This window comes from Rutilus rutilus (assembly GCF_951802725.1).
Source record: "Rutilus rutilus genome assembly, chromosome: 3".
Classification (NCBI taxonomy): domain Eukaryota; kingdom Metazoa; phylum Chordata; class Actinopteri; order Cypriniformes; family Leuciscidae; genus Rutilus; species Rutilus rutilus.
The window spans coordinates 1621360-1693448 of NC_140211.1; the positions used below are offsets into that span (position 1 = coordinate 1621360).

At 39.4% G+C, this 72089-nt stretch overlaps 2 protein-coding genes across 4 annotated transcripts; one reads left to right on the top strand and one right to left on the bottom strand.

The window, feature by feature from the left end:
• Nucleotides 1–1349: 1349 nt before the first annotated feature.
• ripk3 (receptor-interacting serine-threonine kinase 3) lies at nt 1350–19547 on the bottom strand. 3 transcript variants are annotated; one of them, XM_084403995.1, is made up of 14 exons: nt 19390–19547; nt 18219–18609; nt 16970–17294; nt 14204–14355; nt 9849–9898; nt 9339–9494; nt 8168–8250; nt 7647–7704; nt 7272–7309; nt 6303–6333; nt 6171–6220; nt 6068–6086; nt 2894–2944; nt 1350–2040 (listed from the first exon to the last, which is right to left on the bottom strand). In XM_084403995.1, exons 2-14 carry the CDS (start codon nt 18377–18379, stop codon nt 1940–1942), a joined length of 1275 nt encoding a protein of 424 aa, XP_084260121.1. In that variant the 5' UTR covers nt 18380–18609; nt 19390–19547; the 3' UTR covers nt 1350–1939. The 3 variants fall into 3 exon arrangements, 2 of the variants coding, with proteins under 2 accessions (XP_084260121.1, XP_084260120.1); XM_084403994.1 differs by having other exon boundaries at nt 7272–7312; XR_014626721.1 differs by lacking the exon at nt 6068–6086 and having other exon boundaries at nt 6155–6220; nt 7272–7312; nt 19369–19396.
• Nucleotides 19548–19660: 113 nt separating this feature from the next.
• Nucleotides 19661–38536, top strand: khnyn (KH and NYN domain containing). The gene is made up of 9 exons (XM_084403993.1): nt 19661–19878; nt 21623–21860; nt 23736–23870; nt 25585–26927; nt 28450–28580; nt 29535–29631; nt 30648–30755; nt 35740–35841; nt 37259–38536. The coding sequence occupies exons 2-9, from the start codon at nt 21633–21635 to the stop codon at nt 37545–37547; spliced, it is 2433 nt and encodes an 810-aa protein (XP_084260119.1). The 5' UTR covers nt 19661–19878; nt 21623–21632; the 3' UTR covers nt 37548–38536.
• The last annotated feature ends 33553 nt before the right edge of the window (nt 38537–72089 follow it).

A 72089-nucleotide genomic window follows, 5' to 3' on the forward strand; every position in this document is an offset into this window, starting at 1 on the left:
ATATAAAGTCAGAATTGCCTGATATAAAGTCAGAATTGCATGATATAAAGTCAGAATTGCCTGATATAAAGTCAGAATTGCCTGATATAAAGTCAGAATTGCATGATATAAAGTCAGAATTGCCTGATATAAAGTTAGAATCACCTGATATAAAGTCAGAATTGCGTGATATAAAGTCAGAATCGCCTGATATAAAGTCAGAATCGCCTGATATAAAGTCAGAATTGCGTGATATAAAGTCAGAATTGCCTGATATAAAGTTAGAATCACCTGATATAAAGTCAGAATCGCCTGATATAAAGTCAGAATTGCGTGATATAAAGTCAGAATTGCCTGATATAAAGTTAGAATCGCCTGATATAAAGTCAGAATCGCCTGATATAAAGTCAGAATCGCCTGATATAAAGTCAGAATTGCATGATATAAAGTCAGAATTGCGTGATATAAAGTCAGAATTGCGTGATATAAAGTCAGAATTGCATGATATAAAGTCAGAATTGCGTGATATAAAGTCAGAATTGCCTGATATAAAGTTAGAATCACCTGATATAAAGTCAGAATCGCCTGATATAAAGTCAGAATTGCGTGATATAAAGTCAGAATTGCATGATATAAAGTCAGAATTGCGTGATATAAAGTCAGAATTGCCTGATATAAAGTTAGAATCACCTGATATAAAGTCAGAATCGCCTGATATAAAGTCAGAATTGCGTGATATAAAGTCAGAATTGCCTGATATAAAGTTAGAATCGCCTGATATAAAGTCAGAATTGCCTGATATAAAGTTAGAATCGCCTGATATAAAGTCAGAATTGCGTGATATAAAGTCAGAATTGCCTGATATAAAGTTAGAATCGCCTGATATAAAGTCAGAATTGCCTGATATAAAGTCAGAATTGCCTGATATATAGTCAGAATTGCCTGATATAAAGTCAGAATCGCCTGATATAAAGTCAGAATCGCCTGATATAAAGTCAGAATCGCCTGATATAAAGTCAGAATTGCGTGATATAAAGTCAGAATTGCCTGATATAAAGTTAGAATCGCCTGATATAAAGTTAGAATCGCCTGATATAAAGTCAGAATTGCCTGATATAAAGTCAGAATCGCCTGATATAAAGTCAGAATCGCCTGATATAAAGTCAGAATTGCGTGATATAAAGTCAGAATTGCCTGATATAAAGTTAGAATCGCCTGATATAAAGTCAGAATCGCCTGATATAAAGTCAGAATTGCGTGATATAAAGTCACCAGGAGTTGACTAAAGCACACACTCCATCACTCCTGATCCTCCTCCTCATATGACTGATCATAAAGCACAGGGAATATCCAACACACGGAGACACAGCTTGGGAAAAATATACAATTTAATCAAAGGTAGAAAAGTATTTGTTAGCTCGTTACAGTTGATTGTTAAAACAGTGGCATGTCCCAAAGTCTTCATGAATCTGATTTGTCTTAAAAAAACATGGTTTGGAGTAATTATGACATAAAAAGTTGAAATTATGACAACAAAAAAGTAAATTATGACATACTAAGTCATACAAATATATATGGAAGCTTGTTTCCGCCACAGAATGAAAAATAAAAAAAGGTAATTGCGACTAACAAGAATTGTTATTATTATAATTGTGTGGAGAATTCTCAGAATTATAAAGTCAGAATTCGGACTTTTTTCTCAGAATTGCATGATTATATCTCGCAATTCTGATTTGATATCAGGTGATTGGGAGATTTAAAGTCAGAAAGTCAGAATTGCATGATATAAAGTCGCAATTATCTTTTAAAATGTTTTATTCTGTGGCGGAAAAACAAACTTCTTTCTTTCAATTTTGTTGGCCAAACTCGTGACTCGTTGAGCCAGACTGAAAACCCTGGAGTTTTCCTCACTCTTCTAAACCAACCTCGCCACTTCCAGTCTCATAATGTCTCTACGGCTTTATTTGGTCTGGTGTCTCTGCCGGGATCTCTGAATAACGTTCAGGCAGTTGTTGTTTCCGATCTGAACTCCGAGCACGTTGGACATGCTGATGTGGACGCCTAAAGGAGAAGCAGAGAGACGAACGAGTGAGTCAAGCTTTCAGTTCCTGATTGGAGAAGAGCACCAGAAGGACTGATGATTACTGATGTCTGATCTTCAACAGTTATTGCTCAAGGAGTTTTATTATCATGCAATCTGCACCATTTATGCATTATATTCACTTACAAGTAGAGTTGTCAATCAATGTCATGTACTTGAATTTATCACATGACAAGCCTGTTGGATTTATGTTTTTCAATAACGGATCACACTAAATGACCGTCACATTGACAGCCCTTCTTAAAACTTAACGTTAATCTTTAAAAATGTGTAAAGTGATTTTAATCCGATTGCTGGACAAGTGTAAATGCCTAAAGTCCCCTGTGGAGAAAATCCAGTTTTAATCTCAGTGTCTATGTGGTGTTTTTAATACGCTTTAAGACAAAGCATGTGTAAGTTCATAAGTCGACACCATTGCTGAGTATTTCCTCCTTAAAACTGCAGTGAACCAAAGACAGTCTCAAAAACACGCTTTGAAATCGCTGGTGTTTCTGACGTCACAAACTACCTTGTAACCAATCAGATCAACGTGTGATCATCAACCAGTGGATCTCTGAGCTGAGTGAGTGAGTGGAGGCGGGGCTCATTTGCATATTCATAGAACCACGCATACTAAATGAGGCAAGGGTGTCGAGTTACATTCAAGATATTTTAAGGCATGAAGAATAAAAATAAAAAAAGTCATTATATTATACATCAAAGATGAGTTTTAAGGGATACAGTGATCGACTACAGAGGGACTTTAAAAGATAACGTGTGTGAGTGTGTTATATGACATGCTTTACAGTATAAAATCAGACTAAATGATCTTACCAGTGCTGTTGCCGCTCTCTCTCCGACTGCGCTCTTTGATCATGAAATTACCTGATAACGAATATAAGAATAGTCACACTTGAGCTCCTCGCGGTCAGACACGAGCGCATTGGAAACGAATGAGACGAGTTTCCTCTAGTGGAAGCGTCTGGAACTGCAGCCGAACTACATCTCACTGACTAGAGCCCTGCATTTCAGCCCGAGCCCGACGGGCCCCGACTTTTTTACGCCCCTAGGGCCGGGCTTCGGGCCAATTTTCACGTCATAGGTCACATGCGGGCCGGGCCTCGGGCCTTTTTTGGGTTATCCTTCTTTTTATATTTTTAGACATTCATTAAAAAAATATGAGAAGTTGACGTCGACGATAGAAGAACAAACATAGAAAGACATTTAATAACCTCATAACTTTCATAATCTTATAATTACACTGACATATGATTGACATGACAGTCTCACGCACGCAAGCACGCGCACACACAGAAGGTTTCCCGTCAGCGCAACCAACGATTCACCTCACGTGCAAATAATGGAGAATATTAAGAGAAAAGAAGTGATAGAAGAGAGGAGGACTGGGTTAAAATCTTCCACTGTGGATGCTTCTTTTTCTCCACGATGCTCTGTAAGAGACTTTAACTTTTCGTTTGATTGGACTTTATTTTCGTTTAACTGTTGGAAACTACTGGAAAAAAGAATGGCCATGTTCTGTGGTGCATTTTTGAGGTAAGATAACCTGCAAGTTTGTTTTTGATTTATTTAATTTAATTTGCTCTATTGCTCATTTCGTTTGCGAGCGCTTTTGCGCGCAGCCTGAGCCTGCCTCAGTATTTCAAAAAAAAAAAATTACTCACTGTGGTTTAATAAATAAACATTAAACTAACTGTCTGTGTGTGTGATATGCTTGAAGTGTTTTATATCTATGGATTTTATTGTAGCCAATTAAAGTATTAGCGTTGATTTGAGAGGCTAAATTGATCAAACATGTTTTACTCGCTGTCGGCTCGGCTGCTTGGTCGTTTTTTTTTTTTTTTTTTTTTTTAATGCTCCAAACATTCTACGTCTAAATTAACTTAATAAAGAAATGAAAATAAAAGAAACATAACTAACAAAACGGACATATTTTAATGGCTGCAAATAGGGCAGGCTGCCGCTGTGAAAAAAAAAAAAAGAAAAAAAACGGGCTCGGGTCGGACTCGGGCTGATAATTCTGATGAGCTGTCGGACACGGGTCGGGCTAGGGCCTGAGCGTCTCGGGCCAGGGCCGGGCTCGGGCCTAGATTTGAGGCCCGTGCAGGGCTCTATCACTGACAGCTTGTTTTATGAGATATCAAGATCATATTTGAAACACAACTTGTTTAGATTTATGGCTTTGATTTACTTGCAGTTTAAAGGGCATCTTGCAGGTTTTTTTCTTTTTTCTAAATTAATATAACCTCGTGTGAAAATGCCTTATGAAAAGTAAATGCAGGATTAAAAATTGTTTTGCAAGACGTAAGGGCACAAATTTAATAGAAAACGTGACAGTTTCCTTGAGCGTGTTGAAAACCGCTTGTTTTTCACCATCGCATCATGTGACGTCACCAGAGGGAGTCGTTCGCCGGCTCTGCGTTCGCTCCGGGTGGAGCAGGTTGGTGTTCAGTTGGAGCGGTCATGATTCAGTGTGTTTTCGGTGCTTATTGGTAAATGATTGTGAATTATGGCCTGTCAGGACATCGAGTCCACAGGTTTCAGGTGGTTCGGCCGCCGGCGGGAAACATGACGCTCGCGGATCCGTCAGAGATCACTTATTATTGTACATCTGTTTTACAAAATGTGCCTGTCTTAATTTAATTCATTAACATATCCTACATAAACCTGTAATGTAATGCATTTATGTGTTTGTATTAGTCTGCAGCCGACACTTATTATTATTATTATAATAAATATAATATATTTTCAATCAGTACAAACCCACTTTAATGTTTCTGTTGGCTGTTTCTACATATAAAGCTTTTATACAGTAAGACAGTTGTGATTGTGATCATTTTTTTTATTCATCGTCACCAAATGGGTCAATTCAAAGCCTTTAGTCCCTCTTCCTCTGGAAACGGTCTCCTAATGGCTGACACACACAACACATGCAGGTAATTGTCTAAGTACTAGCTTTGCTATTGCCTGATACATGATGATAATAATCTGTACAGTATTGTGATCTGAGCATAGTGTTGTACATATCGTCGGCTAACGTGAATACATCTATAAGCTAACACTGTTCTCTCGCCCTGTTCTCCTCACACCACAACTCACCGTTGTTCTGTCTAACCCTGGCCTGTCCTGCTCACTTGGCTTCATATCAGGCTCATAATTATATGATATCATCATATATATCAATTATATCAATTATAGCCCATACGAGTAAACATTTAGGCTACAATTCCCCCAGCTTTCCGAGCTGTCATTGCGATCCGTTGCTTTCCTATTGTTCACTTTGACCGCTCTCCCTCCCGTTACGTCACTTCCGGTTCGGCGGTTTTCAAATGCGGAAGTAAAATTTTCTCACAAAAACGACTCCAGAAGCCTAAATAGCGTTTTATAAGTATATGTTTATATTTAATTTTTCTATACATTGGCTTGACTCTAACCTGCAACATGCCCTTTAAGAGTGAAACGTGATTTTAAAAATATATATTTCATATAAAAATGACATTTTTCATAACAATAAACACAATTCTGTAACTTTTTTTAAGTTCACTTTTCAAACTTTTTGTTCACTTCAGCAATAATCTGCCGAGTGTCGTCTTTAAAAAGAGATCAAACTTCAGTCTGTCGCTCTAAAGCGTTCGAGATTTACCCACAGTTTGAGTTGTAAATGTACTTTTCAGGTCTATATGCTCAAAAAGTGAACAAATGGATTATAAATACAGCGTAAATATAATTTATTACCATAAAATCCCCTAAAAATACAAAATATTAAATAAACATTATCAATCTAAAATATATTACATTCATTTCATTGACAAAAAAAATGATAATTCTGTCATTTTTGACCGTTAAACTGGTAAATCTGCAGTTTTTATGTTTTACGGTGACGTCCGGAGACATGCACCACGTTTACTGATTTCTGCATGAGTTTCAATTGCCGTTCAATTACACTTTCTGAAGAAACACTGAACATGAGTAAACTTTCAGAGCACTGACCTGGAGTCGACGTTTGGCGCTGTAAGAAACAAACACATAAACCTGTGAGCCGGTCAGTCGTATGAAGTGTTAGTTAGTTAGTTTGACTGGGCTGGTCTCAGACCTGTGTGGTTCTGGGAGGCATCAGAGGCGCAGCGGGACGAGGAGACGAGTCTGCAACAACACAAACAAACATTCAGCACCAAACAAATCATGGGAATCAACACTATGCGTTTTTGATTTCTGTTCAGGTCACCTCTGTTCACTGTGTCACTGGCTCCTGTTTCCTACGAGACACAGATACAGCTGTGGTTACGGTGAGCTCATTTACACCATTACTCTCATTTAGCTCTTCATTTCACACTGAAACTGTCTGAAGAATTTAACTAGAGACGCACCGAACTGAAAAAGCTCATGTACTCTCATCGTTTAGCAGACCAAGAATGGCAGTGTTGACAGAGAATTTAATATTAATAATAATAAAAAAAAAGAATATATGTATATATATATATATGTGTATGTATGTATGTATGTATATGTATAGATATATAATATATATATATTTTAATTAATATTAAATTCTCTGTCGACACCATGCCATTGATAAAATAAAATTAATAACTTAAATATTAATAACAATTTAATAAAATAATGTATTATTCATTTAATAAATCATGTAAAATTAGATAAGAAATATACACAAAATATAATATTAGATCAGTGAAATTATTTTACAATTATTAATAATGCTTTTACTTTGTTAAAATGGTTAAAAAAATAAATAATTATAATATAACATAATAGGCCTATAACATAATATTTTGTTCTATATAATATAATATAATATAATATAACAATATAATAAAAATAATATGATATGATATAATGTAATATAACATAATAAAATATATTATAACAAATTATAATATAACATAACATAATAAAACATAATATAACATAACATAATATTTTGTTCTGTATATGACGTAATATATTATAACATACTATTTTGTACTGTATAATATAACATAATATAATAAAACATAATATATCATAATATAACAATATTATATTATATCATTTAACATAAAATAATATAAAATAATATCCTATCATATAACATAACATCACATATAACATAATATAATATAATATAATATAATATAATATAATATAATATAATATAATATAATATAATATAATATAATATAATATAATATAATACCTGTTTGGGAAGTGATCCGGTGACATCCTGAGGACGTTCTTCTGAAAGACACAAAGAAGAAGAAGAAGAAGAAGAAGAAGAAGAAGAAGAAGAAGAAGAAGAAGAAGAAGAAGAAGAAGAAGAAGAAGAAGAAGAAGAAGAAGAAGAAGAAGAAGAAGAAGAAGAAGAAGAAGAAGAAGAAGAAGAAGAAGAAGAAGAAGAAGAAGAAGAAGAAGAAGAAGAAGAAGAAGAAGAAGAAGAAGAAGAAGAAGAAGAGCATACTGATGAACTGCTGATATAAAAACTGTTGCTGAACACACAGATGTGAACGTGCTGAACACACAGATGTGAACGTGCTGAACACACAGATGTGAACGTGTGAATGTGTGAGCGCACCGCTCTGTGGGTTACGGGAGATCTGGACTGATCTCAGACTGGAACAGACGTCTCCATCCTGATCAAGAGAAGAGCAGAGAAGATCTGGTCAACTCGACCGGTTCAGATAAACACACACACACACACACACACACACAGGCATTTGAATATGAGTATCTGCAATTAAGGCTTTTTAAGACCTGCACAAATAAAGTGATCACCACATGAGCCGGACAGAGATCTAGTGCAGCCCCAACATGAGCCATTACACAACACAGCTCAAATTACATATTCATGTTTGGACAGTTTGATAAAATACTAAACCTCAAATTTCAGCCTTGAACCATGTTTTAAGAAAAGAGATGATTCAAACTTATAAATGATTATATTTAGATGAATTTAAAATATGATTGCTGTTTTTCCATGCCCAAATATAAGACGTCTTGAAATGATCAAGACGTTTTGTGGCTTTAGGTTTGATCCGACTGAATTAAGGAAAAGCCAAGCGATCTGCAGCCCATTGAAACTGAAGTGTGTTTGACCAGGTGTTTGAGGACGTCTCTGACGGCATCACTGATCCCACGCTGGTGCTTCTCCAAGATCCTCTCCGTCACCTTCACACAGTCTGGACACACACCAGCACATTACACATTACACACACCACTCAACAAAACACACACCAGCACACATTACCACATACCACTGAATAAACCATGGCAATCAAGAAAATAATCCAAGAATAATAAATATGCGATTTTTATAAATTATTCAAAATAAACAGAATTTTATTTAAATAACATTAAATAAAACGTCTAATTAAATTAATAAATTTGATTTTTTTTAAATTAAAACTGATTAAATAAATGAAATTTGATTTAAATAAATACATTTGATACAAAAAATAAAAAAATTAAAAATAAGAAACAAATAAACAAATACATCTGATTAAAATGATTTTTTTTTATAAAAATTAAATTAAGATATTACAAAATTAAAATATATTTTTTAAATAAATAAAAATAAGAAAAGCAGTGTAGAAATGTAAAAATAAAAAACATACTGCTAAACTAAATAACTAAATAAATTAATTTAAATAAAACAATATTTATTACAATAAATAAATGAAATTTGATTTAAATAATAAATGGATGATCGTATTTGGCATCTAAAAGATTGAAAAATAAATAAAAACATTTGATTAAAGTAAACAAATTAAAAAATATTATAAGAAATAAATAAATGTTTATTTAAATGAATGAAATTTGCTTTAAATAAATAATAAATAAATACAAAGATGATCATATTTGGCATCTTAAAGATAGAAAAATAAATAAAAAGATTAAATAAATATATATGTTTATTAAAATAAATAATAAATTAATGCACTTGATTAAAAAAAAAACGGATTAATACAATTAAATTTATATAAAAAAGAAGAGAAGTGTAAAAAAAACACTACTAAACTAAATAGGTATATAAATAAAATAAAAGAAATGAAATTTGATTTAAATAAATAATAAATCAATACAAAGATGATCATATTTGGCATCTAAAAGATTGAAAAATAAAAAAATTGGATTGAAATAAACAAATAAAAAGATTATAACAAATAAATAATGAATTAATGCACGGATTAATGTCATTTAAAAAAAATAAAACATTAAAATAAGCAGTATATAAATAAATAAATGTGATGCTGCTGGCGTTCCTGACCGAGGAAGGACGGCCTGTGCTGGGCGTCCTGGTCCCAGCAGCTCCTCATGAGCTCCACCAGTCCCTCCAGTCCTTCAGTCTCGCTGAGGTCGATCAGAGTCAGGTCCGGCCGGTCGCCCAGAGGGATCCGAAACCGCACCAGACTGGACACAGCGCCTGGAACACACACACACACACACACACACACACACGTCGGCGGGGGACATCACATTCATTCATATGGACGACGCTTTTATCCAAAGCGACTAACAACTCTTTCACTCAGATTTTCTGTTCACAGAAAGACTACTCCCTATATGTACAGTTCTTTTCTTCTTTTGTTGTTGTTTTGTTAAAAAGAAACATTTCTGATGAGATGTACGGCAAACACGACTGTATTGTGTATGTATGGGAATATATTTGTATGTTGTGTATGTTTTTGATATAAAGATATCTGATGTACATCTGATTGAAGTGTAATGTTTATCTGAGAAAAAGTACGTAAAAAAAATTGAAAATGGAGATGCTTACCGCTGTACGGCTCCTTCCCAGTGATGATTGACCACAGCAGGACACCGTAGCTGGAGAGCAAACATTCACAAAACACACATTAGCACATTATATTCAGTCATGAAACTACAGCCTGTTCAGGAAACACTCTCTGCCTGTCAATCACTTTATCTGACGTCTGATTGGCTGGCGTGTGTTTGGTGGGCGGGGTTTCGAGGAGGCTGACGTAAACGAAGCTCTAATCTCTAGTCCTTTTTTTATTTATTATTAAAGCAGAACATAAGATAAAAACAAAGTTAGACGATACCATCAATACAAAACACATTAAACCGAAAGTAGGACGTACAGTGAGGAAAATAAGTATTTGAACACCCTGCTATTTTGCAAGTTCTCCCACTTAGAAACCATGGAGGGGTCTGAAATTGTCATCGTAGGTGCATGTCCACTGTGAGAGACATAATCTAAAAAAAAAAAATCCAGAAATCACAATGTATGATTTTTTTTACTATTTATTTGTATGATACAGCTGCAAATAAGTATTTGAACACCTGAGAAAATCAATGTTAATATTTGGTACAGTAGCCTTTGTTTGCAATTACAGAGGTCAAACGTTTCCTGTAGTTTTTCACCAGGTTTGCACACACTGCAGGAGGGATTTTGGCCCACTCCTCCACACAGATCTTCTCTAGATCAGTCAGGTTTCTGGGCTGTCGCTGAGAAACACGGAGTTTGAGCTCCCTCCAAAGATTCTCTATTGGTTTAGGTCTGGAGACTGGCTAGGCCACGCCAGAACCTTGATCTGCTTCTTACAGAGCCACTCCTTGGTTATCCTGGCTGTGTGCTTCGGGTCATTGTCATGTTGGAAGACCCAGCCTCGACCCATCTTCAATGCTCTAACTGAGGGAAGGAGGTTGTTCCCCAAAATCTCGCAATACATGGCCCCGGTCATCCTCTCCTTAATACAGTGCAGTCGCCCTGTCCCATGTGCAGAAACCCCCCCCCAAAGCATGATGCTACCACCCCCATGCTTCACAGTAGGGATGGTGTTCTTGGGATGGTACTCATCATTCTTCTTCCTCCAAACACGTTTAGTGGAATTATGACCAAAAAGTTCTATTTTGGTCTCATCTGACCACATGACTTTCTCCCATGACTCCTCTGGATCATCCAAATGGTCATTGGCAAACTTAAGATGGGCCTTGACATGTGCTGGTTTAAGCAGGGGAACCTTCCGTGCCATGCATGATTACAAACCATGACGTCTTAGTGTATTACCAACAGTAACCTTGGAAACGGTGGTCCCAGCTCTTTTCAGGTCATTGACCAGCTCCTCCCGTGTAGTTCTGGGCTGATTTCTCACCTTTCTTAGGATCATTGAGACCCCACGAGGTGAGATCTTGCATGGAGCCCCAGTCCGAAGGAGATTGACAGTCATGTTTAGCTTCTTCCATTTTCTAATGATTGCTCCAACAGTGGACCTTTTTTCACCAAGCTGCTTGGCAATTTCCCCGTAGCCCTTTCCAGCCTTGTGGAGGTGTACAATTTTGTCTCTACATTTACATTTTACATTTATTCATTTAGCTGACGCTTTTATCCAAAGCGACTTACAATTGCTATATATGTCAGAGGTCGCACGCCTCTGGAGCAACTAGGGGTTAAGTGTCTTGCTCAGGGACACATTGGTGTCTCACAGTGGATTCGAACCCGGGTCTCTCACACCAAAGGCATGTGTCTTATCCATTGCGCCACACCACCCCCATGGTGTCTTTGGTCTCTAGTGTCTTTGGACAGCTCTTTGGTCTTGGCCATGTTAGTAGTTGGATTCTTACTGATTGTATGGGGTGGACAGGTGTCTTTATGCAGCTAACGACCTCAAACAGGTGCATCTAATTTAGGATAATAAACGGAGTGGAGGTGGACATTTTAAAGGCAGACTAACAGGTCTTTGAGGGTCAGAATTCTAGCTGATAGACAGGTGTTCAAATACTTATTTGCAGCTGTATCATACAAATAAATAGTTAAAAAATCATATATTGTGATTTCTGGATTTTTTTTTTAGATTATGTCTCTCACAGTGGACATGCACCTATGATGACAATTTCAGACCCCTCCATGATTTCCAAGTGGGAGAACTTGCAAAATAGCAGGGTGTTCAAATACTTATTTTCCTAACTGTACGTGTAATAATGTGAAGTGTGTGTAAAATTGTGTTGAGTATGTGTATATCTCTATTATAAGTTTCCTAATATATATGTAGAACAATGCTCATTATATATATACTGTATATAACATTAGTTAACTACATTAGTTAGCATGAACTAATAATGAACTGCACTTATAAGCATTTATTAATCTTTGCTAATGTTCATTTTTAATTGAAATCTTCTTAACATTAGTTACTGCATTGTGAACTAACATTGTGAATGTTCAAAAGAACAGCATTTATTTAAAACAGAATATTTTCTAACATTATAAATGTCTTTACTGTAACTTTTGATCAGTTTAACTCATCCTTGATGAATAAAAGTATTGATTTATTTTATTTATTTCGCCCCAAAATAAAATTAAAATTCTTACTGACCCCAAACTTTTGAACGGTAGTGTTTAATGTTACAAAAGCTTTACATTTCAGAGAAATGCTGTTCTTTTGAACTTTCTATTCATCAAAGAATTTTGTGTAAAAAAATGTGTACACAACTGTTTTCAACATTGATAATAATAATAAATGTTTCTTGAGCATCAAATCATCATATTAGAATGATTTGTGAAGGATCATGTGACACTGAAGACTGGAGTAATGATGCTGAACATTCAGCTTTGATCACAGGAGTAAATTACAGTTTAAAATATATTAAAATAGAAAACAGTCATTTTAAATTGTAATAATATTTCACAATATTAATGTTTTTTTTAATTGTTTTTTATCAAATAAATGCAGCCTTGGTGAGCAGAAGATACTTCCTTTAAAAACTTACTGACCCCAAACTTTTGAACGGTAGTTTATATATATACAGTACCAGTCAAAAGTTTGGAAACATTACTATTTTTAATGTTTTTGAAAGAAGTCTCTTATGCTCATCAAGCCTGCAGTTAAAAAAACAACAACAACAAAAAAAAAAGTAATATTATGAAATATTATTACAATTTAAAATAATGGTTCTCTTTTTTTAATATATTTTAAAATGTAATTTATTTTTGTGATGCAAAGCTGAATTTTCATCAGCAAGTACTCCAGTCTTTGGTGTCTTATGATCCTTCAGAAATCATTCTAGTATGATGATTTATGATCAATGTTGGAAACAGTTGTGCTGCTTAATATTTTTTTTATAACCTGAGATACTTTTTTCAGGATTATTTGATGAATAAAAAGTTAAAAAGAACTGTATTTATTTAGAATAGAAATCTTTTGTAACAATATATACTACCGTTCAAAAGTTTGGGAACAATAATTTTTTTTTTTTAAAGAAATGAGTACTTTAATTCAACAAGGATGCGTTCAATTGATAAAAGGTGATGGTAACGATTTATATTGTTAGAAATGTTTTTATTTTGAATAAATGCTGTTTTTATGAATAAATGCTGTTAACGTTTTACTCATCAATGAATCCTGAAAAAAGTATTCCAAAAAAATATATTAAACAGCACAACTGTTTCCATCATTGATAATAACTGAGTATCAAATCATCATATTAGAATGATTTCTGAAGGATCATAAGACACCAAAGACTGGAGTACTTGCTGATGAAAATTCAGCTTTGCATCACAAAAATAAATTACATTTTAAAGTATATTAAAAAAGAGAACCATTATTTTAAATTGTAATAATATTTCATAATATTACTGTGTTTTTTGTTTTTTGTTTTTTTTAACTGCAGGCTTGATGAGCATAAGAGACTTCTTTCAAAAACATTAAAAATAGTAGTGTTTCCAAACTTTTGACTGGTACTATATATATATATATATATATATATATATATATATATATACATACATATATACAAATAAAGGGCGAGGTGTTGTGGGGCACAAACACTTGTTTGTAAAACACTTCTTAAATCAAGATGCATTTACTAGACGAGTAAAATGACATAAGATATTATGTCCTGTTTTTCGGGGGAATTAATCAAAATTAAGTGTGTTGATGTTAAAAAAAAAGGCAAAATTATCTGTTAATTGGGTAAGAAAAATAATCTTAATCAGATAATTTTGCATGTTTTAAGCAAAAACTCTATTTTGATTAATTTCCCCAGAAAACAAGACTTAATATCTTATGTCATTTTAGTACTTTAGTAAATGCATCTTGATTTATGAAGTGTTTGACATGTGGACTGGAAACAAGTCAACAATACAGGGTTTTTTGCAGTGTGGTGCAGCACCTGTAGACATCGGAGGCTTTGCTGGGCTTGTAGTTGACGGACTGCAGCGCTTCAGGAGGCATGTAGCTCAGCGTCCCTCCCTCGTCCTGGTCTCGCTCACCCGAACACCTCGACACGCTGAGAGCCATTCGGGACAAGCCGAAGTCTGTGATCTGCAGACCACACACAGAGTTTCACACGGCGTTACACACACACAGCGTTACACAGGGCGTTACACACACACACGGCGTTACACACACACACAGCGTTACACACGGCGTTACACACTGCGTTACACACGGCGTTGCACAGGGCGTTACACACACAGCGTTACACAGGGCGTTACACAGGGCGTTACACACGGCGTTGCACAGGGCGTTACACACACAGCGTTACACACAGCGTTACACACGGCGTTACACACAGCGTTACACACGGCGTTACACACACAGCGTTACACAGGGCGTTACACAGGGCGTTACACAGGGCGTTACACAAGGCGTTTCACAGGGCGTTACATAGGGCGTTACACACACAGCGTTACACAGGGCGTTACACAGGGCGTTGCACACGGCGTTGCATAGGGCGTTACACACACAGCGTTACACACGGCGTTACACACGGCGTTACACAGGGCGTTACACACACACAGCGTTACACAGGGCGTTACACAGGGCGTTACACACACACAGCGTTACACAGGGCGTTACACAGGGCGTTACACAAGGCGTTGCACAGGGCGTTACATAGGGCGTTACACACACAGCGTTACACAGGGCGTTACACAGGGCGTTACACACGGCGTTACACAGGGCGTTACACACGGCGTTGCACATGGCGTTACATAGGGCGTTACACACGGCGTTACACAGGGCGTTACACACACACAGCGTTACACAGGGCGTTACACAGGGCGTTACACACGGCGTTACACAGGGCGTTACACACACACAGCGTTACACAGGGCGTTACACAGGGCGTTACACAAGGCGTTGCACAGGGCGTTACATAGGGCGTTACACACACAGCGTTACACAGGGCGTTACACAGGGCGTTACACACGGCGTTACACAGGGCGTTACACACGGCGTTGCACATGGCGTTACATAGGGCGTTACACACACACAGCGTTACACAGGGCGTTACACAGGGCGTTACACAAGGCGTTGCACAGGGCGTTACATAGGGCGTTACACACACAGCGTTACACAGGGCGTTACACAGGGCGTTACACACACAGCGTTACACAGGGCGTTACACAGGGCGTTGCACACGGCGTTGCATAGGGCGTTACACACACAGCGTTACACACGGCGTTACACACGGCGTTACACACAGCGTTACACACGGCGTTACACACACAGCGTTACACAGGGCGTTACACAGGGCGTTACACAGGGCGTTACACAAGGCGTTTCACAGGGCGTTACATAGGGCGTTACACACACAGCGTTACACAGGGCGTTACACAGGGCGTTGCACACGGCGTTGCATAGGGCGTTACACACACAGCGTTACACACGGCGTTACACACGGCGTTACACAGGGCGTTACACACACACAGCGTTACACAGGGCGTTACACAGGGCGTTACACAAGGCGTTGCACAGGGCGTTACATAGGGCGTTACACACACAGCGTTACACAGGGCGTTACACAGGGCGTTACACACACAGCGTTACACAGGGCGTTACACAGGGCGTTGCACACGGCGTTGCATAGGGCGTTACACACACAGCGTTACACACGGCGTTACACACGGCGTTACACAGGGCGTTGCACACACACAGCGTTACACAGGGCGTTACACAGGGCGTTACACAAGGCGTTGCACAGGGCGTTACATAGGGCGTTACACACACAGCGTTACACAGGGCGTTACACAGGGCGTTACACACGGCGTTACACAGGGCGTTGCACATGGCGTTACATAGGGCGTTACACACGGCGTTACACAGGGCGTTACACACACACAGCGTTACACAGGGCGTTACACAGGGCGTTACACACGGCGTTACACAGGGCGTTACACACACACAGCGTTACACAGGGCGTTACACAGGGCGTTACACAAGGCGTTGCACAGGGCGTTACATAGGGCGTTACACACACAGCGTTACACAGGGCGTTACACAGGGCGTTACACACGGCGTTACACAGGGCGTTACACACGGCGTTGCACATGGCGTTACATAGGGCGTTACACACGGCGTTACACAGGGCGTTACACACACACAGCGTTACACAGGGCGTTACACAGGGCGTTACACACGGCGTTACACAGGGCGTTACACACACAGCATTTCAATTTTTTTAAATCATAATTTCAAAGTCATAATTCCGACTTTTTATGTCATAATTGACTTTATAAGCCAAAAAATTCAAAAATGATATAACGGTATTGATGTCGAACAAACTTTTAAGTCAAAAAATGTGTTCGACATCAATACCGATATGTAATTTTATTATTCTTTTTAGGATTGTGTCGCTCAACATGTTTGGCGTCGAGGCTGTCTGTGTGTAAAATCTGTTGAGTCATAAGCTTGACTTTATCTCATAATTAAGAGTTAGTATGTCATAATTTATTTTTTTTCTCAATTTGTCTTTTTATCTCATAATTTCGAAGTCATAATTCCGACTTTTTATGTCATATATATATTTTTTTTATATCGGTATTGATGTCGAACAAACTTTTAAGTCAAAAAAACTGTTCGACATCAATACCGATATATTTTTTTTTTTACGGCTGTGTGGCTGCACGTGTGTGTACTGCATGTGTGGACTGGCCTTGGCGACGAGGCTGTCGTTGAGGAGCACGTTGCTGGGCTTCAGGTCGAGGTGCAGCAGTGGAGGACTCAGCTGATGGAGGAAGTTCATGCCCAGGCCGATCTGATGAGCCATGCGGAAGCCCAGGGGCCACGGGGGGGGCCCGGCCAGCGTCTGCAGGAGCCCGGACACCGAGCCCTTGGCCATGAACTCCATCACCAGCCCACACTGCAGCGGGAGCCGGGACTCCCCCAGACGGCCCTTGTACAGGCCGAGGATTTGCATGACGTACGGGCTCCCTCCCTGGAACATCAGGGCTGCCTCTCTCTGGATAGAGGACGTGGACCTGCTCAACGAGACCAGGAAAATAAACGAGAAGGAATTTCAAGAATGACTCATCTCATAGTTTTGACTTTTTTTCTCATATTTTTGACTGTTTTAGTCAAAAAATTGGATTGACATCAATAACGATATATAATTTTTTTTTTTTTTTTTTTGTGGCTCAACAGGTTTATAGTGCATCATTAGATGTGTGTGTAGGCGGGCCTGGACTGGGCATCGAGGCTGTCGTTTAGCAACACGTTGCTGGGCTTCAGTCAGAAGCTCGATTTTTTATCTCATAGTATATCATATTTAGTTTTTGTCTCAATTTGTCTGCGTATCTCGAAGGGGACGTGGTCACGTGGACCTGATCAACGGGCCGGGAGAAATGAGAATACACAATTCATCTTTACAATAATAAACATGTTTATAGTGCATTTTCATAGAGTGCTGAAATAAATCTGCTTGATAACAGTTGTTCATTAATAAGCTTGACATTTTATCTCATAATTATGACTTAGTATGTCATAATTTCATCTTCATCTTTATTTGTCTTTTTATCTCATGATTATGACTGACTTTGTCATAATTTCAACTTTTCAATATCACAATTTCAAAAAATTTATATCATTAGCCTATTGACTTTAAGTCAAAAAAATTGTTCTGCATAAATACTGATATATTATTATAGATTTCTCCAAACATACAGAATAATCAGAAAACTAAATGAGTTGACATTCTGGAACACAAAACACACAATTAATCACAATTAAACACACAATTAATTAATGTAATTACAGTAATGCAAATGGTAACCAGGATCAAGTTTCTGCCAAAGAACTGTGGTGATTTGACCAGCAGCGGATGTTGCTCCATACGGGGCAAGTTGTCACAAGGGAAACGTCACTAGAAAAGCACTGAAGAACAGATGTAGGATGATCTACTTTACCCGTCTTTATAAAGCAGCAGCTTTATCGCCACATCCATGACCCATCCCGTGTGTTTGGCCCGGTAGATCTCACCGAATCCCCCGCAACCGATCTTCATAAAACCCTGCAGACTGTCATCACTAACCACTTCCGGTCTGCGGCAGAACTGACCGGCGTCCATCGATAATCGATACAGTTAAACAGTCTTAAAGCTTAAACATGTCATGATATGTTTGAGACCATCGCTGTTTTCTCAAAGTTCCCTGTTAAATGGCGACGCTTCCAATCCACAGCGTGAAGTTCGTTTGTTTCACTTCCCCAAACACAAACACAAACACACACACACACACGCACGCACGCACTGACGTCACCTCACCTGTGCTCAGACCTACGGAAGCACGTGACTACCACCTGAGAGGAAAAACAATAACAAATCATTGGTCTATCGAAATTATGATATAAAAATTAGAAATTTTAAGGTAAGTCATTATTGTGATTGAAATTAAGACCTAAAATTACAAATTTATGAGATGAACAGTCGAAATTGTTACATACCAGGCCTACTATACTTAATTATAACTCATGATTTCATAATTTCGACTTTTTATGTCATACTTGCGCGATTTTTTTCTTATAAATGGTTTCCATACATATACATTTCTTTATTTAACATGTACAGGCTAGTATATTTGTGTACATTTTACATCGATTTCCAATCACCACCGTTTCCGCATTCACTTCGAATATTTCTTTATTAAATTAAAAATAGGAAAAGTTACAGTACGTAGATGCGTAATTTATTTATTTTACACGTGACTTTTCTTTTTTTCTATTGTTTGTTTTGATATTTCTTCAATAAAAAAACAAACGTGACTTTTCTTTTGAAATAACGGGGGTATTTCTGCCTTGTGTTTTAATGTTGTGGTCGTCCTAAAATCTGGTGTATTTACTCGTTCCTCAATAAACGTATTTATTATTAAAATGATCTAATAAAAAAAGATCCCATTTTTGATATAGTCAAAAGGGAAATGTAAAAATTTTTTTTTAAAAAACTACACAATAGAATTATTAAAGCCCATATATTGAGCTTAAACACAACTTTAGTCAGGTTTGGTTGATGATGGACGTGTTATGTTTAAACCATATAGACAGTATATAAACGGTTAATACCTGTTACTGCTGTTGACTTACCGGAAGTGGTTTTACGTCAGTGGAAATTCCCACAAGATGTGTCTGTGTCTGTGTCTGAAAGAAGGCATAATAAAGTCTGCGAGGAGATATAGTTCATGTGTTTTTCACTCGTTTTCATATATGGCGTCATATGAGGTGTTTTGACATCGTGTCAGTTCAACAGTCGTGTGTTTGATGTCAGTAGATGTACGTGACAAAACAAAAGCGCGCCGATTCGATTCCTTGCGCGCGTCCTTTACGTCAGTTACGGTAGAGTCTCATCGCAAACTTTCCCTTTAGTTTCATTTCGACAACAATCATCATGACCAGTCCTGAATGTGGACAAACGAGTCTCCCTAAAGCTCTAGGTGATTTCTGAAACAAAACGAGCCGTTTATAACCGAGAAGGACTCGATCTAGATTGAATTCGGATTGTGTTTATAATCCAGATCGCGAGCGCTTCTTAAACACGTCGAGAAAAGACCCAGTTTAAAGTTATAAGCGATTATGGTAAGAACACGTTTACTGTCCTTCAGTCCTACATATCTTACACACAAACCTGTCCATTTTATTCTTGTGTTTGTGTTTGTCAAGGCTGTGAAACTGTTTCTGCTTTAGTCTAACGAATCGTTTTCAGTTGTTATTCGCTTATGGAACAATATTATTATGCAACCAGTTGAACTTTAATCAGTCGGCCGATGTTTGAACAGTATCGGATGGATATTAATGACTACCCTATTTTTAATCTCATCTGAATATCAACATTTGAGAGATTTGAGGTTAGCTGATCTAATTTTGTATCTCTGTAAAATTGTTGTATTATGTTGAATGTCAAAGTTTTGTTAATGAGGGATTTGTGGACACGTTCATGTTTTTAGATTTGAGTGCATTTATAGTGTTTATTTTGAGGTGAAAATATAAAATTAGACATTTGGTGTCAGATGTTTTGGCAGTTTAATAACAGAAGAATTCCAGTAAAAAGGTTCATCTAAAAGGTACATTTATTCTATGACTTAGGCTATATACAGGCATATCAATATTTACATATTTTATTTGAAGGCCCCGAGTGGCATGTTACCTACCTATTGTAATTGATGGTGTTATTATTCAATAATTCCATGAATTAGCTGTACATATAGGCAAATTGAGTGAAAGTGTTCAATTTGAATTCATAGTTTTGCTACATATCTTCAATTAAAATTTGTGAAATTAAATATGTGGGCTAAATATTCAAAAGCCTTGATATAAGTCATAGAATAAACTTACCTTTCAGATAAATACATTTTTTTCTCGGATAATACATACATATACACACATGTTATATATTTTACAAAATGTTATGTTAGATGTGATTAATTAGGACAGCGCTAATATATATATGTGTGTGTGTGTGTCTGTGTGTGTGTGTGTGTGTGTGTGTGTGTGTGTGTGTGTGTGTGTGTGTAAAATCTATATATAATATAAAATGCTTATTCAACTTCTTTTTAAAATGTTGTTTTGACAATTTAGTTGAATAACTGATGATAGACATTTTTTATAAAATGTATTTGATAGTGCTAATATATATATATATAGATAGATAGATAGATATAGATATATATAGATATAGATAGTAAGTTGACAAATTATGACATAAAAAGTCACATTTATGAGTTAGTATGTATACATTTATCATTATGGCATTGTGGAAATTTTGAAACGAGTCTCTATATTCAGTTACTTTTGTATTTGGGCTTAAAGTGCTAAATTTGTTGAGTGACATTTAATCTTTTGAAAGGCCCTTTTGTTCGAGTCCATAAGCAGAACTTGATGTTTCCAGGGTTGTTCTGACTCATGATCACTGATTCACTGATGCTCTTATATATGTAAAGGATATACTGATGCGGTTCCCTGTGTCTCCGTCAGTGAGTGGATCATGGCTCTCTCAGGCCTGGCTCTGGAAGCATGTGAATTGTCAACAAAATTTGGTTTGAGTCCATAAGCAGAAATTGATATTTCCAGGGTTGTTCTGACTGATGATCACTGAATTGCTGATGCTCTTATATATATATATATTTACCCATAATTTACCCTACTGTAAAGTACTACCATGTTTTCTATTATATATATATATAGGGTGAGTTGACAAAGTATTACATAAAAGGTCAAATTTATGACTTGGTTTGAAAGGCCCTTTAGTTTGAGTCCATGAGCAGAACTCGATGTTTCCAGTGTTGTTCTGATTCACTGATGCTGATCCTCGTGTCTCCCTCAGTGAGTGTGTGATGGCTCTCTCAGGCCCGGCTCTGGAGGAGTGTGTCCCCCGTGTGTGTGTGGAGGATGAGTTCACCTGTGCAGGTGTGCTGGGGGGGGCCCTGCAGGCACTGAGACCCTCGGTGGAGCGAGTGTTCGGGGTCACGCTGGTCATCGGAGCAGAAGAAGAAGAGTCGGCTCAGAGCGGTCTCATCTGGCTCCAGCTGAGCGGATCGACACCAGATGTGCAGGCGGCAAAGGTGCACAACTATCTATCTGTCTGTCTATCTATCTATCTATCTATCTATCTATCTATCTATCTATCTATCTATGTGTCTATCTGTCTGTCTGTCTGTCTGTCTATATATCTATATATCTATCTATCTGTCTGTCTGTCTGTCTGTCTGTCTGTCTGTCTGTCTGTCTGTCTGTCTGTCTGTCTGTCTGTCTGTCTGTCTGTCTGTCTGTCTGTCTGTCTGTCTGTCTGTCAGTCTGTCTGTCTATCTATCATACATGTCAGTGTTGATTACAGCACTTTACCCTCATCCTTCCCTCCTGGGTCAAAATGACATGAAGCCCTGAAATTATACTTAATTTATTTTATTATTTTATATATATTATTATTTTTGTCCAGAAAGCTTATTTTTATTTCAGTTTGATAAAAAAATTCAAATTTTTAATGATATTTTTAGTTATTTTTTATTTTATTTACCTTTAAATGACTAGATTTGATCAATAAATAATAAATAAATACTCATTTAAGCACATTCCTCACATTCTTTCAACTTAAATTCAAAATAACTCACAATTTCATGCATAACCCTTTTAATTCAGCTCTAAATATCTTACATTGGGTGTCTTTGCCGACCTCTTTTGGAAAAATTATAATATATCATGATATTTCATGACTCTAGATTAGTGCTGCACGATTAATCGTATCGCAATCGCAATCGCGATGTCAAGCCTACGCGATTATATGACGCAAAATGCTGCGATTTTATATTAAATAAACAAATTAGCGCTGTTAACGCACTTATTAATGCAAATGCTTTTAAACCATTCATGCGCGATAAGACATAAAAGAACGAGCCGCCTGTGAATGTCCTCCTGACACACACACACATGTACACACACACACACACACACAGATAGACGCGCGCCAGTATCAAGTTCTCTTTCGCGGTAGAACGAACAACACACATGTATGCCAAAATGAACGCGCTGCCTGTGAATGTCCTGACTGTGACAGACAGAAAGACTCGCGCTAATATCGTGCGTGCGCACAAAACAGCATGACAGAATACAGTTATCTTTCGAGCTTGAACGAACAATAACACAAACAATTATGCAAAAATGTATTTTTGTCGAGTGTCTTCATAACATAAGAGTAGTCTTATGATGAACACGAAGAGTTGTGATAACTCGTGAAAGAATGAGGCGCGTGTGAGATCCGCGTCTCTGACAGCGGCTGGTCTTAAAGGGACAGTACAGTAGCCACTAATTACATCTGATCTGTCGCTAAAGTTATTCTTTTTTTTTTTCAATTTCTTTTTTATTATTATTATTTTTCTTTAACCTGACATGTATGGTTATATGTACTCTTGTATGTAAATTATCTTTTGTTCTTGTTAAAATGCAAAAAAAAAATATATATGTTGCTAAAGTTAATCAAAGAACAAAGGGAACAGAGAAAAACACTCACTGCTCTTGACTAAAGAACTTTTTTCTTTAGGCTGATTATCACTAATCTGTGTGTGCATTTATTTTCCTTGAGAACCAAGCAAGTTGACTCATGAAACCATTTGTTTATTATATCGCATATCGCAATCGTAATCGCAATATTGACCTCAATTATCGCAATATGACATTTTCCCCAAATCGTGCAGCCCTACTCTAGATGGCCTTATGGCTCTATATGGAGCAAATGAGAAAAAAAAAAAAAAAAACATTTTCTAAATATCTTCTGGGTCAAAATGCCCCGTACCTGCCATCGATCTACAGTCGGAAAGTTTCTAACTAACTCGAGGCTTCAATGTAAGATCAGTTCAGAGCCCATAACTGACCCTACTGTAAAGTGCTACCATGGTTTCTGTTATTGCTATTGTGTGAATTGTTGATTTACTCGCGACTCTTAGATTTTCGTGAAAGGTGTCGTCAATCAGGAAGCTCAGCAAGAGTTCCAGTTTCCCGAAGTGCTTCACTGTGTGTTCTGTGGTGCCAAAGGGCTGTTTATGGACTGCCTGACTAAAAATACCTCTGCGCATATAGTGGTAAGTGAAAATATCATGTACTCCAATGCATTATTTTATGTTTCGTTGGCAGTATTTTGTCTTACTGTCCCGAGAAATATCTAATAATTCTTGAAACAAGATAAAGTTCCCTGGAGAAACAAAATAAAAATGCATAACTTGAATATACGGTATCTTGAAAAACACACAAGTGTGGCATTTTAATTTTAATAGTGGTCTAGGAAAAGTTTGCTTTCTGTAATCAAGTTTTTGTCTAATAAATGACATGTGCATGGAAAGTGTACATTTGGGAAAACGTAACATTTTAGTGGAAAAAGTACAAACGCTTTTAAGGTTTTAGTGTCCCCTAAATATCTAAGTAAGAAGATAGCGGTTACCTGAGAAACCGCACAAAATGCAAGATAAATGTTTCAAAACAAAAATTAGGGATGTACGGTATATCGGCCACCTCATCGGTATTGGCTGATATATGTTCATTTTTAATGTTATCGTTATCGGCCCGATAAGATAATTTCTCCGATATATTAAAGCTGATAAATCATGTAGTATTTCCTTCAGCTGAGACTCTTCAGATGCGCACAGTGTTTGAACTGCTTGAAATATGATTGGAATCACTTTAAAAAAGGAAAATACAGTAAAGTAGTGCAGATCTGTCATATCGGCTACATAAAACGATCATGAGAACACTATAATTGTGTGTTTGGGACATAGTGAGACTTTTGTTTTTGTAATCAGGCTCTCAAAAAGTATATACAAATGTGAATTTAGATTTATCTGCAAGTATATCGGTTATGGGCTTTCAATTATAAAGAATGATCGGTTATCGGTATCGGCCAAAATGTTCATATCGGTGCATCTCTAATAAAAATGCATACAGTACATAACATGCAAGTTGAAGTTTATCTGAAAGGTTGCAAAATAAAATGCATGAAATGCAAGATAAAGTTTACCTGCGAAATCTAATTTAAATGTATACATACTAGGGGTGTAACAATATATCATGTCATAATATATCACAATACAAAAATACAACAATATATATCGTGGTTAGTGACAGTATGTATCGTGTACAATGTCACAACGTTTACAGAGTTTAGTGTCAGTACTACATTAAACTACTATATATCATGTTGAATATAATGTATAAGAATGCAATGGGGGAATATTTGTTGGTCCTGATAATGCCAAATGTCTTATATTACCAGTAAAAAGTGGCCAACATTATTTTAAATAGGCTATATCTAGTCAGTGACAGAGTGCATGCATATTCATCTAAAATACTTCTGTATTTTCAACTTCAGAATCATGAATATTATTATATTATTCATCATTGTCCTGTGCATTGGGTCACCAGCACCAAGTCACCTTGTTAACCTTTTCCCATATGTCTTGGAGTATCGCAATTATATCGTACCGTTAGTTGAGTATCGTGACATGAGGGTATCGTTAGACTCCTAATGCATACTAATTTGCCCGTGAATATGCTCTTGAATTGCTTACTGCATCACTAATAAAAATGCATACAGTACTAATGAATAACATGCAAGATGAAGGTTATCTGAAAGGTTGTGAAATAAAATGCATGAAATGCAAGATAAAGTTTACCTGAGATACAAAATTAAAATGCATACTAATTTGCCGTGACTATGCTCTTGAATTGCCATAGTAAATCCTGTTGTGTAGTTATAATGATCCCGGTTCTGTTTGTTAAACCTGTCTCCAAACCCTCCTGCAGCTGGGATCCCAAGGCTTTCTCCTCATAACCGGACTGGCAGAACCTGTGGTGAAAGCCTACTCCTTTATCACAGACCTGGTGGAGAAATACAGGAGTAGCCAGGGACGGCGTGCCGAGACCGGGATCGGGATAGCGGGAGAATCCCTGGAGTCGCGTCGGGCCTTCAAGTCCCTGGTTGAGAATCTGGAGGACCGGCACACCCTTGACCTGCTGGTGTTACCGGTGATGGTGAAGGAGGCTCTGCTGGACCTGGTGAAGCAGTCCGGATTGGACTCGTATGCAAAGCGGCACCAGGAAGGTCTAATCCCATTGGAAGCCAATGGATCATTAGCGGTGCAGAGAAGCGTTTATAATCATACCGCAGAAAACTCACATTCCCAGCATCCGCAATCTGCTTATGACAGGATTAACAGCACGGATGATTTCAGAAATGAATCCCACGGTCCGTTTCCCCAAGGCTTTACCCTCGACTCACCTGAGTCTCCAGAACCAGAACCTGAATCCGAGACTCCTGCTGTTCCGTCGTCCGCGAGAAACAAAGAGGAGTTCGAGCACCTTCTCAAGTTCTTCAGCGCCATGGGATTCACCGAAGAGGTTGTGCACGACGTTCTGGCCCGAACCGGCCCTAAAGAAGCGTCGCAGCTTCTGGATTTGATTCAACAGGAGCACGACAAAACTAACCAGCGGAAGAATAAAGACAATGCGGTTGGCGAAACGCACGAGGCCACTGAAGTAGGAGAGGAGAATGCTAAAGAGGAAGACTTCGTCTTGGGGGTGTTGAAGAAGGCGGCGGCCACTTGTGGATACACTGAGGACAGAGTGATGGAAGTGTATGGCAATCTACCCGAGCTCAAGCCACACGAGCTGCTCATGCAACTGCAGAAACAAGAGTTCGCCGAACATGCGATTGGGACGAGAAATGGTGGAAAGCGAGCTGATTGGACGATTGAGACGAAACCAGTGGCAGATTTTGAAAAAGTCGATTCTGGGAGCAGAAACGGAGCGACCAAGCTTGGCATGTCCAAACCGTTAAGCGTTCCCTCCGTGAGAGGCCCGCCAATGACTACATACGCCTTCGAAACCTTGATCCCCGACTCACAGCCAGGGAATCTGCCGGCACAGTCGCCTCCACGGAGGATCAAACCAAACACGGATCTCGGTTTCCCAAATCTCCCCAATCACGTCATCGCGCCCAAACCGAGAGCGTCGGAGACGTCTGTGGTCACAGGACCTCAGCGGTTCCTCGAGAGCCTGAAGACGCCATTCAAACTGCATCTGTCGGACGAGCCTGGCGACCCCATGCTGCGTCAGGTCATCATCGACGGCAGCAATGTTGCAATGAGGTAGGCTTGCTACGATAGTCTATATAACAGACACTACAGTTCAAAAACTGAATGGTGTCTGCTTAATAAACCGTGAGCTGAACGAGAGTCGCAGCACAGATCAGCAACAGGAGACAGATTTCATCTATCACGAGAGCGAAGAACTGACTGACAACTGAAATGTATTTTAAGCGAATTTTGTTGTTGTGTTTTTCATTAACAATAATAGGCTAATGAACTCACCATTCAAGCAAACCGCCCCGAATTGGCGCTAATTTGAAAGCGAAACTAAAATGCACACAGCCGCAGCATTTTACTTTCGCCTTTAAATTAGCGATTTAAAAGCCCCCGCCGGTGATACCGGTATTACCGGTGTTGTCACACGTCGATTACCGGTGGGAAAATATCCTCACCGCCACATCCCTAAATGAGGTAAACATCGCAATATGATGCGTGCTATAGAGGGCGTGTCTCGGTCGACTGCCATATTGAAAGAAAATGTTGTCGACATGGATCAATTTGATGATATTTGGTGTGTTTTTGTGCTGACTGACTTCATATTAATTGATTAAATGTAAAAAATTTGACATAAAATAAAATGCATTCATTTAGTTAGGTTAGAAAAATGCCATTATTCAAATCTAATTGGATGTATGCATTATATTTTATGTTAAATTCTTACATTTAATCAATAAATATTAATAAAAATAGATATTAAATTACCCCTTTTTATCCCTTACAACTCATCTTTGATCACCAAAATGACATATTTAAACTTTTTTTCCTTGGAAAAAAATGTCTTCATGCCTTAAAATATCTTGAATGTAACGCGACACCCTTGCCTCATTTAATATGCGCGGTTCTATGAATATGCAAATGAGCCCCGCCTCCACTCACTCACTCAGCTCAGAGATCCACTGGTTGACGATCACACGTTGATCTGATTGGTTACAAGGTAGTTTGTGACGTCAGAAACACCAGCGATTTCAAAGCGTGTTTTTGAGACTGTCTTTGGTTCACTGCAGTTTTAAGGAGAAAATACTCAGCAATGGTGTCGACTTATGAACTTACACATGCTTTGTCTTAACGCACATTAAAAACACCACATAGACACATAAACAACATTAAAAGCTGGATTTTCACCACAGGGGGACTTTAAAACAAGACTGCATATTCATAGAACCTCGTATACTAAATGAGCCAAGGGTGTCGAGTTACATCCCAGCTATTTTAAGAACATGTTTAAATATGTAATTTTGGTGATCAAAGATGAGTTCTAAGGGATAAAATTATTGACTACAGGGAGACTTGCATGTTGATGTATTCGTACTGGAAATACAGAGGATGAACAGCGCTTTTGCAGTGACGAGAAGACATGATGGCATTACTGATAAGATAATCCTGAGCCAGCTGATGATGCGTTAGGGTTAGGGTTAGGGGTTCCTAATGCTGATGAGGGAGTGAATGTTTCAGTGTTTACTCACACGAACCAGGGAGTGAAATGAGCAGTGAAACTGTGTGAATGTGATCTGATCCTCCACAGTCACGGGTTGGGAGTGTTCTTCTCCTGTCGAGGCATCGCTCTGGCCGTTCAGCACTTCTGGGCAAGAGGACATCGAGAAATCACTGTGTTCATCCCTCAGTGGAGGCAGAAGTTTAACTCCAAGACTAAAGGTGAGGCTCACTTTATGCCTCAGTGACATCTTAAGGCTCGTTCACACCAAGAACTATACGTTTCTTGAGACAAAATGCATTTTTCTATTCCACTGCACTTCTTTTCCAGTTGTTTTTCAGTGTAAACACGTGCTAGGCTGAGGACTTTGGGGCCTGTCGCTTTAAATGCACGAGCGCTTCAAAGTCAGGTGGATTCTGATTGGCTGCCAATATTTTGATTGTCCATCATCAAGCAGGAATCGATCAGGGATGTGTTTCCCGAAACCATCGTTCTAACGAACATTCGCAAACAGCATCGCAGAGTTGTGTGTTTGGAGCGACAGATCTCGGCCTGCGGTTAGAAGAAGAGTTTCTTGTTTTCATGACATGTGGACTCAATAAATCATTATTTTGAGGAATATAAGCAAGCTGACATTCAGTACAATCTATATATGTTTATTTATAATACATACAAATGTCATTTACGTCTTTTAGTTTGTCAAGAGATTTAAAGCGTAGTTTTTGAAGAGTGCGCATGTGCGAACGAGCTCTAGATCGAGTCTGTGATTGAATCTGGAAATAAAGCAAAACAACTGAGAACATTTTGAGATAGTCCTCAGATGCCTCAAACAGATTTATTAAAAGTAGTTATGACATCATTATCCAATGATATCGTTCCTCTATGCCTTTATGGTAATAGTTGTGTGGACTTCCCTGTTCTCAAAGAGTTAGAATGATCAGTAAAACATTGTAGTTAAAGTTACCATTAATGGTTGGAGAAAGAAGCTTGTGAACGCCACCTACTGGTCACGCAAGGAAAGCTCAGCCCAAACATGCAAACAAGCCCATTGAAGAAGTTTTCGTGAAAGTGTCATTTATTAAATGCGATCTACATGATTAAATGCTAATTAATATGCAGTGCTGGGCAAACAAGGTCAATCTTGTATTATTTAGTGTGCTCTGTGTTTCCTGTAGAGAAGCATTACCTGACTGACCTGCATGATCTGGGTTTCGTCTCATACACTCCCTCCAGAGAGGTCGAGGGCAAGAGAATCAACTCCTACGACGACCGGTAACTCATCATCTCCTCTCAGACCAACACTGTTCCAGAGGGACCATTTCTCTCTTCTGCAAAACATGGAAGAAGATACTTTGAGAAATTATGGTTTGAATGAGTAAATGATGACAGAAATATACATATTTCGTTCAAAATCAAAGATCATCTGTAATATTATCTGACAATTTAGTTGATGTTCAAACAACAACTATCAGTTTTATCATCAGAATTTAAGTTATTGTGTTTTTCTTGCCATGATTTCCATCATTTAAGAATTTTAAATATATGTATTTGAAATGCATATAAAATATCCATGCATTTGAATAACACAGTTTTTAACTTAACACACTAATAAACGTAATGTCAGTCAAACATAAATGAACAGATTTCTGCTCTCAAAATATACATTCAATCCCCTGCAATCAGCATAAATCTGTTCATTGTAAAAACAATTCGATTTTTTTATGAATATGGTTCAAATATGACTAGCTGTGAAACAAGCAATATCCAGTTAGTTAAAATGTATGAGATTGAAGTAAACTGGATTTATTGATGATAAATGTATAAACCTGGTTATTGTACATTTAAAACGTTCAATTTATTAATACTAATACAGAAATATGACCTGTACATAAATGTAAAAAAATAAAAAAATCATATATTTATGACTGACAAGTTTATTATTTTATTATATTATATTAATTTTCAGACTATGTTTATACTTTTTAACTGAATTTAATTGTTTTCACAATAATTTATACTGATTTAAGCTATTTGAATGAATCCATTTTGAATAAAATCAAAGCAAATAGTTAATGATAAACTATGCCATGAAATCTGATCAGTTTCAGTTATGTTCGACTGACAGTTTAATAAGTTTATTAGTTTATGTAACTAATGTAATTCAAACGGAAGGACATTTTATATGCAGTTGAAGCACACAAATCTTACATTTATGCCTGAATATGTGTTTTGAGCGGCAGCTGTGATGAAACGCTGATTTCTCCAGATGACGAGTGATTGTTCTTCAGGTTCATGCTGGCGCTGGCGCAGAAGACGAACGGAGTGATCGTGACGAACGACAACCTGCGGGATCTAGTGGACGAATCGCCGGCGTGGAGAGACATCATAAAGAAGAGGTAGAACTGACAGTGTAGTTACACTCATTTATCTTCAGTTCCCCCTGGCATAACTCGTGTAAAGTGTGGTGTTTCAGACAGAAGTGTATTTCTGCTGCCTTCCTTCTGAAACAGTCACATTTAAAGAGTTATCCTGAATTATCAATGCCTTAAAGTGCCCCTGTTGTGCTACTATTAAGACTCCTGTTTATGTTTATGAGTCTCTTACAACAGGTTCACATTCATCCAAGGTCAAAAACACTCTCATAATATCCATATATTTTCTCTCAGTGTCTGAAACGCTTCGTTCAAAGATTCAGTCTCTCTAAGCCCCTCCTCTCTGAGAGCTGCTCTGCTGTGATTGGTCAGAAAGCAAACGCTCATTATCATATCTGAATCTGAGCTCTTGATCACAGTGATACGAACAGTGACGATGGCGTGGGTTTTACCGTATCAGTCTCATCAAAACAGCGTCTTCTCCACATGAACAACACGAACCAAACTCTTCAAGTCTCAGATACACTACAGTGTTTGAGGGCGGGGCTAAGAGACGCTGCTCAGCCAATCGGGTGACATTATGCAAATTAGGGTAACACTTTCTTTTACAGTGTCCTTGTTACATAATGTTACATGTAACAGTAAATTATGCATAATTACACGCAACTAACCATCAACCAAATCCTAATCCTACCCTAACCCTGCAGTAAGTGCATGTAGTTGCTTAATATTACTCAGTACTTAAATTGTGTAACTCAAATTAGTTACAAACCTTCAGCAGGAAGTGAGACTGAATTACTGACGACTCGTTTCAGTTCAGAATCAACTCTTTCTTTCAGGAGACACAAACTACATTCACACACAGCTCTATTACACACACACACATCTCTATTACACACACACACAGCTCTATTACACACACACATCTCTATTACACACAGCTCTGTTACACACACACACATAGCTCTATTACACACATCTCTATTACACACAGCTCTATTACACACACACAGCTCTATTACACACACACAGCTCTATTACACACACACACATCTCTATTACACACACACAGCTCTATTACACACACACACATCTCTATTACACACACACAGCTTTATTACACACACACAGCTCTATTACACACACACACATCTCTATTACACACACACAGCTCTATTACACACACACACAGCTCTATTACACACACACATCTCTATTACACACAGCTCTGTTACACACACACACATAGCTCTATTACACACATCTCTATTACACACAGGTCTATTACACACACACAGCTCTATTACACACACACAGCTCTATTACACACACACAGCTCTATTACACACACACACATCTCTATTACACACACACAGCTTTATTACACACACACAGCTCTATTACACACACACACATCTCTATTACACACACACAGCTCTATTACACACACACACAGCTCTATTACACACACACATCTCTATTACACACACACAGCTCTATTACACACACACACAGCTCTATTACACACACACATCTCTATTACACACAGCTCTGTTACACACACACACATAGCTCTATTACACACATCTCTATTACACACAGCTCTATTACACACACACAGCTCTATTACACACACACACATCTCTATTACACACACAGCTCTATTACACACACACATCTCTATTACACACAGCTCTATTACACACACACACATCTCTATTACACACACAGCTCTATTACACACACACACATCTCTATTACACACACAGCTCTATTACACACACACATCTCTATTACACACAGCTCTATTACACACATCTCTATTACACACAGCTCTATTACACACAGCTCTATTACACACAGCTCTATTACACACATCTCTATTACACACAGCTCTATTACACACATCTCTATTACACACAGCTCTATTACACACATCTCTATTACACACAGCTCTGTTACACACACACACATAGCTCTATTACACACATCTCTATTACACACAGCTCTATTACACACATCTCTATTACACACAGCTCTATTACACACATCTCTATTACACACAGCTCTATTACACACATCTCTATTACACACACACACATCTCTATTACACACACACAGCTTTATTACACACACACAGCTCTATTACACACACACACATCTCTATTACACACATCTCTATTACACACAGCTCTATTACACACACACAGCTCTATTACACACAGCTCTATTACACACATCTCTATTACACACAGCTCTATTACACACATCTCTATTACACACAGCTCTATTACACACATCTCTATTACACACAGCTCTATTACACACACACAGCTCTATTACACACACACACATCTCTATTACACACACACAGCTTTATTACACACACACAGCTCTATTACACACACACACATCTCTATTACACACACACAGCTCTATTACACACACACACAGCTCTATTACACACACACATCTCTATTACACACAGCTCTGTTACACACACACACATAGCTCTATTACACACATCTCTATTACACACAGGTCTATTACACACACACAGCTCTATTACACACACACAGCTCTATTACACACACACAGCTCTATTACACACACACACATCTCTATTACACACACACAGCTTTATTACACACACACAGCTCTATTACACACACACACATCTCTATTACACACACACAGCTCTATTACACACACACACAGCTCTATTACACACACACATCTCTATTACACACACACAGCTCTATTACACACACACACAGCTCTATTACACACACACATCTCTATTACACACAGCTCTGTTACACACACACACATAGCTCTATTACACACATCTCTATTACACACAGCTCTATTACACACACACAGCTCTATTACACACACACACATCTCTATTACACACACAGCTCTATTACACACACACATCTCTATTACACACAGCTCTATTACACACACACACATCTCTATTACACACACAGCTCTATTACACACACACACATCTCTATTACACACACAGCTCTATTACACACACACATCTCTATTACACACAGCTCTATTACACACATCTCTATTACACACAGCTCTATTACACACAGCTCTATTACACACAGCTCTATTACACACATCTCTATTACACACAGCTCTATTACACACATCTCTATTACACACAGCTCTATTACACACATCTCTATTACACACAGCTCTGTTACACACACACACATAGCTCTATTACACACATCTCTATTACACACAGCTCTATTACACACATCTCTATTACACACAGCTCTATTACACACATCTCTATTACACACATCTCTATTACACACACACACATCTCTATTACACACACACAGCTTTATTACACACACACAGCTCTATTACACACACACACATCTCTATTACACACATCTCTATTACACACAGCTCTATTACACACACACAGCTCTATTACACACAGCTCTATTACACACATCTCTATTACACACAGCTCTATTACACACATCTCTATTACACACAGCTCTATTACACACATCTCTATTACACACAGCTCTATTACACACACACAGCTCTATTACACACACACACATCTCTATTACACACACACAGCTTTATTACACACACACAGCTCTATTACACACACACACATCTCTATTACACACACACAGCTCTATTACACACACACACAGCTCTATTACACACACACATCTCTATTACACACAGCTCTGTTACACACACACACATAGCTCTATTACACACATCTCTATTACACACAGCTCTATTACACACACACAGCTCTATTACACACACACACATCTCTATTACACACACACAGCTCTATTACATACACACACACATCTCTATTACACACACACAGCTCTATTACACACACACAGCTCTATTACACACACACACACACACACACACAGCTCTATTACACACACACACATCTCTATTACACACACACAGCTCTATTACACACACACACACACACACACACACACAGCTCTATTACACACACACAGCTCTATTACACACACACACACACAGCTCTATTACACACACACACACACACACACACACACACACACACACACAGCTCTATTACACACAGCTCTATGACACACAGCTCTATTACACACACACACACACAGCTCTATTACACACAGCTCTATTACACACACACACACACAGCTCTATTACACACAGCTCTATTACACACACACACACACAGCTCTATTACACACAGCTCTATTACACACAGCTCTATTACACACACACACACACAGCTCTATTACACACAGCTCTATTACACACACACACACACAGCTCTATTACACACACACACACACACACACACACACACACACACAGCTCTATTACACACACACACACACACACACACACACACACACAGCTCTATTACACACACACAGCTCTATTACACACACACACACACAGCTCTATTACACACACACACACACACACACACACACACAGCTCTATTACACACAGCTCTATGACACACACACAGCTCTATTACACACAGCTCTATTACACACACACACACACAGCTCTATTACACACAGCTCTATTACACACACACACACACAGCTCTATTACACACACACACACACAGCTCTATTACACACAGCTCTATTACACACACACACACACACACACATCTCTATTACACACAGCTCTGTTACACACACACACATCTCTATTACACACAGCTCTATTACACACACACACACACACACACACACACAGCTCTATTACACACAGCTCTATTACACACACACACACACACACACACACACACAGCTCTATTACACACACACACACACACACACACACACACACAGCTCTATTACACACACACACACAGCTCTATTACACACACACACACACACACACACACACACACACAGCTCTATTACACACGTCTCTATGACACACAGTTGTTCTCATCAGTGATTGGCTTGTGTGTCAGTTTGCTCCAGTACGTGTTTGCTGGAGATCTCTTCATGTTGCCTGATGATCCTCTGGGCCGTGGCGGACCTCACCTGAGAGACTTCCTGCACAAACACAACAGGTGATCCTCACTTCTACTGAGAAATCTGTGTGTTTGTCATGATACACACGACTGCTCAACACTGTGAGATTATTAAATGTGTCTGAAAGAGTCTCTTCTGCTCACCAAGGCTTCGTCTATCAGATCAAAAATACAGTAAAAACAGTGAAATATTATTCTAATGTAAATCATCTGTTCTCTATGTGAATATACAGTAAAGTGTAATTTATATCCTGTGATCAAAGCTGATGTTCAGCATCATTACTCCAGTCTTCAGTGTCACATGATCCTTCACACATCACTCTAATATGAGGATCTGATGCTCAAGAAACATTTATGATTATTATCAGTGTTGAAAACACATTTTATTTGATTTTTCAGGATTATTTTTGATGAATAGGAAGTTCAAAAGAACAGCATTTATTTGAAAAATAATCTTTTGTAACATTATACATGTATTCACTGTCACTTTTGATCAATTCGGTGTGTCCCTGATGAGTAAAAGTATTACTTTATATAAAAGGTCTTACTGAACTCAGAGTTTTGAATGGTAGTGTGCATCATTTATTTCTGTTTTTGACAGAATTTACAGTGCATTGTTTTTATACACAAACTCAGATCATTATTATAACTGAATATTAACAACATTTATGCCAAAGTTTGCATTAGTGTTGTTTTCCTGATAAACACAGTGCCGTTTATTCGGAGATCCACCAAACGAGGCCATTTATTTGTGAAATATGAAAGCAGTGATAAACTTTTCATTTCATGCCAGTGTTGACTTTTAGCAGATATTCATGTCTGATCTTCACAGTCTTGAGTTTCTTCAGTCTTCCTCTTATAGGAAAGCAAACCCAAGACTATTGTTAATATCTTTTTTTTATTATTTAATCAGGCACACATTAATAGTACATAACAATAGGTAAAATGCGGCAGATTTAGCCAACGCTGGCTATTTTTCATCCGTTGTCCCTTTTGCAGGGTTAAGGTTGTCCCTTTTGCAGGGTTAAGGACATACACAACACAAGAATAATAAATAAATAAAAACTACCATACCAGAATACCTATACATTTGTATTTCTTTTGCACAATTTTGATTCATATTTTCAGCTTTTTTGTTTAATTCTTTCAACTCCGTTGGAAGTCTATTCCACTCACGTGTTCCTCTAAAAGCCAAAGAGACCTTACAGTTATATGACCGTCCTGTTATCTGATCAATATAACCCTTAAAAACAGGGGGAGCGAGGCCAGATAGAATCTTAAAAACAAGTATCAAATCAGCATATTGAATCTTAAATACTACAATGAAGAAAACTATCTGGGCTTTTTATCTAGGACCTTGAGAGTTTGTTTATACATGATTTCAACCGGTTTTAGAAATGCTTTGCATGTTTTTGTCATACAGTGTAACATGCGTCTCCTGTTAATGTGTTCTCAGCGGTTCTCCTGTTCCCGGAAGCCACACGTTTGCCGGTTCCTCGTCCTCCTTCTCTCCATCACCCGCGCCCCGCGCTCACACCGAGCTCCTGCAGTACCGGGACCGGACCCCAGGGGGCAGAGGTCAGGAGGTCAGCGAGAGGTCAGTGGAGGAGACGCTGGCGCTCCAGCAGAGTTTACTGCCCATCTTCCCCGGTCAGGAGAGCGTGATCATCATGATCCTTCAGTGTCACCCGGCGCTTCGAGACCTGGACCGAATCACGCACCTCGTGCTGGAGCAACAGGAGTAATCACCGTCTCATAATGCCTTTTAAATCTTAATCATAATTTATACATTCACGAAGACACGTTTTTAAAGTGTACTTGTGCTTTTATGAGCCGTTTATAATCTGTGCAACACTGAACCAGCGAGATACATGCTTTAGAGATACACAGCACATTGTTAGTTAACGCATAAACTAATGTTAACAAATACTTCTACGGCGTTTATTAATCTTAGTTCATTTAAACATGATTAAAATCAAAAACGTCATTTATTAACATTAGTTAATGCACTGAACAAACAATGAACAATTATATTAGAGAAGATAAATGCTTTAGAAATATAACAAACCAGTCCGGTAACACTTTATAATAACCTTCAGTTGTAGGTCATTAATAAGTGGTTAGTTAATGATAAACATTCATAAATGATTAGCAAGTGATTTACTAACATTTTATGTATGTTTTGTATGTTAATACAAAAAACAATTATGAAACGCATATTCATGTTTTGTAAATGATTAGTTAATCATTAACTAATCAATTGTAAATGACTTGTAACTGAATCTACAAAACATGCATAAAATAATGACCATATCACTTATTAATCATTTATGAACACATAGTCATGTTTCGTAAATAATTAGTTAATCATTTACTAATCACTTGTAACGGAACATAAAACGTTAGTATATCACTTGCTAATCATTTTGTTCTGTAAATGATCAGTTCATCATTAACTAACCACTTATAAATGACTTACAACTGAACGTTATTATAAAGCTTTACCACAAATAAGTGTTACCGTTATTTGAAATGTTGTTGATGACTATTTATTTTCACACGCTTCTTTCTTAAAGTAAGAATTACCGGAAAAACAAAAATCAGAGTTTTATTTTCAACTGTTTTCTTTCAGGGACTGCGGGTGTAATTGAGCAATGCATGTTTACATTTTGTATTTTTATACTAATGTTCATTAACATGCAATGTCCCTATTAAATGAATTAAATACATAAAACGTGTTGTCAGTGAGTTTGTGTGACAGGTAATCTACATAAAACAGACCAACAGTATTCCCCCGGCTATTCATTTATTGTTATATTTATTATTATTTTATGATTATGATGTTATTCTTTGACAAACGAGGTGCTTGTTTGTTTAATTCTGACTGTTCTTTTACTGACTGCTAATATGTTATTAAAATCATTTCTAAATAACAAACTTACAGTTGCATTGACAAGAACCTGTTGGAGACAGTTGAGTAAAATGAAGTAATATTTTCTGAGAACGATTATTATCTACACCTGTGTTTAATGTTAACTTAACTCCTGTTTTTACTCTATTTCTTTTTTAGTTTACAAAACGGCCATCTGAAAGATCAATCTATATTCCTGACACTTCTTATGTAAAAATGTGGATTATGAGTCTTAAAGATGCATGAAGGTGTGTTCAAATTACCAGACATTAAATGCAACATGGAAAATTATAATAAATTGAAATTGTAATAACTTTTTTAAAGTCCCGCTGTAGTCAATAATTGTCTCTCTTACAACTCATCTTTGATCACCAAAATGATATATTTAAAAGTTTTTTTATGCCTTAAAATAGCTTGAATGTAACTCGACACCCTTGCCTCATTTAGTATGCGTGGTTCTATGAATATGCAAATGAGCCCCGCCTCCACTCACTCCCTCAGCTCAGAGATCCACTGGTTGACGATCACACGTTGATCTGATTGGTTACAAGGTAGTTTGTGACGTCAGAAACACCAGCGATTTCAAAGCGTGTTTTTGAGACTGTCTTTGGTTCACTGCAGTTTAAGGAGGAAATACTCAGCAATGGCGTCGACTTATGAACTTACACATGCTTTGTCTTAAAGCAGATTAAACACACCACATAGACACATACACTACATTAAAAGCTGGATTTTAAACAGTAAATATCCATGGTCATTCTACCTACACTAAGAGAGCACTATCTTATTCATTTAAAAAACAGTCTGAAATGGTCAGTGAATGTGGCTCCAAACAAACAGCCTTCGGAGAGTGAAATTAGCCTTAAATTTAACAGCTGACAGATATTCAACATAATTCATTTGTGAGAGTCTAACAGAAGGACGGACAAAACCAGTCAAATATCAGCTGAGTTATGCTCAGAGACTGGTTTATTCCACGATCCCGACACCACGGTGTGGAGATTGGGAGAAAACGAAAGGCCCCGGTGTTCAGGTTGTGAGCCCGATGGCAGAAAGTGTTTGTCCAATTTGCTTTTTGGACGAGTGGCCTGTTTATCAGCTGGCCAGTCGATGCTTAATCTGGCGACAGCTCTCGTCACAACCTCAACTAGCTCCTCATAAACATGAGACTGAAGTGGTGAATCCTCCGTGTCTCGATGCTTACAACATCTAATTCCTCAGAACTAGATAGCTGTCGTGTCTTATCATTCTTATTATTTTCAGAATAAAAATAAACGCTGTCTCGTCTGGCTAATATTATTTTCTTGGACAACTTTATTTTTAATAAAGCAAAATACAGTACCAGTCAAAAGTTTGGAAACATTACTATTTTTTATGTTTTTGAAAGAAGTCTCTTATGCTCATCAAGCCTGCAGTTAAAAACAAACAAAACAAAAAATTACAGAAATATTATGAAATATTATTACAATTTAAAATAATAGTTCTCTTTTTTAATATATTTTAAAATGTAATTTATTTTTGTGATGCAAAGCTGAATTTTCATCAGCAAGTACTCCAGTCTTTGGTGTCTTATGATCCTTCAGAAATCATTCTAATATGATGATTTGATACTCAGTTATTATCAATGATGGAAACAGTTGTGCTGTTTAATATATATTTTTGGAATACTTTTTTCAGGATTCATTGATGAGTAAAACGTTAACAGCATTTATTCATAAAAACAGCATCTATTCAAAATAAAAACATTTCTAACAATATAAATCGTTACCATCGACTTTTATCAATTTAACGCATCCTTGTTGAATTAAAGTACTAATTTCTTTAAAAAAAAAATAGTTATTGTTCCCAAACTTTTGAACGGTAGTGTATATTGTTACAAAAGATTTCTATTCTAAATAAATACAGTTCTTTTTAGCTTTTTATTCATCAAATAATCCTGAAAAAAGTATCTCAGGTTACTTCGGGTTACTACCCGAACCCCGAAGTTTAAAAGTATGATTAAAACTATACAAACCCCGTCAGGCTATGGCAGACGCGTCATTCAACCTATTTTAAGTCGATGTACCATACAAGGGTTTTGGAAATATATTATGAAGGTTGAAAAGTTACTTAGTGTTACTTTAATGAATTAAGAGTTTTGAACCATTTATCTGTAGGAGTGATGGGGATCATAGAAAAAAAGGTAGTTAATTTGGGGTAGGGTTTTCATTTTGACAGCAGCTATTCTTCCGATGAGTGTGAGTGGGTGTTTAGACCAGCGTTTATATTCGTCTTCAGTTTTCTTTAGGAGTGGAGTATAGCTGAGGGTGAAAAGCTCTGACAGCCTGGGGGAAATCTGAATCCCTAGGTACTTGATGTTGCCTGTGTGAAGGTGGAGGGATGTGTCCTGAGCTCCAGAATCCCATACATCATCTGAAAGTGGTAGTAAAATTGACTTGTTCCAGTTGATAGTGTAATGTGAGACAAGGGAGAATCTGCTGATAATGTTGAACGTTTCTTGAAGTGATACTCGTGGGTTCTGTAAATAAAGTAAAAGATCATCTGCGTTGGTGTTGTGTGTTGTCTACCTGAATTCCTTTGATTATGGTGTTTTGTCGTATTGCTGCTGCGAGCGGTTCAATGAAAATTGCGAAGAGGGAAGGCGAGAGTGGGCATCCCTGTCTGGTGCCCTGACGCAGTGTGAAACTCTGTGAAGTGATGCCGTTAGTGGTGATGGTGGCCCTGGGTGATGTGTACAGTATTTTAATCCAGTGGATGAACGACTCTCCAAAACCGAACTTGTGAAGTGTATCGAATAAAAAAGACCAGTTTACCTTATCGAAAGCTTTTTCTGCATCAAGTGAAATGATAATGGTTTTCTGTTGTCTTTCTTGTGCTATATTAAATAGGTTAAAAAGTCTGCGGACATTATCTGTGGCGTGTCTATTTTTTTATGAAGCCTGTCTGATCTGGATGAATGAGTGTGGGGGGGACTGTTTCTATTCTGGCTGCTAGTGCTTTGGTGATCATTTTCAAGTCAGTATTCAATAGTGAGAGAGGTCGGTAGCTAGAAGGGTGAGATGGATCTTTGTTGGGTTTTAGCAGTAATGTCATGGCTGCTGTATTCATGCGTGTGGGTATGGTAGATGACGTTTTAATTTCTATAATTACTCTGTTGAATAGTGGTGATTATATGTCCCAGAAGTGTCGGTAGAATTCAGCTGGTAATCCATCTGGCCCGGGAGATTTATTGCTAGGAATTTTATTGAGTGCTTTAGTAAGTTCATTAAGGCTACGCTTACGAAAAAAAAGTATACTTCAAGGTAATTTTATGAAGTATACTTGAGTAATGTTCAAGTATATTTTTAAGTATACTTTATGTAGTAAGTATACTAATGTCAATATGTACTAGTAGTAAACTTGTAAGTGTACTATTTTAATACCGCTTGGGACTAAATTGGCCCACTTTTAGTATATAATAGTATATGTTTAAGTGTACTATAAGTGTAACAGTAGTAAACTTTAAGTGCACAACTAGTTCATAATTATGTTTCTCATTTGTACTGCAAGTGAACTTATGAGTATACTAGTAGTTTACTACTTTAATACTTGTAGCAACTTTGAAGTATACTCTCAGTAAACTACTAGTTTAGTAGTGTTATACTACAAGGTTTCTTTAAGTGAACTTAACATTATACTTATAGGCCCGGTTTCACAGACAGGGTTTAGATTAAGCCAGGATTAGGCCTTAGTTCAATTAGGGCATTTAAGTGGCTTTTATAAACGTACCTTTGAAAAACACATTACTGATGTGCATCTTGAGACAAAACAATGGCACAAATATATTTAAAGATATGTCAGTGCAAGTTGCTTTCCATTAAAACAGCTCAAACATGCATTTTAGTCCGGGACTAGGCTTAAGCCTTGTCTGTGAAACTGGGGGATAGTTTACTATTTATATACAATTTTTGCACTTGCAGTAGGCCTATACTACTATGTTCAAATGTTATTTTTTATACTTGAAAAATACCTTTTAACTCTACTTTAATTTTAAAAACCTTTTATTAGCTTCATGCATCCTTTATTATCAACACTTGAATGTCGGTAAGTTTCATAAAGAAAGGCAACATTTTAAACAAAATCACATTTTTGTCAAAGAATATGCCTTGATCAGATTCAGAACGATGATCAAACACAGATGGAGTAAATCGAGTCCACATTATTTTACATTTGAGTGAGCAATCTCCTATCACTTGTTTCAGCTTCTTCTTCTACTGTGTTTTGATCTGGAGATTCTGTACTAGAAGATGTGTCATAGCGCCCCCTACCGTATAGCAGTGAAAACATGGATAGCTGGAAAATTCAGTCAATGGTGGGGAAAAGTTGAATTAAAGTAAATTACTATGTACACCTGTGGACTAGCCTACACAAAAATTCAGATAAGCAGAATTAGAAACATATCTGTTTTATATCAATATTTTAATCAATATTTTCAAACAAAGTTTCATAAGACTGTATATGAAACGATGTAAAAAAAAAAGTATATTTAATAGGCTACTCGATCAAAAGAGTTAACACAACTACAAGCCAAGTATACTTTGAATAATTAAACTTTTAAGTAGGCTATATCTCGATCAAAAGATTGAGTACAAGTATAGGCCAAATATACTTGGACTTTTCTCTCAGTATAAGTAAAGTACACTTAAGTGTAATTAAGTATATTTTTGAGAAGTATATAAAATGTAGACTGAAAGTATGCTGTCTTCTTTTTAGTTGAAAAGAAGTATACTAATAGAACACTTGAATAAACTTATTTTCCATGCTTATTTTATTTACTCTATAAGCTATTCCACCCGAAAGTTTGTTACTATATAAAGCTGAACATGTTAGTTTATACGACAGTGTGTAATACTATGTTTTAAAAAAAGTATTTAATAAGCTACTCAATCAAAATAGTAAACACAAGTACAAGCCAAGAATACTTAGAATACTTAATTATACTTTTAAGTATATCTCAATCAACAAGTACAGGCCAAATATACATATATTTAATAGACGACTGTCAGTATAAGTCAAGTATCCTTAAGTGGAATTTGAAGTATATTTCTGAGAAGTACATAAAGTATATTTCTGAGAAGTACATAAAGTATATTTCTGAGAAGTACATACAAAGTAGACTGAAAGTATCAGTTTGTTAGGAATTTGATGTTTTGTTCTAATATATTTTCCAATTGTTGTTGCTGTTTTTTCCTATATGAAGAGTATGATATAATTTTTCCTCTGAATTTTTACGGCCTTCCCAGTTTCCCATAGCAGTGAAGGTGAGGTGTCTGGAGAGTCGTTCATCTCCAGAAAGAATGCCCACTCTCGTCTTATAAGGGTTGTAAAGTTGGGGTCTTCTAATAGTGAGGTATTGAAGCGCCATATAGTTGAAGTTTTAGCATATGTTTGAGTATTTATAGACAGAGAGATAGGGGCGTGATCACTGATTACAATTGGGTGGATTGTGTAATCTGATATCTTGGTTATTAGCGAATTGCTGATAAGAAATAAGTCGATTCTAGATGAACATTGGTGGACTGTAGAAAAATATGAATATTCCCTTAAAAAAGGGTTCCTCATCCTCCAACTGTCGCTAAGGCCGTAGTCCTCCATATATTGCTTTATTATGTCAGTGGAGTGCCAGTTTCGTAAGTTGCCAGAGGTGCTTGAGCGGTCAGTTGTGGGATTGATGACTGTATTGAAGTCTCCAGCTATGATGAGGCTGTTTGAATTTGATAATATGGAGAAGAGATTGTGGAAGAAAGAAGGATCATCACTGTTAGGGCCATAAATGTTTGCCAATGTAAATGTTGAATGATTTAGAGTTACATTAATGATAATGAATCTACCGTCTGGGTCCATGATAGATTGGTTTAGTGAGAAATTAATGTCTTTATTTATTTAAATAGAGACACCTCTTTGTTTGCTGTTATATGTTGAAGAGTATATTATGTCAAATTGTTTAAAATTAAGATGTTGCAATTCTGTGTCTGTTAAGTGTGTTTCTTGAAGGAAGCAAACATCAGTCTCCAATTTTGTTAGATGATTAATTACTTTAAGTCTTTTGGTTTGGTTACGGAAGCCGCGCACATTCCATGTTATCAAGTTAAGTGGTTGCATGTGTGTATGTCAGGTATATCAGAGGACTAGCACGTATATATAGGTTAAGAGCCATATGAAGTGATAAAGAGAAAAAGAGAGTGAGGAGGGGGAGAGAGGGATAAAGGGGTTCGGTTGAGGGAATATGGCGTGAGTGTTTGTTTTTTTCCTGTCAGTATTGAGTGGATGTGTGTCATATCTCGCATAACATGTTTTCCAGCGTTTTTGCTTGGGGTTGAGCTTAGAGGTAGTAGTGGTGTTGAACATTAATACAAAACTAACAAACAGACACTGGACAAGAGGACTTTACACATATAGACAAAGACAAACAGAGAGTCAAGACATAAACACTCAATATACAAAGAAAGGCACATGTCTTATCAGAGATTGAAAGGAGGGAGAGAGAGAGAGAGAGAGAGAGAGAGACTGCTAAACAAGAGAAGTAACAAAGAAAACAAACAAACAAACCAAAAAGAAGAAGAAAAAGACGTGGAGAGAGCAGATAAGTAAATAAGGAGAGAGAGTGTGAGCACAGAATTTAGACGCTGGGCTAACAGATTTTGTAAGTTTACAGAGGTGTGGGAGAAAATGAAGAAAGAAAAAATCATAATAATTAGGCCTATACATATAGCATATTTGTACATTTATTCAGAAAAGCCATGGTGTTTTTTCATGGCTTCGGAATAATTGTCCATTCATATTAGGGGTGTCCATGGTTAACCGGTTAACCGATTAACCGTTAAAAATTGCGTAACCGAGTGAAACATTTTGCTCGGTTAAGTGGCGTCAATGGCGTGCATTGAATTTAGTTGTAATACATTTTTGCACCACCAGAGACCGCTAGAGCGCTCCCAGACATTTGTAATGTCCACAAGAAGTAACGTTAGTCATGACCAGTTTTCTAATATGAAGCGGGCAAAGAAAGCGCGCGTCCGAGAGTGAAGGCTGTGCGCGAGCCAGAAACAAACAGCAGTTTCCGTTTACCGTTACATTAACCCATACAATTTGTATTATGCATTTCCTAAACATGTACTTGCTAATCAAACACTTTATATGAACAAACTACTAATCTATAAAACACAATCGGTCTTCCGACCTTTTACTATTGTGTTGATATGCGCGAGGGGGAGAGAGAGCAATACAGCGCTCGTGTTGTTTGAAGGCGGTGAGAGTGCGCGCGCGCGGCCGGGGCTCTCTCTCTCTGTTTGTTCTTATGCTCCCTGTCCACTGATCTAAATAATTAGTTGTTACGACGACTTATTTGTTCACTCGTTTTAATAAATCGTGGACACGTACTAATTCCCTCCCTCATTTTGATTTAACGAATTACAACGTGGCCAAAAACAGTTTGATACTATTAATTAGTGAATGCTAAAGACCTATTTTTGTGAATTGGTGAATATTCAGGTGAATTATTTCGTGGCCACGAATTAATAATAATTATTAAACTGTTTTTCTTACCTGTGAAGATAGCTCTTCAGTGAAGGCCGACTATTCTCGTACAGTTTTTTATTCCTAGATCGCCTCTTATTTTAAAAACGAACGAATGAATGCTCTGCTAGTTAACTGGAGATGTTTTGTTTATTTGTATTGGTACATTCGTGCCGCGAGATGTTTCAAAAGTGGTGGGGACATGTCCCACCCGCAAATTACGCCTATCTCGGGGTTGCGGCGCGCACACTATGGTTAACCGAGTATTAACCGCTAAGGGCCTCGGTTAACGGTTAATGAAAAACTTGAAAACGTGCAGCCCTAATTTATATAGAGTTTATCAACTGCTAATACTGCACGTATGTTGTTTCTTCGGTTTTCTTTTAATATGGGATAGAGAACTTTTCTTCGTTCGTTTATTTCTTGTGGGTATTGATCATTCATTCCAAAATGAGTGTCCTTGAGTAGGTTTCCTTTGCTTTTAACCAGTTCCTTTTGTTGATAGTGTTCAAATTTTGCAATGATGGGACGAGTTTTGTCCTGCTGTTGTTTGCCGAGACGATGAACTCGATGGCGAGACGTTTGAACGACGTCAGCGGGTAATTTGAGTTGAGAGTGCATGAAGTTTTGAATCTGTAACTCTGGATTATCGGGTGATGTTCCTGGAATGCCTGAGAAGCGTGTTTGGATGTCTAGAGTTGTTTCTTTCATCTGTTTGTTTTCTGCGGTGACATTTTGCATTTGCTGGGTGAGAGTTGTTATTGAGGTTTGAAGCTCTTGATTTGATTGTTGTAGTGTTTTTCGATTTGATTGTGAGCAAATTCAAGGCTTTTCTGCATATCGTTTAACTCCTCGTGAATTGTGACCAGTGTGTCCAGTTTCTTATTGATGCTAGCCAGCACACTAACCTCAACTTCGGTGGTGCGCAGGTCATCTGTGTTCGTTGCGGAGTCTCTCTTTCTTCTTTTGGAATCTTGTTTGAGTGCGTCGGTATTATCCATGGTTGGATGAACGTGGTGATAGTAGTCGTCAATAAAGATCTCAAAGTCCGTTAAATCCTCCAGTGTACAGTTGAATTGTGGAACGTATAGAGTATATGGTAGTCGATGCAATGTTAATTTGTTTTAATCGGAAAAAAAAGTTTTAAATCTCAAAGTGTTAAACTCGTCCTGGTGAGTGTGTCAACAACTGTGCACCGCCATGTTCGATCTCACCTCTGCTCGAGTCTCGCGACACTCACACCGTCATCCTCAGATCATCTGCATTTGTTTTCATTTATCTTTTTTATTCATCTTATATAATCACTTTACAGAGTTTCCACGTGAATCTGGAGGATGATTAATAGATTAAACCCAAAGTCTGAACTTTGTGTCCCAGACATTGTGTCCCAGGCTGAAGCACGATAAACAAATTATGCAAAACAAACACATTTACATTTACATTTACATTTATGCATTTGGCAGACACTTTTATCCAAAGCAACTTACATTGCATTTCAAGGTACATATTTACATTCTTATCAGTTCTTGACACGATAACACTCGTCTGTTTGAATGAGGATTAACAGCATGACTTTTGAACATTCTGTTCATCATTGAAACCTGAAAACAGACACTGTATCGTGTTTCTATTATTCATGAAGCAGCAGAAGCATTTTCATCAGTGATCAGAAATGTTTCTTAAGCACAAAATCGAGAATCATGTATCATGAATAGTCATGCAGTGCTTCACACTGGATACTATCTCTCGTTGCAAATGTATAGGTCGAGTCGAATACAAACAATGTCCCTCGTGACCAGGATGACTCGGGGTGCTCCCCTATTTAACCCCGTGACTTCCTGTAGACTGTCCCTACGGAATCTTCTCGCCTGACTCAGAGTGACAGAAAGCTCTGGCGGTCATCCAGAACTCATTGAACCGCAGTTACATACGTAACTCTCGTTCTATTTCGTTCTTCCTGACCGCCAGAGGCAGTGCTTCACACTGGATGACTTATAACAACAAGGTCACAAGGAGGTCCTACTCACCCTTAAGAGGAAGTTGAGGGCCCCGACAGGACAGCTGTTCCAATATTATCGGAAGCAGCCACATTGACCCTGTAGTATCTGGCAAAGGTATTGGTTGAGATCGGTTGCTGAGCACCTCTAAAAAAGTTCAGCTGTGTATCGCCCCGGAGTAACCAAGGCATAAGAACCCAATTGCTGACCATCTATTCGTACATGATGTGCTGAAATTACAGCTACATAAACTCTTAAAGTAGCAGCTGCTCTATTCTTTTCTAACAGTGACTGCAGAAAACGTAAAATCAGAGAAACAGGGCAGTGCTCTGAGACCACTGCTTGCTCCCTGCACCAATCAGAGAAGAGCTTCTATCGATAGGCATAAGCACTCCTGGTGGAAGGTGCTCTAGAGTTCAATATGGTGTTCTGCACCTCTTGATCACAGACTCTAAAGAGTGGTTTCTGCCCTTCAGAGGCCAAACACAGAGCTGCAGGCGGTCTGGATTCAGGTGCCAAATCTGACCCTCCAACTGCTGGAGGAGATCCCTTCTCCTGGGAAGGGTCCAAGGATCCTCATCTAGGAGCCTGTACATCATTGGAAACCAAGGTCTCCCCGGCCAGTTTGGCGCCACTAGCAGCAGCCTGTGGTGTTCTCGAAGAAGCCTGTGAACAGTCACCCAGATCAACGGTATCAGGGGAAAGGCTAGAGTAACCGATTTGGCCAAGCGTGGGCTAGAGCATCCGGATTCCTCCGCTAGTGAGAACCAAAGACGGCAGTGGGTCGTGTTGCTGAGGCAAAGAGGTCCACCTCTGCCCTGCCAAACTGCTGCCATATCATCTCTACCACCTCTGGGTTGAGCCTCCACTCCGTCGATGGAAATCTGTGGCGCGACAAGATATCTGCAACCACGTTTGACACCCCTGGCATGTGCATTGCTCTGATGCTTGCAAACCGAGGGAAGGCCCAAGTCAGCAATTCCTGTGATACCTGAAGGGATTGGCTGGACCTTGTGCCCCCTTGATGGTTGATGTGATAACCCACTAATGTGTTGTCCGACGTGACGAGAATATGCCTGCCCTGGCGAGGCTTTCATTAAACGTGAGTCCAGCATGACACCTATGAACCCCACAGACTGACTTGGAATTAGCCGGCCCTTGCTGAAATTCACAGAAAGGCCCAGTCGGGTAATATGTGAGAGCAGCTGTGTGATTTCCAGCACTGTCTGCTCCTGAGAGTGGGAGCAAAGGAGCCAGTTGTCCAAGTACGGAAGCACCTGTAGCCCTGTGGCTTGGATTGGAGCCAGTGCCGCCGCCATGCACCTGGTAAAGACTCGTGGGGATAGAGAAAGGCCGAATGGGAGGACACAGAATTGATAGACATGGTCCTGGAATGCAAATCAGAGGAACGGCCTGTGTTGAGGAGCAATTGGAATATGGAAGTAAGCATCCTTACTTATGGAAGTAAGTCTACTGTGTTGAACCAGTGCTACTACTTGACTGCCTGGAGAACATCGGTTATGCGCAACATACGAAATGGTAAGTTCTTCAGGAACTTGTTGAGGCCGCGAAGGTTGAGTATGGGCCTTACACCCCCGTCTTTCTTTGGAATGATGAAGTATACTTAAGAAGAACTTTCTCTAGGAGTTGAGCTATTTCTTGTTTTAAGGCAAATGAACTGTTGGGGTCTGAGACTACGGTCATCTTGACCCCCTTGAAAGCGGGCGGCTGCCGTCGGAACTGCATCTTGTACCCCTGAGTTAGTGTTGCTATAACCCATGGGTCGGAAGTTGTTGTTTCCCAGTAACTGAGCTGCTGATAAGAAAAACGTCCAGCGGCTGGCCGCAGACCTTCAGGACAGGTCCATGGCCTCTAACATCCTTGGGGGGCTGTTTGGCATGGTGCTCTGCCCCTTGTGGCCTGAAATACTTGCTGTCCCAGAGCCCGGGGCCGCTGAGTAGAATATTCTACCTGCTGAGATCGCTGAGGCTGGCCCCTGTGAACATCACCTGGACGTGTTGAAAACTGAGAGCGTGGTAGTTCATTACCCAGACAGCAACATAGAATCGGCCCACATCCGGGCCGTGTGGCGTTTATGTGTGGGCCGAATCTGGGCCGACACCAGTGTTGGGGAAAGTTACTTTTAAAAGTAATGCGTTACTCCCAAAAAAAGTAACTAATTGTGTTACTTAGTTACTTTTAATGAATAGGAATGCGTTACATTACTTTTGCGTTACTTTTTCTCACCTGGGCTGGGCTTTCAGAGTTTCCACGTGAATCTGGAGGAAGATTAATAGATTAATAGATTAAACCCAAAGTTTGAGGGTTTGATCTCAGAAACAAATGAGTCTGAACTTTGTGTCCCAGACTGAAGCACAATAAACAAATTATGCAAAACAAACACATTTACATTTACATTTATGCATTTGGCAGACACTTTTATCCAAAGCGACTTACATTGCATTTCAAGGTACATATTTACATTCTTATCAGTTCTTGACACGATAACACTCGTCTGTTTGAATGAGGATTAACAGCATGACTTTTGAACATTCTGTTCATCATTGAAACCTGAAAACAGACACTGTATCGCGTTTCTATGATTCATTAAGCAGTAGAAGCATTTTCATCAGTGATCAGAAATGTTTCTTAAGCAGAAAATCAGTATATTACCCAGACAGCAACATAGAATCGGCCCAGATCCGGCCCACATCCGGGCCGTGTGGTATTTATGTGTGGGCCGAATCTGGGCCGACACCAGTGTTGGGGAAAGTTACTTTTAAAAGTAATGCATTACAATAGCCGCGTTTCCACTGTCGGGCCAGGGCCGGGCCGTGCTAGTGCGTGCCAGGGCTAGTCGCGTTTCCACTGTCACTTCCGGGGCTAGATCGGGGCTTACTCGAGGCCAACGGCCAGGATTTCTGGCCCGTCGAATACCTTGGGCCAAAGCGGGCCAGCTCGGGCTAGAGGAGTGGTTACGAACAGAGGAGGAGTTTACCAGCGCCGGATGATTCTGTCAGCATTAAAGACTTAAAAATAAAATAATTTAACTCGCGTTCATGTTTGAATGCCTTCTGTTTGTGATGCAAAAGACTATGCGCGCTAACCGTTACCATAGTACACATAGTAAACGCTTGAAGATACGATACGCATAGTAAAAAAAAAACAGCGAACGCTTGAAGAAATCAGACCAATCTTAAAGGCTATCACAGTCATGTTTTTATTTTATCTGTCATAGCCTACGTCTCGTCTCTTTAAACCGGACTATCATAAAATAAAGCAACTTTTTTTTTCGGGAGCTTCCTCTGTTTCTCTGACTGAAAATATCTGTATGGGAGTCGAGAGAGTGCTAAAGCTCCTCAGGTCGTATGGCATATATTTGTAGAAATTATCATTTTTTTTTAAATGTGATGTAAATATGTCCTGTAACTAAGTTACCAGATAAACAAACAGACGCGACTGAAAAAGTAAGTGTGTCCTCTTTCTTTTGTGAAATAGACCTAACGGTAATTTATTTCTGAGTGACTAATGTGCAATTTTTACATAAATTAATTCATTATGATCAATGTATCACTTTTTATTGTAAACCTGTGGTAAAACATCGATGCTTGGGTTTTAAATATTCAAGTAGCTGCTAAACAAACAAACAAAAAAAAGCTAGCAAACGGCGGCTTTTATCGTGTTTGTTTTCAACGCTGTTTCCAGTGATTTCTGATTAGTTTTCTGATAAAAACTTCCATTTGTTGGTGAAATGATGGGTTAGTGTGACGTTGTCCCAGAGAGGCGTGTTACGGGCGTGTTTTAGTGAAGCGCTGTGGAGCTTCTGGCCCGACAGTGGAAACGCATGCCCGGTGCTATTGGCCCGAGGCTATTAGCCCGGCATGGCCCGTTTAAAGCCCTGGCCCGGCCCTGGCCCGACAGTGGAAACGCATGCCCGGTGCTATTGGCCCGAGGCTATTAGCCCGGCATGGCCCGTTTAAAGCCCTGGCCCGGCCCTGGCCCGACAGTGGAAACGCGGCTATTATTGCGTTACTCCCAAAAAAAGTAACTGGTTGCGTTACTTAGTTACATTTTATAAACAGGAATGTCTTACATTAATTTTTTGTTACTTATTCTCACCTGGGCTGGGCTTTCATGTTTGTTTTTTTAATAACAACAAAAACATTTCTATTTTTGGCAAACGTTAAGGCCCTTTCACAACAAAAGTGAAATGAATAAACCTCGGGCTGAAGGGTTGAAATGCATATTTACGCCTGAAGCAGCTCAAACAAACCTTTCAGCTTCTGCTGTTCTGGATTAAAAAACAATACGATACAAGAGAAGAAATCTCAACAATCTTATTTCTAAATCTAATCTAAAGAAATTTTTGCTTATTAGTATGAAATTATATGTGTACAAATTTAAAATAAAATGACCAAGTTAGGATTAGGGTCATATTATATAATGCAAAGATGTTAATATTGTACATCATTCACAAGCCAAACGTCAGTGGGTTTGATCTGGTTGGGATCCTGACGTGCTTTGAATGTTATTTTCAATGTAAAACACGAGTGTGTCACTATCAAGCACATAAAAGAGCACGACAGACTCATCAAACTGACCCGGAGTCAAAGCTTCCAGAGCAGATCATTGGTCATGAGGAACGCTGTGATCTTTGTGCTGTTATCAGGTGAGTTTGGAAAAACTGCTTCTTAACATTCATTATCAATGAGTTCATGTTTCTTGCCAAAGCTTCATCTTATGTAAATCAACTGCTTTCATTCAAGTCAAAAACATTATTTAACATCACAGAATCAACCAAAATACATTCATTTATACCAACAAAACTCATCTGTATGGGTTACATCATGTAGAAATAGCTCTTTAACTGCTTTTTACAGTCTAAAAGAGCATGAACGTGTTAAAATGGGCTACATTTAGAGTTACGAATGCAAATACAAATCCTCAGACTTTACACATGTCTGCCCATTTCTATCCTGTAGTACAAACATTTAACATTCACTGTATCAATCTAAATATATTACACCAATAAAACAATTTTTATGAGTTAAATCAGGTAGAAATAGCTCTTTAAGGAAACAATTAGGGATGCTCAATATACCATGTTCACCATATCAGTATCGGCCGATATTTGTTCATTTTTAATGTTATCGTTATCAGTCCGATAAGAAGATTTGGCCGATATATTAAAGCCGATAAATAATGTAGTATTTCCTTCAGCTGAGACTCTTCAGATGCGCACTGTTCAACATGATGGGTTTGAATCACTTGAAATATGATTAAAATCACGTTGAAAAGGAAAATACAGTAAAGTACTGCAAGTCTGTCATATTGGCTTCATAAAATGATCATGACAACATTATAATTGTGTGTTTGGGACTTTGATTTTAATGGTGAGAAAAATTATATAAAAATGTGGAATTGTGGATATAGATTTATCGGCCAATATATCGATTGGTATTGGACAAAATTTTCATATCAGTGCGTCCCTAGAAACAACTGATTATCACTTTTTACTGTGTATAGTACTTAATTGCACATAAATACTGCAGTTTGTATTGTTATACTAAAGGTTTCAATAACTCTTGATCGTGCATTGACTATTTTACTGTATTTCACTTTCAAATTTTCCAGTCCAGAACGCTTGAGATGAGATGTTTGCATGTTTGTTGTGTTTCAGCTCTGACCCCCGTGGCGTTCTCACAGCTTCATAACTTCGTCTTCGTTCCTCTGACAGTGAACTGGTCCGAGGCTCAGACCTACTGCAGACAGCATTACACTGATCTCGCCACCGTTAATGACAAGGAGGACAACGACAATCTGTTAAAAGTTCTGGCAGGCGTTACTAGTTGGATCGGACTCCATCGGACTTCGAATGAGTCTCCTTTAATCTGGTCGGATCAGAGCGGATCCATGTTTTCAGACTGGGCTTCTAACCAACCCAACAATTACGGTGGTGCACAGTGGTGTGTTCATGTTTTATATAACCAATGGAATGACGCGGAATGTTGGTCAACATATCCTTTTGTGTGTCATTTTGGTGAGTTGATCATCTTAACATACATCATTAACATACACATTTTTTCCTTAATAAGAAAATAAGAATTACATCTTTGAGTGTTTTTGGCCTCACACATGCAGAAATCTAATGCAGATGCCTCTCAAATTAGGCTGTGCCCTATATTTTGATTTTATTAGTGTTTTAAAAGTCTATTTATTTCTGAAATGAAATGCATTATGCATTTTTTGAGAAAATGGAGAATTTTCTTTGTCCGCTGCGACTTTTCTTCCCCTTTAACGGTAATGAGCTGATCGACATCATATTGAAGACCATGAATGTCTTTCAACAACATTATTCAAAGAGTTTTCTTTTATCAGTATTTAATTATTATACATACTTGTTTTCTCAATATTTCAACTCTGTTTTGGAAAATTATCATATGTGATCAGTATTTTACAGAGGATCTTGGAAAAAACGATAATGTTTAAATGTAGAAATCTCTGCACTAATTTCCAAGCAATATTCAATAACTGTTATGTCTCATAGCATATTGTGTAATAGATACATTGAAAATTATGACCCCTTTCTTTCACATTTATGAGACAATATTTGCGTCAATATATAGGCTAGTTTCAGTTACAGTAGATAAAATATTGTTCAGGCTTTTTAATTAATGAACATCAATAAGGGTGACATCAAACTTGAATGGAAAAATATACACTTAAAATATCCAAGTCCCCCAGTAGTCAATCATTTTATCCCTTAAACTCATATTTTTTCCCCAAAATGACATATTTAAAAGTTTTTTCCTTTAAAAAAAAGTGTCTTCATGCCTTAAAATAGCTTGAATGTAACTCGACACCCTTGCCTCATTTAATATACGCGGTTCTATGAATATGCAAATGAGCCCTGCCTCCACTCACTCACAGCAGCTCAGAGATCCACTACATAGACATATAAACAACTTTAAAAACTTGATTTTCTCCACAGGGGGACTTTAAAGGTATAGCGGAGGATTTTCCCGAATTTTCGAAAAGAACCGCCCTCTCCACTTTTTGAAAAAATGCACATGCGCAACACTCTACCTGCTCCCGAGAGGGAACGCCTATTAAACGTGTGCACGAGAGAGCATGCACGAGCTAATCATAGCTTACATTAACTTTTACTAGAAGTGATTTTAAATGTATTTCTCCAAATAGCATGCCAAACTTTACCTGTCAAGTAGAAACTTCGCAACTGAGGCATCAGTGGGAAGCCCAACCTGTGTTTTGAGTGCACGAGCACGTACAACGGCCTTACGTAAACTTATCACCAGAATGATTGACACTTAGGAGGACAAATAGTCTTGATGATCCACCCAGAAAAAGAAAATCCTCCGCTATACCTTTAAGACCTGCCTTTAATTTGTCTGTCGTCATGGAGAGTTGTTTATCTTAATGTAAATCCATAAAGTAATTTCTTTTTCCTGAATTAGCTGAAAATGTGTACAGCGGCAGATTAATATTGAGCATCAAACACGATTGTAGATGTTTAGAATCGGATATAATAACAAATTCCATAACACCATAAAGCGTGTTTATCATCGTTCTCAGATTATGCTTGATCGTACAGCGTTTCTTTATGACTTCATCAGTGTGTTCGTCCCACAGAGAAGAAGAGACAGATCGTGAGACTGGAGGTGAAATCAGGTCAAGATCTGAACGATCCAGAAGTGAAGAAAGAGATTTTAGCGAAGGTGAGTCCTCTTGTAATTCCACTGGAAAAAAAAGACAGCAGAAATATCATTGAAAAGTCTGTTTGTGTTCTTCAGATGGAGCAGATCCTGAAGGAGAAGGGACTGGCAGGAGAAGCTAAACTTTCATGGAGAACCCAATCCGATGGGAATGTCTTCCAAACGAAGGACCGGAAGAGTTGCCAGACTTGCCTTTGAAAAGAAACCGTGAACATGCTGTTCAAGCTTTTATTCAATCATGTTAGTTATTTACTGGGCAAATGCTAAACAACAGAGGACGTCTATCACTATTTATCTTCTTTCTAAGTGTGTCTTGTTTAATTATGAACTCTTGTGTAGTTATACTTCTTTTGTTCAGGGTTGTTTTATGAGTAATCAAGTAGAAAAGCTAGAATGCTTAATTACACATTGTTATCAGAAGTGTGTCTGTGATATGATCTGGGCTAATAAAAAAATAAAAAATAAAATAAAAACTATATTCCATAATTATGTACACACTAATCCGTCAGTCTTCTTCAACTAGCTGAGCTTCTATCATTCCCAAGAGTCAACATTTCCAGAAATTCAATTATGAGATCATGTTAAAATCAGGACGTAGGCCTATCTGTCTATCTGCCTGCCTGTCTGTCTGTCTGTATCTATCTAACCTATATTGCCAAAAGTATTGGGACACCCCTCCAAATCAGGTAACTCAGGAGTTCCAATCACTTCCATGGCCACAGTTGTATAAATCAAGCACTAGGCATGCAGACGCTTCTACACACATCTGTGAAAGAATGTGTCGCTCTCAGGAGCTCAGGGAATTCAAGCGTGGGACCTTGATAGGTTGCCATCTGTGCAATAAGTCCATTCATGAAATTTCCTCACTACTAAATATTCCATGGTCAACTGTTAGTGATATTATAACAAAGTGGAAGCAATTGGGAACAACAGCAACTCAGCCAGGAAATGGTAGGCCACGCAAAATCACAGCAAGATAGTATCAAAAAGATTCCAGAAGGCAGGATCAAGAGATGGGAGGTTCAATATGAGAAGAACTTACATTGGGTCTTAAAGGAATGGTTCGGAGTAAAATCAACGGTTCTTTGCACCATGACCTCGAGCCAAACACCCCCCCCTGAAATGTTGGGCAGGCTTCTTCCATTTCATCGTCTCGGTGTCCTAGAAAAATAGACGTACTGATTACTGTAACTGTAACACATCCTTTATACAAAATGGAAGCATTCAGAAAACTCTATCTGTTAGTGAGGCAATCTGATGTATTTCTTTTTATTACAGTAGTATAGAGCTACAGCTACAGTACATGTACAGTATGTGTTGTAACAGCCCAGTGTTCAGCTCTCAACAGTTACAGTAGAGAGCAGTCTGAAGCACATCTACTGTACCTGTTCTTCTCCATGAAGGTTCTTATGATCGAGGCGACGGTGAAGCGACTCAAGTGTGGCTGTACTCGTGCCTCCCTCATAGTCAAACCATGGACAAAGACATGAGCAACTAGAGTGGCACTGCTTGTCTCTTTGCCCTTTCCCTTCCTCTTTCTCCTCCTCCTCTTCCTCTTCCTCTTCCTCTTCCTTCACCTCTTCCTCCACTCCCATCTACTCTTCCTCCTCTTTCTCCTCCTTTTCCTCCTCCTTCACCACCTCCTCCTCCTCCTCCACCTCCCTCTCCTCCTCCTCCCTCTCCTCCTCCTCCCTCTCCTCCTCCTCCTCCTCCCTCTCCTCCTCCTCCTCCTCCTCCTCCCTCTCCTCCTCCCTCTCCTCCCTCTCCTCCTCCTCCCTCTCCTCCCTCTCCTCCTCCTCCCTCTCCTCCTCCTCCTCCTCCTCCTCCTTCACCACCTCCTCCTCCTCCTCCTCCTCCACCTCCCTCTCCTCCTCCTCCTCCTCCTCCTCCTCCTCCTCCCTCTCCTCCTCCTCCTCCTCCTTCTCCTTCACCACCTCCTCCTCCTCCTCTTTCTCCTCCGTCTCCTCCTCCTCCTCCACCTCCCTCTCCTCCTCCTCCACCTCCCTCTCCTCCTCCTCCTCCTCCCTCTCCTCCTCTTTCTCCTCCGTCTCCTCCTCCTCCTTCACCACCTCCTCCTCCACCTCCCTCTCCTCCTCCTCCTCCTCCTCCCTCTCCTCCTCCTCCTTCTCCTCCTCCACCTCCCTCTCCTCCTCCTCCTCCTCCTCCTCCTCCTCCCTCTCCTCCTCCTCCTCCTCATCCTCCTTCACCACCTCCTCCTCCTCCACCTCCCTCTCCTCCTCCTCCTCCTCCCTCTCCTCCTCCTCCTCCTCCTTCTCCTTCTCCTTCACCACCTCCTCCTCCTCCTCCTCTTTCTCCTCCGTCTCCTCCTCCTCCACCTCCCTCTCCTCCTCCTCCTCCTCCTCTTTCTCCTCCATCTCCTCCTCTTCCTCCTCCACCTCCTCCTCCTCCTCCCCCTGCCTCTCCTCCTCCACCTCCCTCTCCTCCTCCACCTCCCTCTCCTCCTCCACCTCCTCCTCCTCCCTCTCCTCCTCCTCCTCCCTCTCCTCCTCCTCCTCCTCCTCCTCCTCCTTCTCCTCCTCCCTCTCCTCCTCCTCCTCCTCCTCCTCCTCCCCCTCTTCCTCTTCCTCAGTGTCTCTCAGAAATTAAGATGGGCAGAGGATCACCAATTCCCCCAATGCTGCGGCGAAAAATAGTGGAGCAATATCAGAAAGGAGTTTCTCAGAGAAAAATTGCAAAGAGTTTGAAGTTATCATCATCTACAGTGCATAATATCATCCAAAGATTCAGAGAATCTGGAACACTCTCTGTGCGTAAGGGTCAAGGCTGGAAAACCATACTGGAAGCCCGTGATCTTCGGGCCCTTAGACGGCACTGCATCACATACAGGAATGCTACTGTAATGGAAATCACAACATGGGCTCAGGAATACTTCCAGAAAACATTGTCGGTGAACACAATCCACCGTGCCATTCGCCGTTGCCGGCTAAAACTCTATAGGTCAAAAAAGAAGCCATATCTAAACAGGATCCAGAAGCGCAGGCGTTTTCTCTGGGCCAAGGCTCATTTAAAATGGACTGTGGCAAAGTGGAAAACTGTTCTGTGGTCAGACAAATCAAAATTTGAAGTTCTTTTTGGAAAACTGGGACGCCATGCCATCCGGACTAGAGAGGACAAGGACAACCCAAGTTGTTATCAGCGCTCAGTTCAGAAGCCTGCATCTCTGATGGTATGGGGTTGCATGAGTGCGTGTGGCATGGGCAGCTTACACATCTGGAAAGGCACCATCAATGCTGAAAGGTATATCCAAGTTCTAGGACAACATATGCTCCCATCCAGACGTCGTCTCTTTCAGGGAAGACCTTGCATTTTCCAACATGACAATGCCAGACCACATACTGCATCAATTACAATATCATGGCTGCGTAGAAGAAGGATCCGGGTACTGAAATGGCCAGCCTGCAGTCCAGATCTTTCACCCATAGAAAACATTTGGCGCATCATAAAGAGGAAGATGCAACAAAGAAGACCTAAGACAGTTGAGCAACTAGAAGCCTGTATTAGACAAGAATGAGACAACATTCCTATTCCTAAACTTGAGCAACTTCAAACGTCCCCAGACGTTTGCAGACTGTTATAAAAAGAAGAGGGGCATCCCCACACAGTGCTAAACATGGCCTTGTCCCAACTTTTTTGAGATGTGTTGATGCCATGAAATTTAAAATCAACTTATTTTTCCCTTAAAATGATACATTTTCTCAGTTTAAACATTTGATATGTCATCTATGTTGTATTTTGAATAAAATATTGAAAGGTGAAACTTCCACATCATTGCAATCTGTTTTTACTCACAATTTGTACAGTGTCCCAACTTTTTCTGATTTGGGGTTGTAGTTTAATGTGAATGATTATCATCGAGTATTATACATGTTTGGTATCATTTGAAATGTCTCAGTGCGGCTGGTACAAATGTCTCATTTCCAAATAAGTAAAACAAAAGGTAATACGGTTTTTAAGAGTTCAGAATAGAATAGAATAGAATCGGGCATTTATATAGCGCTTTCATATGTACTACTGTACACCCAAAGCGCTTTACAATCATATCAGGGGATCTCTCCTCAACCACCACCAGTGTGCAGCATCCACTTGGAGTTTAGAGATAACTGGCACACAAAGGAAGGTAGGCAAATGATCCTACCTCTAAAAGGTGTAACCTCTGAATGCAAATTACCATTGTTAGCAAAATTCCATGTGAAAGAGGTTCTGTCCATATAATGGAATGCAGCAAAGGGCTCTGGGCCTTCTGTACTTCAGATCAGCCCGTGAGACTGAGAGCGGCCGAGACACTCTGCTTCATGTATTTCTTAATGTCGGGTTCGCATCTCTTCTCTTTAATCCAGAGCTTTTGATGTTTTGTATTGATTATCTTTGAATTGATTATGTAATTGGCATGATACATTTACCCGACATAATAAATAGTTACATTTGATTATTATAACTGACTTTGACATTATTTTCATTAAAGAGTTCAAAAGAATAGTCAAACATTCGCTCACATTTAATGATGCACAGATATCATTAAAACCTTTTCATTTATGGGGTCAGATGAAATAACCAGAACAAATGAGAAAATGTATTGCATTTAATCAAAAATACTTTGCCACGAGAAAAGACAGTAACACATAGAGACCTTCCTCGCTGGTCGGATGCCGGACTTTGGGCCGATCGAGTGCGAGCTTATAATGTTATTCAATTCAATTCAATTCAAATTTATTTGTATAGCGCTTTTCACAATACATATTGTTTCAAAGCAGCTTTACAGAAAGTGCATTTCAGAAATGTACATAGAGAAATACAGTTAGTTAATCATGTATTGATTTAGGGCATAAACATATCGCCAGCGTCGAGTCGTCTCTTCACGGGCGTCGAGTCGTCTCGTCACGACTGTTATGTGCTTTGTAACATTCTAAAATATAAATTTTACATAATACAAATGATGCAACATGCTTTCAATGATTATTACTATGGTTTAATTTTAAGTTTGAATAGGCCTACTAAAAAAACAATTTTAAAGGTACAATATGTAAGTTTTCGCCGCCAGAGGGCGCATGTTCATAACAATAGCAAAGGCGGAGTTTGATGACGCTATGAAGGACATTGGAATGATAGGAGATTCGTTTTCACCATCCAGAGATGTATGTAATTTACGAATCATGTTCACGGATGAGGTAATAAATGTGTTTTTGTATTACCTGTACGTTTGATCATACTATTTTATGTCATCATAATGAATTAGCTGCAAGGAACATGAAATGTAATGCTATATTAGCCTGTTACTGATATGTGACTATTTGTCAAATGATTTGGTGGGTAAATGCTGCGCAGTTTTACACGTTTAAAACAATCGTACTAAAAGTAAATTTGAACGAATCCACAGTATTTGCAAGTAACAGCTAAATATTTTTGTGCAACACAAGCTCTATTTAATTTCACTGCCATAGACTTGGTCACCAGACTTGAAGTCCTTATTGAAGTACAAACAAAGTGCAATATAACTGTATGTGTACAATAAATAATATATATTTGCTTACATGTCTACTAAAACACATGCAAGAGCGGAGTCAATGTCAAGACCAAGTTTGTCCCCAAGCTCTCCCCATCTCAAAAACTCCACGCCGCCGATATTGATACTTGTTTAATTTCTCTATTTTTCCCAAAGCCTGCTTGCCTTAGTTGATCCACGTTTATGTTTACATTTTCTTGGATCTTCTGTACAGATCCTTTTCCTATTTAGCACCAAAACTTCTTCCTAACATTGTCCGGGAAGCAGACACACTCTTGTCACTTCAAATCTAGACTAAAAACACATCTCTTTGACCTAGCATTACAGACTTCTATAGTTCAATGTTAGGCTGCATAGATTAGGTCAGCCGGAACCGGAAACACTTCCCATAAATCCTGATGTACTCGTTACATCATAAGAATGGCGTCTATGCTAATATTAGTCTCTGTTTATCCCGAGGTTTACCGCAGTCACAGAGTCAGTCACAGCGTCACAGCCCCAATCACCAGGACCCGCCCACTCGTTCAAAATCACCAGGACCCGCCCACTCCTTCACAATCACCAGGACCCGCCCACTCCTTCACAATCACCAGGACCCGCCCTCTCCTTCACAATCACCAGGACCCGCACACTTGTTCAAAATCACCAGGACCCGCCCACTCCTTCACAATCACCAGGACCCACCCACTCCTTCACAATCACCAGGACCCGCCCTCTCCTTCACAATCACCAGGACCCGCCCACTCGTTCAAAATCACCAGGACCCGCCCTCTCCTTCACAATCACCAGGACCCGCCCACTCGTTCAAAATCACCAGGACCCGCCCACTCCTTCACAATCACCAGGACCCGCCCACTCCTTCACAATCACCAGGACCCGCCCACTCCTACACAATCACCAGGACCCGCCCACTCCTTCACAATCACCAGGACCCGCCCACTGCTTCACAATCACCAGGACCCCCCCACTCCTTCACAATCACCAGGACCCGCCCTCTCCTTCACAATCACCAGGACCCGCCCACTCCTTCAAAATCACCAGGACCCGCCCTCTCCTTCACAATCACCAGGACCCGCCCACTCCTTCACAATCACCAGGACCCGCCCACTCCTTCACAATCACCAGGACCCGCCCACTCCTTCAAAATCACCAGGACCCGCCCACTCCTTCACAATCACCAGGACCCGCCCACTGCTTCACAATCACCAGGACCCGCCCACTCCTTCACAATCACCAGGACCCGCCCACTCCTTCAAAATCACCAGGACCCGCCCACTGCTTCACAATCACCAGGACCCGCCCACTCCTTCACAATCACCAGGACCCACCCACTCCTTCAAAATCACCAGGACCCACCCACTCCTTCACAATCACCAGGACCCGCCCACTCCTAGGACCCGTCCACTCCTTCACAATCACCAGAATACTGACTCGCTGCACCTGCACTCCCTCATCAACACAGCCTCTATATTCACAGTTCACCATCCACTCTTTAGCTGTGTCCCAATGTGAAGGCTGCGTCCTCCGAAGGCCGTATTTGAAGGCCGATCGCGTCACTGTGGTTCGATGAAGGCTGTCCCAATTCAATTCTGCATCCTTCGAAGGCCGGTTGCGTCATCGCGGCATGAAGAAGGCTACCCTGATTCAAAAGCGATGCCAAATGCACCCTTCGTTTCCCCGTGAAAGAAAGGGTACATAAAAGGATCCTTAGCGGCCTATACTACCCATAAGTCATTGCGCACCGGTGACAACAGCATTTTGATGGCGGCCGAGAGTTCGGTGGTGGACGGCAAATTCACATTTAAATGTGAGTATTATGTTTTCATTTACTCAAATAGCTAGCGAAACCAGAGTTAAAAACCACAAGTTTTTCTTTCTTATAAACTTCATCTTAACTCCTTCGTCACCATTGTGTGGCTTTATTTGTCAGGTGGTTTGAGGCAAAACTTGTGCTAATGTTAGTTTAATAATTGTTTCAGGGAGCAAGGAGCAGACAGCTCAATTGAACTGCGGTCTGAAAATGACGATTTCTTTACGGGGTGAAAAACTCCGCCAGCGTGGCTTGGAGGAAAGACAACGACCTATTTGTAATATTTGCACTAGTCTGTCTCATTTGTGTATTATAAGAAATATCACTCACCCTATAAAGCCCACAACAATAAGAAAAGCAGTAGATAAGGCAATGGGGTTTCACTTTTATGTGTTTGTGTAGTGCTGTCATGCAAGCTATGTCTACAAAGGATTTAACCAAATTTGAGTATCCAGAAATATGATTTCTGAAGTGTTTCGTATGCATGTCCTGATGTGTCATATTTTACAGTGTTAACAATGCACTAATGTTAAGATTGCACCCCTGTGTTTATATTTTTCATAAGTACCCTTTTCTGCTTTTTTAGAGCAATTCTGGAGAAAATGGGTCTGCTGGGGAGGGTAACTCCCATACAGGCACAAAAAAAAAAAAAAAAAAAAAGTTAATACACACATCTTTGTTTTTGTAACCCTGATTCAAAAGCGACGCCAAATGCACCTTTTTTTTCCCCATGAAAGAAAGGGTACATAAAAGGATCCTTAGCGGCCTATCCTACTCCATAAGTTTTGTTGGGACAGAGGCATTGCACCAACCATAACCGAATAAATTCATTGCCTAATCCTTGAGGACACACCAGGGCCAAGGTCAGCAGTGGGTGCCCACGGTGAAGAGGAGCCAGGGGCACCAGCACCAGCAACAGCAACAGCACCAGCACCAGCACCAGCACCAGCATCAGCAGCACCAGCACCAGCACCAGCAGCACCAGCACCAGCACCAGCATCAGCAGCACCAGCATCAGCAGCACCAGCACCAGCATCAGCATCAGCAGCACCAGCATCAGCACCAGCACCAGCAGCACCAGCACCAGCATCAGCAGCACCAGCATCAGCAGCACCAGCACCAGCATCAGCAGCACCAGCACCAGCATCAACAGCACCAGCATCAGCAGCACCAGCATCAGCAGCACCAGCACCAGCACCAGCACCAGCAGCACCAGCACCAGCACCAGCACCAGCACCAGCATCAGCAGCACCAGCATCAGCATCAGCAGAACCAGCACCAGCATCAGCATCAGCAGCACCAGCACCAGCACCAGCAGCACCAGCACCAGCATCAGCAGCACCAGCACCAGCATCAGCAGCACCAGCATCAGCAGCACCAGCACCAGCATCAGCAGCACCAGCACCAGCATCAGCAGCACCAGCACCAGCACCAGCACCAGCATCAGCAGCACCAGCACCAGCACCAGCACCAGCACCAGCAGCACCAGCACCAGCATCAGCAGCACCAGCAACAGCACCAGCATCAGCAGCACCAGCACCAGCACCAGCACCAGCACCAGCACCAGCATCAGCAGCACCAGCAACAGCACCAGCATCAGCAGCACCAGCACCAGCAACAGCAACAGCACCAGCACCACCAGCAGCACCAGCACCACCAGCAGCACGAAGGCGGCGAGACAGAGGACGAGTTCAGAGAAGACCTGCAACTACAGAGGGAGGCAGAGGCGAGGAGAGCACAGGAGAGTAGGGAGAGGATGGGCAGGCTGTTTTCTTTTCTTGAGAGAATGATTAAAAAAAATATATATATATATATATATATATATATATTTATATATATATATATATATATATATATATATATATATATATATTCTTGTTTAACTTTTTTTCACAAAAGGAAAGAATTCTGTGTTAAATAATAAAAAAAGAATTGTTCTGGACACTTTATTTTTGTAGTGACAGTCATAATTTCTACATGAAACAAATTCTTCTATACCTTTTTTTTTAATAAAATTGGTAAATGAAAATCATTTTTTCTATAGGCTACATAAAGTACTATTTACAACATAAGTTAACCATATCAAAATCAACATAAACATTTAAATTTACAGTACTTAAATTATGTAGACTTTTACTGAGCTGAGCAGGGAGACCCTGGTGGAGCCTCAGGACCGGGATGGGCTCCACAATAGAGACTCTGGTAAGGCCTCTGCTGGTGGGACATCATCTGGGATGGTCTCCAGAGTGTTTGAGTGCATATTTACACTATCCACTAAGTTGTCTACCAACAGGTTTGCAGGGCTGACTCAATCGACGGCTGAGATTTTTTTCAGAAAGAGCATATTTCTGAAAAAAGTACTTTTAATAATTACTTATACAGCATTGGGGAAAAACTACTAGTCATATATTTCAAACATTAGTTAAGCAAAATTATATTGCATACTCTAATGTACTTAATGTATCAAGAGTTAAACTAAAGGTATGTATTCTGCAGGAAAAAAAAAACCTCATTGTCAGGGTTTTTATGATGGTTTTGCATTTATAATAGGCTACTACTGCACTACTGTATGTTGCATTTTACTTCTGAATATTTTCAAGGTTGTTACTGTTACGCTAGCCTGGTAATACCAAACTCTGCTACTTCGCTGTGCTTCGTAGACAGAGTCTGGCATGGCATAATTGAAAAGCGTTTTCCTTCTCGCGGGGGAGGCGCTTGTCTGAAGTTTAAAATCATTGGTTCCCGTAAGCCAATCATATAACGTTTGGTTATGGCGTGTGTTATGCGCATGCTCAGCCGCATCTAACTTCCACTGTAAACACATGTATGATGCGAAAACAAAACCATCGAGCGAAATACCGGAGTAAACATGGCTGTGAACGACTTTTGCAGATTATGTGAAGTAAATCTACGCATCCACGGTACAATCAGTGTCTACGTCACGGCTCTCAGCCCGCCCTCTGTTCGTTGATTGGCCGGCTGTTTTCAGGCCGGAGGAAAACGGAAAGCTATTACGCTGTCTCAGACTGAGTACAGAAACTAAATGAAATTGAGCGGAAGTAAGAAGTCTGACGTAGTCAGGCTACTGTTACGCCCCATCTAGGGTAAAGGACATAACATAAAAAAAACAACAACAACAATGCGGTTTCTTTTATGGAAAAGTGAATGAAACAATATTTATTGAGTTTTAACAGGTTTATGATACAACGGGATTTTACCTCAGGTGCCGACAATTTAAACTATATACCTTTGTGTAGTTAAAGGTTGCACGATTTCAACCTCAAAATGTACGCTTTTAAATATACCAATACTGCTATCTCAAACATGGAGAGGCTTCTTCGTGATCTCAACTAACAGATTCTGCAATAAAACGCTTCTTTCTCATTTTGCTCGAAAGTTGTGCTGCCGACTTGTGTCACTGGTTTCCATGACGGGTCACAAATGCATGGATGCGTGAATCTGTGTGTATACATGACTGAGTGAAAAACTAAGTCATAATTATAAAGGAACAAACAAAACAGGATCATACCTGGAGGAGCAGAGAGAGAGAGAGAGAGAGAGAGAGAGAGAGAGAGAGAGAGAGAGAGGTTAGTAAAGCAGTTTAAATACCCAGGCAGAGGAGGGGCCATGACACCCCCCTCCTTAAAATGAGGGTCCCACCCTCAGCCCAAAATTTGGTCCAACATATTTAAAACAATCCAAAATACCTGACTGGACACTCAACATTGTCATCATTTTCCTGGAGAAGCACAGCCCCAGCACCGATTTGACTGGCGTCTACCTGCAATTTGAAAGGTTTCCCAAAATTTGGTGCTGCCAACACGGGTGCCGAACACAAAAGAGCCTTAACTGCATCAAATGCCTCTTGACACTGGGTGGACCAGATAAATTCAGCCTTGGCCTTCAATAGATTGGTCAGTGGGGACACTACTACCGAAAAGTTTACAAAACGCATGGTAGTACCCCGCCATTCCCAGGAAACGCATCAGTTCTTTCTTTGTGGATGGCTGTGGGAACTGCTTCACAGCCTGAACCTTGGCTTCCACGGGACAGACAAAACCCTGACCAACAACCTTGCCTAGGTATGTGACTGTAGCTTTGGCAAACTGATTTGGCTGATTTGCCAAATTGATAGTCAACCTGCCCCACACCAGTCTTTCGAACAGGGCTTGCACCCTCTGGACATGCTCCTCCCAGGAGTCCGAGTAGATGACCACGTCGTCCAAATACACGGCACACCCTTCCAGACCTGAGACCACCCGATTCATCAGCCTCTGGAAGGTGGCTGACATTAGGGCTACATTAGGGCTGAACCCTGTGCTTTCCTGTACTGCTTCACGAGCAGCTAGTAGCAGCCAAGGTAACCCCTCCTCCCAATCTGCAGACAGTTCTGTACAGTATGCACGAAGCAAGGATTTTAAAGTTTGATGAAAACGTTCCAAAGCTCCCTGGCTCTGGGCATGGAATGCAGTAGAATTGTTGTGTTTAACTTTAAGCTGTTTGAGAGCCTGAACAAATAAATGTGAGGTAAAGTTAGACCCCTGATCTGACTGGATGATTTTTGGAATCCCAAATATTGAAATAAATTGAGTTAACGCTTTAACTACTGATTTTGATGTTATAGTACGCAAAGAGAAAGCTGCCGGATATCTAGTTGCTTGACACATAACAGTTAATAAGTAGCTATGACCTGACTTGGACCATGGGAAAAGGCCCAACACAATCGATAAGATGCTCAAAAGGTTGCCCTATGGCTGGTATTGAATATAAAGGTGCTGGCTTTACAACATGGTTAGTCTTGCTTGTGCGCTGACACGTATGACAAGTTAATAAACTGAGCTACATCCCGCTTTAAACGTGGCCAGAAAAAAATAATGGAGTATGCGATCATAAGGTTTACGAACACCCATATGACCTGCCACATCACCATGTGAAGTTTGCACCACTTTATTTCGCAAAGTAGTAGGTACAACTATTTGAAACATTGGTTCTCCTAGACCCCGATCACAGTGTGGAATCCATTTCCTGACCAACAACCCATCAAGAAGAAAATAACAATATTCCTCACCACTGAATCAGGAACAACTTTATCAAACAGACCAGCCAAAGTAGTATCGGCCTTTTGCTCAGCCACCAATGAATCTCTAGAACTAGTCAACTGTTCTGTCTGGAGTTTAACTGGCAACTCAAGACTTTCTGGCTTACTATCAACTTCCTTACGAGAGACAGAGCGGGTAACAGCACAAACTGGAAATACCTCAGGAGACACACTGCTGCAATCTGGAGATACACATTCACGGGGCACTGAAGGTTGCTTCGTAAAGATGTTTAATTTGCCATCTGCCCACACCTTACTACTTGCCAAGTCATTCCCCAAAATCATGTGGACTCCCTCTACTGGCAACTGGGGTCTAACCCCAACAGCTACATCACCCTCTACCAGACCACATTTTAGGGTTTCCAGAATAAAAGAATCTAAAGCTCCAGTGTCTCTTAAGATCTTAACTGGAACATTTTGGTTGCCATCTTCCAGGGGCACTATACCATCTGAAATAAAGGCTGAAAAATCACAGTGGGAAGACTGAGAACCAAACTCAACTAGTGGCTGAAAAAAATCACCCTGGTGGTCAGAGGCTGTAACAGGAGCTCCCATCATAGCAGGTTTAACTTGACCTGACTTTTTTTAAGTAGAGGACAATCTTTCTTCCAATGTCCTTCAACTAAACCGTAGCGACAGGTATTAGCATTAACTGGGCTTTAGGTCCTCCCGAACCAAATTTCTGCTGAGGCCTTTGGAAAAAAGCTCCAGAAAAAGGTGACCTACTTTCCTAGGAGTAAAAAAGGAGCCTTTCCTAGGAGTAAAGTTATTTGCATGGTGCATGTCACTGTTTGACTCAAAATGACTTTTATGAGTTAGCCAAATACTCATCTGCAAGGACTGCTGCATCACTTGGAGACTTCATTAATGTATGTAGCAACCTGGTCAGACACAGAATTTTTGAACTGTTCTAAAACAATCAAGTTAGAAAGACCCTCAAAAGTGCTAACCTCAGATGCTGTACACCAACGATTAAATGCAGAAGTCAAATCACGAACAAACTCAGAATAGGTTTGTGAATCTAGCTTTTTCCTGTAACGAAAGCGTTGACGATATGCTTCCGGCACAAGCTCGTAGACCTTCAGAACTGCTGATTTAACGTTAGCATAAACTTTACTGTCAGCTACACTAAGTGCTGAAAAAGCCTCACGTGCTTTACCTGTAAGTATACATTGCAACAACATAGTCCTGTCCAAATCTGACCAAGCTCTAGCTCCTGCAATACGCTCAAATAAAGTAAAGTATAAATCTGGATCTGACTCATCAAATTTAGGCAACAAACGAAGATTCTGTGAAACATCAAACTGTGGTACTCCTTCTGGTCTATTTGCATTTCGCAATGCGATCTCGCTGGAATACGCCGTCACACCAACACTGCTGAAGAGTCGCTCGTCTCGTAATTCAGAACTCGTAGACAGCTTGCAGTGGAGTGAAGTGAAGAAACAGTCGGCTCCGAAACAAAACAATAATGCGAGATTGCCGCGCTTCTCCTTTTATACCCACACGGTGGGGCGGAGTTGCGCTAGTCAAATATCAAGTCTTGATATTTGACTGGTTTTGTCCATCCTTCTGTTAGACTCTCACAAATGAATTATGTTGAATCCAAGCAATGCTTAATTTTGTTCAGTCTGAGGTGTAAAAAGTTCGCACTAGCAATTAAAGAAAAAACACATGGTCAGGTCAAAGTGTCTGAATCATTTTTCGTCCCAAATTTTACTGGTAGTCACTTTATGAAGAATATTTGGGTATAATATGTCACAGTTTACTTTATTTTGCTCTCCTCACTTACATAAATGAACTATAGTGTCCTGCACCCACTAGTTAAAAAAATCGAAAAAATTACATCTGGTGTCTGAATAATTTTTGGTGTGACTATTTTGTGCTCAGTAACCCATTTTGGTTTTGATTTTGAGTTTGTTTTGGATCATTGTCCTGATGGAAGATCCAACCAAGGCTCATTATAAGATTTCTAGCAGAAGCCGTCAGGTTTTCATTTTTTATCTGTTGATATTTGATAGAATCTACAATGCCATATATCTGAACAAGATGTCCAGGACCTCCAGCAGAAAAATATGCCCACAACTTTAAAGATTCAACGGTATATTAAATTGTACATATGGGGTACTTTTTATCCTTATGTGCACCAAACCCATCTAGCGTGTTTGCTGCAAAAAAGCTCATTTTTTTGGTTTCGTCTGATCACATGTGCCGTTTGAAGTTCCAGTCATGTCTGACAACTGAATTTGCTGGAGTTTATTTTTGGATGAGCGAGGAGAATTTTTCTTGAAACCCTCCCAAACAACATGTGGGGATGTATGGGTTATTTGATTTTATTTTTTATTTCTATTTTTTGGTAGACTTCTGACCCCAAGACTCAACTAATCTCTGCAATTCTCCATCTGTGATCCTTGAAGAGTCTTTGGCCACTCAATCTTTCCTCCTCACCGTGCATTAAGACAGTATAGACACACGTCCTCTTCCAGGCAGAATCGCAACATTTCCTGTTGATTGGAACTTCTTAATTATTGCCCTGATGGTGGAAATGAGAATTTTCAATGCTTTAGCCATTTTCTTACAACACTTTCTATTTTGTGAAGCTCAACAATCTTTTGCTGCTCATCAGAACTATATTCTTTGGTGTTCTCGAGAGACCAGGCACTGTGCGGATGGGCGGCCCGAGCACGTTAAGGATTTTGCTCTTAGAACGGTGTTGTGTTAGCGGCCCCTAAGTTAATAACTAATGATCTTCGCAACGGAAGTGAATCAATCAATCAAAACTAACTTTAGCTCGACAATAACTTTATCCTAGAGCTGCTGTAAAGCCAAAACAATCTGTTATGGTAATTTCCTATTATCACTGTAAAGCTGCTTTGAAATAATCCATATTGTTAAAAGCGCTGTATAAATGAAGGTCATTTGACGACTTGACTTTGGTTTTACTCATTGTGACGGATGATTAAGGGAATTTGGCCTTTGTGATTCCTCATATTTAAAATCCTGTGAAACTAGAAGTCATAGCTAGACATTTGAATTGATTTTAATGCTAGATTTTAATGTTCCTAGTCACCCTGGTGTGCTAAAAAAAGGTAAATATTAATGGGAATATACTTCAGATATATTTTATTGGAGAAAAACAGTTATTTCATAATGTGGTCTGAACTTTGTGTACCAGACTGAAGCACGATAAACAAATTCTGCAAAACACACATCCCGTGCTCTCAGCCGCAGCCTTCAAGGGGTAAGACTGATCTAAGGACCGTCATTATTTACAAGAAGGCGGCGGGAAAGTGGTTTATGGGGGTCCTATCCACCGTGGTGGGCCCTGAGCAGGTTCTGCTGATGGAACAAGAAGTGAAAACACTGTTGAAGAAAGGGGCCATAGAACATGTACCTCCCTCCAACAGGGAAACCGGGTTTTACAGTCGGTATTTCATCGTTCCAAAGAAGGATGGGGGGTTGCGTCCCATTTTGGATCTGAGAGATCATTTATATTTAATCATTTAGCAGACACTTTTTTCCAAAGCGACTTACAAATGAGGAGAACAACAGAAGCAATCAGACCAGCAAGAGGGCAACAGTATACAAGTGCTGTAACAAGTCTCAGTTAGTCTAGCACAGTTAAAACATCACAAGGTTTTTTTTTTTTTTAATCAGAAAAACAAAACA

Coding starts and splice junctions, on each gene's coding strand:
- ripk3 (XM_084403994.1), bottom strand. CDS start 18,379: ATGGACGCCGGTCAGTTCTGCCGCAGACCGGAAGTGGTTAGTGATGAC. Junction 14,356..16,969: donor ACGACAGCCTCGTCGCCAAG/GCCAGTCCACAC, acceptor TGTGGTCTGCAG/ATCACAGACTTCGGCTTGTC. Junction 8,251..9,338: donor GCACAGGCCGTCCTTCCTCG/GTCAGGAACGCC, acceptor GTGTGTGTCCAG/ACTGTGTGAAGGTGACGGAG.
- khnyn (XM_084403993.1), top strand. CDS start 21,633: ATGGCTCTCTCAGGCCCGGCTCTGGAGGAGTGTGTCCCCCGTGTGTGT. Junction 21,861..23,735: donor CAGATGTGCAGGCGGCAAAG/GTGCACAACTAT, acceptor CGCGACTCTTAG/ATTTTCGTGAAAGGTGTCGT. Junction 28,581..29,534: donor GTTTAACTCCAAGACTAAAG/GTGAGGCTCACT, acceptor TGTTTCCTGTAG/AGAAGCATTACCTGACTGAC.